General features: G+C 41.6%; 2 protein-coding genes across 2 annotated transcripts; both read right to left on the reverse strand.

Annotated features, from left to right (window-relative positions):
- Positions 1–39912: 39912 nt before the first annotated feature.
- Positions 39913–40311, reverse strand: LOC124157073. Its single transcript, XM_046531544.1, has one exon. The coding sequence runs from the start codon at positions 40309–40311 to the stop codon at positions 39913–39915; it is 399 nt and encodes a 132-aa protein (XP_046387500.1).
- Positions 40312–40341: 30 nt separating this feature from the next.
- On the reverse strand, positions 40342–41379 carry LOC124157076. The gene has a single exon (XM_046531550.1). It carries the CDS (start codon positions 41377–41379, stop codon positions 40342–40344), a length of 1038 nt encoding a protein of 345 aa, XP_046387506.1.
- Between the last annotated feature and the right edge of the window lie 30710 nt (positions 41380–72089).

A 72089-nucleotide genomic window follows, 5' to 3' on the forward strand; every position in this document is an offset into this window, starting at 1 on the left:
CGAAAACAGCTGCTAAGTAGTTAACAAAAATTTTCTCTTGGCATGAGAGTAAAAGAAAAAATAAAATAAGCGACTGCCCTAAAAGGAAATTCTTCCAATGGTAAATTATTGGAAGAAAATCTTCCATCGAAGGATGATTAATAAGGACATTATAGAAACAATTAAATTTGCGGTTTTCGCTCCTTTACATTTAGTATAACCGATTGCTTTTGGCACGTCGTGAGAATTCATTGCATAGGGCTATTTTTCGCAAGGCGCGGCGAGGGAGGAAATCACGCGTACTTAATCAGAGACGCACCAAATTCAAACGAATAAAATTGTTAGAGGTCAATGGCGTAAAGAGAAAAAATATCGCGGAACGTGGCTGCGGCAAAGGGAAGGCTAAGGGGAGATCTTGAATTGGGGCGACATCTTTGGAACGGGCTAATTCACTGTCATTCTTCTAATGCGCTTCTCTTCCGTGTCTTTTTTAACAATCATGAACCATGAACGTAACACCATATCGGGGTGAAAAATAACGAGGATATAAAAATGGAACGGAAGAGAATCAGTCTACAAAGAGAGACACTCAACTCCAACGCCATGCGCATGGCAATTTGCAATTAGTTCTTCGCTTGATTAGTAGATGGAGTCCAGTGCGCGATAATTTTATTATAATTAATGCCTCGATGCCTTAAAGTTGATTTTCTCTTTTAGTGTTTCACGTAATTTACAGCCAATTTGTCCATTACACCGGCCTGAGCTTAGCACTCCTCCGCCTCAATGCGTACAAAGTTCTTCAGGTAACGTCTGCCGTTCAATAGCGACTAATAAGTTTTTTTTTTACCTCAGACAATAAGGAACGGCGACGTGAGAAGCCTCATGTAACGCGAACGACTTTCCCGTCACCGAGATGCACGGAATCGCTCTTCCTTTCACTTCGAATCACGGACCGCATCCGTGAAAAATTGAAAGAAGATTTTGAAATGAATTTCCGAGTGACGATGATGACGCTGCGAATGAAAGTCCGCGAAAGGATTGCGCTCGGCGATGGTCGTTTTTTTTCTTCTCTTTGGCCTCGCAATCAGGTCGGGAGGATTTAATGGCGACATGAAAGTGGCCATTTCAACCCTCGTACCGTTATGGCAGCAAAAAAGATTCGCATTTCTACTTTCAGTCGACAGCAGTCTATTTCTGCAAGCAATTCTTTGTCCAATTATTTCATTCGTATCATCTTTCATGAGTCAAATTAACTGAATAGGTAGAACATAAATTTTAACACCTCCCAATGATTTCACATTCAAGAAACCCTAATAACTTTTAAAGTACACAAAGCCCCTTCGCGGATAATTTTTTTTGAAAATGCGTTGCGACACGTCGACAATGACTGGACTGATAAAGAGGAGAGCAATAAAGATAAGGCGTCTTCAAGATGAAATGCGTCCGCCAATGATCTAATTTCAAATGACTAAAAGGACCGAATCAGAACAACACACTTCAAGCCTTGAACACGTTCTAATGAAGCATTTCCAAATTTGACTTCCGCGGGGCTGATTTCCATGCAACTCAATCGCCACTGGGTTTCATCGCGTCCACATGCACTCTGTTGAAATAAGTTTTGCCGGTGCTCCGAACCAGCGTTTAAAGTTCAGAAATTCCCAATTGGGAATTTTCGAACGGCATCGTCGAACTGTGACGGACAATAATTCTTCTGCATAGATCCTTCGCATGGCACAATACTGACTCTTTCTTGCAGACCTTGAGTGATGCGTTTAAAACACTTCAATCTCTCCTGCATCGACGAAAACGCATGCATTCTAAAGTATTCTACTGGTTACGATGGATATACATGGAGTACTTCATAAAATTGCTACGGCCAGCCTCACCTTCCTTCGTGTAATTCCCTGATCAGTTCACAATAAGACCTCCTCCCTTTCATTCTATCCATGCATTCAATTCTCTTCCTCCCTCATACCGCGCACTCTTCCTCATAACACTGTTTTCCACATCCCCATAAGGGAATCGCTCCATCGCTCCATCCAATACCTCCCTCTCCTTCTCATCTCCTCAAAAGAAGGTTCCTCCTATCGCCCACTATCACCAACACTTCGACTGACTTAGGAAATCGTGACGGGGAAGAAAATTTCTTAGCCTATCCCTCTTGCCACCTCTTCTCCTCCCCACTCATGATTGCCTAAGTCAATCGAAAAAATAGTTCCGGATATATTTATTCTTACAAATTTCATTTCTACTTGGACTTGATTTCTTCGGAAAATGCCACCGACTACAATCAGAAGCTATCCGTAATCGATCTCTTCACACCCTCTCTCCAAAGAGTCGGGAATTAGCTGATAGAGGCCCAATGTGACTGAATGACATCAGAGTCCTCTACATTGCTCCCTCAACACTACTCCCCCCACTATTAGTGGGGCCGCTTCCACGATGGGATGGCTAGTGATGCCGCAGACGCCGCCACTGAGCCACTCACACACATTGTCTTCACTTGGGTCTTCTCTCGAGTCTAGTTTCGCCTCCGTCTCAAGTCTCCTTTGAGTCGGTCTCCTCTCTCAAAATCTATTATGCAATCTATCAATCAATCCACTCGGCAATCAAGAAATCCGTTTTCTTTGCATTATGTAGTTGTAAATATATTTCAGGATATTCGCAAACACTTCAGCAATATCCTTTCCTTTGTAGTTACTGTTGGTTGGAACATAATCGATCACCAGAACCATTGATACTCCAACTTGTCGTCTCCGAAGCGGGTCGCTATTCCGCAGCACGATTTTCCAGCAACAGATGTCCACTAGGGTTATGACTTTTTTGTTATCCCGTGTTCCTGTGCTATAAATGGATTAACATTTATTCTAAAGTAAAGAAAAAGACATTATTTCTATTTAGTTTTTGGAAAGGACACCCCCAATCCAAAAGAAAAATTTTACCATAACGTAGAGGTGAAAAAATCCTTTTGCCGCACTTTTTTATTTAAATTAAAAATTGTATTATAATGATGCAATTTTATAACACTTACGTAGAAACACACATCTGTCCAGTGGCGTAACGAGGGGGGGGTCCGGGTTGTCCGGACCAACCCCACCACCGCAATATAAAACATAGAAAAAAATAAAATATTGAAAAATGATGAATTTACAAAAGATTTCTTTGACAAATGAAGTATTTTTCGATTATAAACCCTCTACTTAGTACCCTGTTTTTCAAAAATTTCGCCCCTGTTTTCGAACCCCTCCACTCCCCCGAACGAAATCCATGGCCGCCGCATCTGCCCAAGTGTAAGAGATAAATGAATATTAATGAGGTATAATGTGAACGCTATTATCGCTTCGATTATGTTAGAGTTAAAGACTTAGCTTGCGACGCAGCTGCATCCTAAAATCTAATCATTATTTCGTTCGCCATTTCCTTTCCCCAAATCCATCGTGGTATTATAAATGCCAACAGTCAATTACAGTGGCGCAGCGAGGGGGGCCTTGGGGGTTCAACACCCCCCCCCCCCCCCAGAGCTCAGAGTAACTGTTTAGTTTAATCCATTTTAATTAATTGGATTGATATTACTAATAGAATAGTGTAAGGATTAATAAAATATCCCTCAGAAAGCCTTAAAACCCACCATTTTGAACCATTTATCTTAAAATTCCGCAATTTATTAATCTCGCACCTACCGCTTATCCTGGTGGATAGTCCATACCCCCACACACCCCGGAATCAGTTGCACCTACACCCCCCCCCCCCCCAATCCTCAATTCCTAGCTGCGCCCCTGGTCAACTGTCATCATTACTTTTCTCGTATCCTGCTCGACACCACTCAATCATATCATACAAAATACTTTCATTAATTTTCGATGTCACATCATGCAAAAGCAGTGCATAGTGATTTCAGAAGTCATACATCACTTCGCTGAGCGGCACAAACCGATATTGCAGCACAGTTTTGGTGAGGAGGTAAACTATGAATAGTATCGCAAGAAACCTAATATGATCAAAATAAATTATATATTTATCATGGAAAGCCTAATACGATTAAAATTCATAATATTTTTATAATACCAATAATATTTATACCATGGAAAGAAATACTAGAAATAATCGCTTATTGGTAAGTTGGTCACAAGTTGCTGACTGTTTTTGAAAAATAAAATTCCCAACGAACATAACGTGATACGTAAAATTCAAAAGCTAATAAAACTGCCTTACTTGGCTCTACGTGTAAGGATTATGCTGCTGAAATTTGAAGCGAAAAACATTTTCAGAAAATTCACCGAAAAGTTATCTTTTTATTTTTCGAGGAAATGTGCATTAATTGCGTATTATATGGTAAACTTCGTATTTAGGTAAACTTTGCATTAAATACGAATAATGAGACGAGACATATACTTATCATGTTTTATTTTTAAGGTTCATTGAAATTATGAAGATCGCCGCGAATTCAAGAGGAGATGAAATGTTTTCCGGGACCTATAAGAACCAAACCAAAAAACATTTGATGCTTGGAAACTATGGGAATTAAGTGACACTCATTCGCGGAGTATTTGGAAATGTTTCTTGATGACGGATTGTTCATTCGTCTTGATTTCCAATCGGGAAGTTGAACATAAACTCAATACGTGTCGATGAGTATGCGTCAGGACAGTCAATCCCCATCAATGATATGCCGAACAGCAGTGGGCTGCGAAGACTCTTCTTCCCACTTGTTACAATCTACAGGACTCTGAATATCATGTGCCACCAAGGATTACTCCCTAATTCTATCTGTTTCGTATGGAGAGGACTCACCGGGCAAGCAAAATCACCGCGCCCTGGTGGCGGAAACCGGAACCAAAGGGTTGAACAAGATGAGATGAGACTCACCTGCAAAGAGAAAAAGACGTCCATTAGCGGGAGTGCGGGAGAGAAGGGGTGGTAGGCAGTGGTGGTGGAAGCGTGGATTAATTGACTATGGATTACTAGTGGGGGTGCACACCACGGCGCAGCGGGTTGCTCACTCACTCAGTCATTCAAATTGAAGGGTGGTTTGGATATGAGAGGGTCGGGCTCACCCCGAACTAAGGTAGGGGCTTGCGAATTTTGGTGCGTGGGAAGGGGGTGGCGATTCATTCTCCACCTCGCACTTTGAAGATGGGATGTCCGATGGCTTCAGCCGGGACTTGAACCCGGCTCCCCTCGATCAGCAGCCGAGGGCTGCCTCTATTCACACTCGCTTTACCACGTAACTCATTGCTAGCGGTTGAATAGCTCAAATGGAAAGTTCACCCCAGGGTCAATCTTATGATATGATATTTGACAAGTTTTCACCACACTCGAGTAATTTCGGAGGCCATTGAAATGATCAATTAAAAACAGAAAAATATAAAGTGTGTCCTGTCCCTCTTCGCCGCAAAGTAAGGGGGTTTCTATTGGACAGAAGGTCAACCAATCAGCTTCTGCCCTTATTAAAGTGGGGCCGAAATGTATCCTGTTTTAGTCTTCCGAAAATTCTCAACTGACACTCAACCTGTGAATGCTGGTTGGTTTACCAGCGAAAAATGTACTCTCAGAACTATCTCAAAGAGCTGAAAGACAAAGGCTACGGATGCAACTGCCGCGCTGGCATACGCAAAATCCACCCTTCATAGTTTAAGTGAAAATTGCCATTTTCTTTATTATTAGAATATTTCCACCTAATCAATCGGCGCCTTTGGATGACCCTTGCATCACTACACTCTAACTATTGAATGCCAAAACCAAACAGTGAAGCAGAGATACTATGCATCTAGCCACGTTGAAGACTCCTATTAATGCCCTCCATTTAAAATCACGAGAAATATAGCAAAGTTGAATAATTTCCTTATCCCACATAATTCAGATGAGAATGCGACTTGGAAGATAAATTAATTCGATCCCAAACTACAGGCTGTTAACCTCAAAATGCACTTTCCTTACATTGGAATTTTGCAATTCTTCCAATTTCATTACCAACACAAGGGAGTTGGCCAATTTTGAAGGACAAGAACAGACTGGAGGCCGCCTTCAACTGGAAACTATAAATGAAAAGGATATAAGTGATTTACCTCAAGAAATTACGCAGAATTAAGGTTGTTTCCAACATTTCCAATGTTTTTTTTTTTAACCCGTGAAGGATATATATATACACACGTTTGAAATAAACTCACACGAGCATTATAAATAATGTAAAGGAACTTCTTCTTGCCCTGGGGTGGGCACACAAAAAAACTTAGAAATTGACAGAAAAACGAAAAATAAAATAAAAGTGAGGAACTTACGGGGAAAGGTTGTTTTTACAAATTTTCGATGGGACGCAGCCCATCTTTCTCAAGTGAGAAGAGGAGGGAAAGTGAGGAAAGGGCATAAGGAAGGGTGCAGGGCAGAGGGCTAAGATGGAGGGAGGAAAAACGGTGGACGGGGATTGGTTGTTCTTTCTAATGGGCGCGGTAGATTCCTGGACCAGAAAACGCACGGAAAGCCCATATGCATGCCTGTTCCAAGTCCTTCAGTTCTAGGGGGGTGGTAGACGGGGGGAGGGAGGCTAATATTCCCACTTTATAGCATTGGTCAAACAGAGCTTTGTGGGAGGAAGCATGAACGGCGACTGGAAGGGAAGCAGAAACAGAAGAAACGCTATTGCATGAAGAGCGATGCCCGTTCATTCGGATGCAAAGGGGAGTGGTGGATAAGCCGATATAAAAAGCGGGGCATTTCTGGCACAACAGTATGTACACAATGTTTTTTGTTGTGCAAGAAATTTCCGACACAGAGGGGAGAGGGAAGGCAAGGAATTGATCGGGAAGGGGTTCGGTGATGAGGATGTGACAAGTTTTGCATCTTGCACGGTTGCAGGGCGAGGGCTGTGGTTTAATATAGGTACTTTGTTTGGGCAGTGGTTTGGTTGTTTTTAAGATGCTGGCCAGATTTGGTGGTCTTTTAAAAACGAGTGAAGGGCATCGCGGGAAAAATCTGGAAGTGGCCGTGTTGTCTGAGAGGATGGGGAAAAGGTCTTTTAGGGTCCTACGCAATACGTCCACGCCCGGAAAAAAAGGTCGTACAGAGAGAAAGGAACTGCGACGAATTGTCCCCTCCTAGTTTTTTCGGGACATATGATTTTTTTCGGATCTTATTCCGGAGGAGGGGTTCCGGGTAACCCCTTCTCCTGAGAGCATGGTGTAAATTTGAAAGGAATCTATTAAGGGAGTCTGGATTATTACATATTCTGTGACCACGGATGGAAAGAGAAAAAGGGAGGGAGCGTTTTGTATGTGTCGGATGACAGCTATTGTAGTGTAGATATTGCTGTTTGTTTGTGTTTTTAATGTGTACAGATGTGTGAAATTTATTTTTTGTGAGAAAGATGTCCACATCAAGGAATGTGACATGAGTGGAGGAGGAATATGAAGTAAAATTTACAGATGAAAATGAATTGAGGCAGGAAATGAAAGTGATTAGGGATTCCATGCCATGTGGCCACAAAAGAAAGATATCATCTATGTATCGGACCCAAAGGGTGGGTGTGAGTGGGTATTCGGAGAGAAAAGACTGTTCTAGGCGGCCAAGAAAAAGGTTTGCATAGGACGGACTGAACCGGCTCCCCATAGCGCACCCCCTAGACTGTGTGTAGTGATTGTTATTGAACGAGAATGAATTGTGTTTCAATATTATCTCGGAGAGGTCGACGAGAATACGTATATATAATGGAAGTGACCCAGCCAGGGTTTCTGGTTCACGGGACGGCGACACAAAAAAAACAGCATCGCATCGCCTTTATCCTAGAGTTCACCCGAGGCGAGGCTTCGCTTGCCGACGTGAAAGGCGTTTAATGAACCGTGACACCTCCACGGGTGGAATCAGGGGGGGGAGGGGGAAGGGTCCATCGCGAACGATGCCTGGTCTCTGGAATTTAAAAATGACTTCGATCCTCCGCAGAAGAGCGATTTGCGCGGTGCCAGCGGTGACGCACTGAATTATCCAAACGCCGACAGCGATGCTGAAAATTTCCATTCTTCAGAGAGGGGGAAAAATAATCGAGCGCATCGGCCCAATTGGATGAAATACGAATTCATGAAGATCACTACAAAATATTCCACGAAGACATCCTCCATTAATATTCACAAAATTAGAACGCAATGTAGATGTTTGGGCTGAAATTGTTATAATTGTAACCGCTCTACCATTAAGCCGGATAGAAACATCAAATTGGTTAAATAGACATGAACATAAAATTACGACATAAAACAGACTAGCGTAGTAATTGAAAATAAAATTTACCAAATGCAAAGTAAACAATCAAAAAGGAAAGAGACCCATACAGCCTTGAAGCTCTATCTCATCACGCCTTTTGGTTTTGCAGGAAGGTTCACATACTGCCCTCCGTAGGCCATTCCGATTCCCTGTCGCTCGATGCAGAAAAAATATTTCAGCATGTTTGACATTTGTTTCAGAGGGTCAATTTCATTTCAATCACATTTCCTGGCCAGATGTACTCCTTCGAAAGATATCGATGGCTAAGTTTTAACAACACGTATCTTAAATTCGGCCGGTTTGAGTCAGGTACCATAAACAAAGTGTAATAACATTAAAAAAAATAAAATACAAGCAAAGAGCAACTCTTTATTTGGAAACAAATGCTTCTTTTTCAGTTTTATGAACTCTTGGTTTTTAATTTCAGTGTGCAAGTGAAAGAAGTTAATCGTTTTTTCTACTCTCCTGAAAAGTTGCTATACGTGTTGTTAGAACTTAGTTAGAACGAGATACGTGTTGTTAGAACTTAGCCATCGTTATGCAAAATAAGATACTCTGAGGCCAGTTCGACCGTTTCAGCATTAGTCCGTTGTAGAATGCGTTGTGATAATTTGCAGACCTTGCATTTGGACCAAACTTCAAGACTACACTTCAGTGTTACTTAAATCTACACACCCATATTCAAAAAGGGAAACAGACATGACCCAGGCAACTACCGTCCAATTTTATTAACATCGATTATAGGCAAGATACTTGAGCATATCGTCGTTAGCAATATCATGACCTTCTTGGACAGACGTAACTTCCTCCATGACTGTCAGCACAGATTCCGAAAAGGTAGATCATGCGAAACACAGCTCGCGCTCTTTCTTCACGACGTTATAAGATCTGGTGAATCGAAAAGACAAGTTGACGCACTATTTCTAGATTTTAAGAAAGCTTTCGACACTGTACCTCACAACAAACTTTTATACAAATTACAGCCAAGCGGATTAAACGAAACAGTTGTAAACTGGATACGCGACTTTCTCAGATATCGTAAACAAAATGTAGTTCTTGACGGAATTAGCTCTTATGTTGTAAAAGTTACATCAGGTGTTCCACAAGGAAGCGTAATCGGCCCCCTGTTGTTCATTATATACATTAATGATCTCTGCTTCCGCATTAACAGTAAAATACAATTATTTGCTGACGACGCTGTCATCTATCGCGAAATTAGTGATCACTCTGACTACGAAATTCTATCATCGGACTTAAACAACGTTAATTTGTGGAGCCACGAGTGGGGACTCGAACTTAATCAGAGCAAATGCATGGCGGTACATTTCTTGCGGAATTCGTCCAACACAAACCATGTTTATGCTGTGCATGGCATTAACATAAAGGCAACAGACGAAGTGAAGTACCTGGGAGTTACGATAACCTCGAACCTCACGTGGGCAACACATACAAAGAATATTTTCGGCATAGCCCTGAAGAAATTAGGATTCGTCAAGCGTATTGTGGGAAGGGAATGAATAAAATACAAACGAAGGCGCGTTTCGTCAAAAACTGCTTCGGGCGTACAGACAGTGTTACCCAGATGTTAAGCGAATTAGGCTGGGAGCCGTTGGAGACTCGGAGGCTGCGCGCTAGACTGCTTGAACAATTGAGAATGGATATCTTTAAGAGCGACACAGAGAACATAAGTAATATTCGAGCCACACTATATTTCCAGGTCCGATAGAAGCGATAAATTAAGAGAGATGTTTTGCCGAACGGATAGATATGGGAATTCGTTTTTCCCCCGAACTATAAAGGAGTTTAATAAACGCTAGTCCCAACCTCGTTAGAGCACTTCTTTTTTTTATAGTTGTAAACGGCTGGTGTCCTAACACCCCCTGCCACACGCCTTTTAGGCGGCTTGCGGGGTATTATGTAGATGTAGATGAAATCTGTGCGAATCGAAGAAAAATTTGAAAGAATAGGCATAATCCTTCACTCAAAAAAAGGATTGGATGAGGCCTCCAATTTTAATTGGATAAGTGAAAGTTGGGTGCAGTATCCACTTCAACAGACACGGGGGCCAACGCGATTGGGTGTACTATCCAATTAAATCGGACGCTCACAACTTGGTTGTAGTGTCCAAGTGTCGGTCTCCACCCCAATCTCGAAGAGATCCCTCACCCAATAGTTGGATCCCACAGCCAACTCGATGGATAAGGCGACTATTATGGCTTATGCGTCAGTCATCGCTATAGCGACGGACTCCAAACAGTTCTTATAATAAACAACACATAAGTGCACATGTTTGGCGCGCTTGGTGGTAAGTAAATAGCTTTTAAGTTTGCTCTTGCAAGTGAGAAAATATTGCCATTCAATCATAATTTTAATACTTTTTATATACTCTTAGAGCACTTGAAGACGACAAGATAACCGATATGAATAACCGAGCTAAATATTTTCTTGATGCTTGGGGCCTGAACTGTCTCGTGGAAAAATTTACCGGTAAGTTTGCCTATTGTGTTTCGTTATTATGCGGAACTCTTATATTATTTCACCGTTCAAGATTTTATCTTGTGGGTTGCTGTTATCCTTTGGTTGGATATTGTATTTTTTAACCCTTACGTTTTCTCGAAAATAATTCCGGTCAATTTCCGATGACTATCATATGAATTACGGATTTCGTTACTAATTAAAGGAATATTCCATATGTATTATAACGTACTTCATGTGAATTACAGTATCACTAATACTGAATAAAATGTTTATATTCTCATTTAATCCATTGATGAAAACTTTCAAATAGCTTTCCATTAGATTTCAATTGCAATTGGATTGGATTGCAATTTCATGCACACCGGATAACCTGAGTTCCACTATACAAATTGAAATGCAGACACTTATTTACCAATTATACGAAGGGCTCTACCGTAAATGCATATAATATCATAGTTTAATGTCAGGCAATTGCTTCTTCCAGAGACCACTTTATTCATTCCATATCACAATTTCTTTTTTTCTCCTCTTCCTCCTTCCAGCACCTATTAAAACAACAACTTCTCTCTCAACAATTCCCTCTCTCCTTTCAACAACTCATTGGCAACAATCCATCAGTATTTATTAAGCATCCACATCGAATTAAACATAAACATCAAATAAATAATAGAAATCAAAACATAAACATAATACCAAACCTTACAATGCGTATAAACTGCAATATAGAGCTGTGTATCACGAAATTTAGAACTAAAATCGAGGATATATAGACCTATATAAAAGAAAGTCGAAAATCGTGTTAGTTAGAACACTTATAACTCGAGAACGGCTGCACCGATTTTAGTGAAATTAGGCTCTTTGGATTCGTCTCAGCCCCGGATAACATATAGGACATTAAAAAATAGGAAAAGTTCACAAAAAAATTCAACTTTATCTTAGAGATATGTTTTTAGGAGTTTATTGTTAAGACGGTCAAAAAAATAAGATTGTTTTTTCATTTTTACTAATGTATTGACTGATCTTTTTAGCAATATTAAAAAAAATTAATATTCACACATGTTAAAAATATTAAAGTAATATTAAAATAATTAAATTAGAGGTAAGCTCAGCTCGAATTGAGTTGTCAACAAACACATAACTACCGTGTGTGTAAACAAATCTCCAAGCAATTGTTGATTATCAGTAATGTCCGTGTACTCTGCATGAATTCAAATCTTTTAACTTTGTAATAAACGAAGACGAAGTCACCAACTACCTATCTGAATATTTAAAGTCCTTGGACGCACCTGGTTTACCACGGCACGATTTACAGCTAAAGGTAGGCTCTGTGTTCATGATCTTTCGAAACCTAAATCAACCAAAACAATCCAACGGAACGTGTTTGGTTATTAAAAAACTGATAATGAAAGTGATTCACGCCACTATACTCAAAGGAAAATTCAAAGATGAGGAAGTTCTCAATCCGAAGATTCCATGATCCCAACTTATATGTCCTTTTCAGCTTAAACGTATTCAATTTCCAATTCGTGATGCATTCGTGATAACGATTAACAAATCGCACGGTCAGTCTTTCAGTTTTTGTGATGTTTGTTCTCATGTGTCAGTGAAAACCCATGATTTTCTCATGGTAAATAATATGTGGTATGTTTACGAGTCGGTAAACCATCCGCTGTATTTCTTCCTTCGCTTCAAGGGCAGGGCTAGGAATTAAGGATAGGCGCAGCTAATACTGGCGGGTCTGTAGGGTATAGAAAACTCGCCAAGGTAAGCGAGAGGTGTGGGAGCCATCCCCAGACATATTTTAGGATATAAGGTTCAAAATGGTAGGTTTTGCGGCTGTGTGAACCGTTAAATATTTTGTGACTCATCTGTCCCCCTAATATGAAAAACCAAATGTTTTATAAAAAGATTCTCTGAGCTTTTGGGGGGGTTTTAACCCCCAAAAAACCCCCTCGCTGCGTCCCTGCTTCGCTTCGCTATTTTTATTTAGCTTCATTCGCTTTATCTTGCGCCTGATATCAAAACAAAAACTGTTGTTTATCAGTAGGCGCTTGATGCAAGACATTAAACCCGAATGTGTAGGGTACACCGTGGTGCGTTTACGCAGTGAATTTTTTCCAAACAGAGATACTATAAATGGCGCGCCTGAAGTCATTTGATACGAATGCTGCTTCATAGGGGCTTTTCTTACACTATTTTGAGCATCAGTCAAGCGTCGGTCTAGCGTTGCGTTAACCTGCCCCGTGAACGAGCCAAGTTTACGCTACGGACTTAGACCTAAAAACATCTTTTTACTGTTAATAACACAAATAGCCAACAACTGAATGCGTATAATTTTTATTTCATCAATATTTTCTCATTTAATTTATAATAAATCAAATATGATTAAAACGATACAGCCACTCTTTATTTATAAATGGTGCAACTAAACTATGAGTTCATTGAATGTTAGGCGGTACGAAGTTCGCCGGGTCAGCTAGTAGACCTATATACTATAGTATCCATATTGCAAGGTGTAACATAACACAGAATTTTTAAAATCATTTTTCTCCTGATCTAGCTATTCTTGATGTTAAAATGCCAAGAAGTTATGGCTGATTTATGTACTGTATAAATAGCTTAAGTTATGAGTAGGAAGTAGCTTCCTTTTCATGTAAAACGTTGGTAACTAATTGCAAAAGAGTATAACCAATAATCATAAAGGCAAGTTTAATTGTGTAATTTTTTTATATATTTATTCCAGTTCCTTCGTGGAAGATTGTGAGGTGTTGATGGGCACTGTGGACTTATAGGAAAATTCCCCGTGAGTTTGTGTCAGCTTGCCTTGAGATGCCTTGGGTGAAGAGGAAGTTCACTCGTTACCGAAGTGGAAAATATGTTGCAGTTGGTTTCGACGATTTCAGCCTTCCTGAATTTGGAAAAGTGGACAGAATAATTTCCAACGAAAATGATTGTTTCGTCTACAACGCTCTGTACACCTTGGATTTCGAGAAATTTTTTATGTTTACAAAGTTCTTGAAACCAGCATAGTAAATTCGTTTAATTGTATTAGGCTCAACTATGTGGAAATTAATACACGAAAATGAAAAGGAGACTTCGTTCATTTCCACAGATTTATTTTGGCGGTACGACATGTTTCGAACCATAGAGGTCATTATCAAGTACAAAAATTTCGAATGTTAAGCAAACATGTGTGTTCAAATGTTTGCTTAACATTCGAAATTTTTGTACTTGATAATGACCTCTATTCTGATGACCTCTGGTTAAAATATCCTCTGGTTCGAAACATGTCGTACCGCCAAAATAAATCCGTGGAAATGAACGAAGTCTCCTTTTCATTTTCAGCATAGTAAACTCCATCAATGTTGAAAACTTAATATCTTTTCAGCCAGTAATTGATGTGAGAATGCCGGACTATTGCAGCAGAATTGTTTGCAGCCTTCAGATATTGTGTAACAAAAATTTTCAACTGAAAGTTTGTTTCTTTTTAAAAAGTTGCTTAATTTTTAAATAAATACGTTGTATAATAGACCACTGCTTTCTTAAGTCATTTAACCTATTTGCATTATTTATGGCATTCGTTTCCACATGATAGTGATCTGAGGTGAGTAAGTCTTCAAGGTAACAAGTTGCAGTGAAAATTATGAACCTAAAAATTTACTGTAAATAAAAATTTTATTTAAAAAAAATGCATTTTCTAACTCTAATGTTCGTCGAAAGTGGCGGAAATAGTACCACGAAAGGATATCATAATGTTACTTTCAAATGGTGTCATTATTAATAATAATATCCGTTGAAATATTACCCATTCATTAAACGCTATGGCAACAATTTCGCAAGGTTGTGGCATCCAATATAGGTGGACGCAAGACCCAACGACGCTGGCTGTGGTATCCAACGAGTTGGTTGTCACAACCATTTCTCACCCAGCCATTTAAAATGGCTCCCTCATCCAACTAACTGGATGGGGCCATAGCAACCATTTAAATTGGATGTGGGATCCAACTATTGGATACAACAGCCAATTTTTTCTTTCAGTGTGGGCCAAAGGAGTGGTGAAAATGGCATCACGCCACATCCATACTTAAGTGTTCAAAGGGGCTATTCTCGTCATCCGAGCATTGGGGGTCGAGGTTTTCGCTTCACCTAGGTCCTGCCAATCCCCTAGAGTCATACGTCAGAGTTCTCCAGATGGCCTAATCATAACTACCAAGTGGTGTCGTAGCGGCCTAACATCGTTTGACACATCACTAACGGTGGACTCTGTTGAACCAAAGTTCTCCAGACGTTTTAGAGAGTATATTTTCAATGCCCCAATTGAAATTCAAGATAAATGGACAATTCGTCAACAACCAGCATTTCTAATGACTCCATGAATGAGTTTCAGGATTATCACTATATTTCTGACGTACCCATAGTTGCCACGCTTCAAATGAGTGTAGTTTGATTCTTAGAGACTCCAGAACATCTCAACTCCTCTAGAAAGCTTCTCCCAATGAATAAAACTCCGCATATGTCCAACAAACATTAAATGCACGTGATATATCAACATTTCCAAATTATGTTGTGGGAGGGGGGGGCGAAATTCTCTTCTAAAATTCCATCCGCGGATAAGAAGCGTAAGCACTTCCCAATAAGGCGGCACAATTTCCAGTTACTCAACAAAACATTGCAAAAGGTTGCCACGAGGGCCAACACGCATTTCATATGAATAAATATCAACGAAACACAAAATAACTGGCATAAATAAATAGTGAAATTATCAGCGCTTAAGTCCTCCACTCAGACTCAGAATTTTTTACTAATTGAAAGAATTATGCAAATGGAGAGAGAAGTTGAACGAAAAGACGAAAAAAAAACTTCCTCATTCCGCCATTCTTTCATTGAGTTAGAGCTTTAAAAAAATGCGAAACTGTTTTTAAATAGTTGGTGACGTCATTAGAGTTTTGTTTTGTTTACGCGATCATAAAAACGTCTTAAGTCATTAAGGGAAGGAGTTGCTAGCAAGAGTGAAAAGGGCTAGAGCAGAGCTGGGCCATGCGCATGTCATGAAAGGGTCCAAATGGTCTCAAGCGTCAGATCACTTCAGAGTGCAGAAACGTGGACACTGAGAAAGGAGGACAAGAGAGAGGGCTGAGATGAGGGTGTGGAGAAGACTGGAGGAGTGGAGGGAGAGGAACGAGGGAGTGCTGGACATGGTGGGTGAGAAGAGGCGGCTTCCACATGGGATACGCAGGAGCGATGAGAGGAGAGCTTAGAGGGCATACATGATGAGGTTGGCCGAGGAATTTCTAGAGAGAATGGAAGGGACCAAGTGTACGTCAATAAAGTGCTTGAAGGGAGGGGATATTGGCAAATTGCTCCATGTACCTACACCGAACATGAAAACAGAAAGGACAGGTATCTTTATTTAACTTACTTTATTTGTTTCTCACAAACAATAACACTCGACAATAAAATTTAATTGATGAGGGAGCCCAGTCCAAAAAGATCTGTCGCCATTTGCACGAACATTGACGGTGATTAAGAGGCAAGGATTAAGTTTAATTGGCGCATCCTGTGTGCGATGGTGGCAGCACCGTCGTCGGCGGAGAGATGATCATTTGCAAACGGCCATTCGCTTCATATGATGGCGACTGGTGATTTATTAGTAAAATTCTGCCATTGCCTCCACGCACCGAATGCGATCGAAAGATAGACGTCACTTATGTCCGTTGAAATTTATTTTCGTCAAAATTTGTTTTGGAGAGCATAAGTCATGGAGTCCAAGGAGTAAAATATAAACAATCATCAGCAATAATCAATCGAAATCTTCACGAAAACCCTCTCAAAATCACACGCGCGCAGACAGCTTAAATCACGCGATCGCATTCATAAAGCTCTAAATTTGAGTCGGCCAGGTATCGTTTGTATTGGCGAATAGCACGCGGAATAGAAGGTTGGAAGAGGAGGTAACGCACCTTAGAGCGGCAAATGATAAAATCAAATGATGAAGTAGTGAAGGACCCCCCCCCCGGAATCCGTTGATCTCGCACATGGCACAGATTGGGAGATGATGGAAGTTCGATCTCGACGCTCTCGGAAACGAAAAAAAATAAACAACAATTTTCGCGCTCATCTTTTTCCTCTCGAGGCCTCGCAGCGAGACGTACACTCCAAACCACCTTTCACCGCGATACTCGACTGGCCGCGAACCTCATTGCAACTCCCTTTCAAATACAGGAGATGAGAAGCTGGACCGAGAGCCCTCCGAAGATAAAATTCCGAGGGAAAAATATTCCCTTTTCTTCTTATTACACTGAGAGAGACACAAGAACTTAAAACCAAAAGCTGCTTCAACTGAACAGCGCTCCTTCACACTATTTCACCCGGTACGATACGTTTTCCTGGAGCACTTTACGAATAAAGCTGCTCTCCAGAGTTAAACTTCTTCATTTCATTCACAAATAGACTAATATCTTTCATCATACGTACAGGTTTACCTCAAAATCATCACCACTGGTCAACAATCCTAGGATTGGTAACATGCAATCACCAACTCCTCTCCTGTCAGCTAATCTTTTCGTACCCACATATTTCTTCTCTTTCACATCCTTCTTTACGAGTTCCATGCATTTTATTCGAAGTCTTCACTCCCATTTTTACTGTATACCTGTCCCTCGACGATTGTCTCCGTTACTTTTCAAACTCTTATCAATTAAAAAATACTTAACGAGCGATTTTACAGCAAAACGCAGATGAAAAATCTATTCACTCGGTTAAAACCTATTTTCTAATGGGTACTCAAAGGCATCCTCCAAATTATACGCCATTAATATCTATTTAATACCTTTCCAGTCACCTCTCCGGTGTTTGGCAGGGGTTAAACCATCACCAGGGTGCAACAGAATGTCCACATGTACAGCATACGGCCAATTTCTACACACAGGAACAAAAATATGGGAACATTCATGCAAAGGTAAAACTTGCTAACGGATAGTAATTCATTCAGTAAATTGATGCAAGGTTTGAACCATAGAATAAATAGCATTTATTTGAAGTCACATGACCACTTAAGAAAAGAGGAAAAAACAAGAAAGGTTTCATGCGACGAGAAGCAAAGGAAGACGTTTTCAGCGAATAGATCATTTGGCCTGACAAGAAATAAAGAGCTACCGGTGATCAGGTATTAGACTCACAGCGGCAACCCAGCGAGTAGAAGAATAGAAATAATCACGACTTTCGCGGCCGAGGAAGGGGGTGTGACGTCAGAGGGGTCATTATGGGAGGGGAGGGAAGATGATTCCTTTCACCACGGGAGGGGATGTGGGGGGGGGGGGTCAAGAGGTCGGTGGGAGAGGGGCAGGAGTGGATGGAAAGTGGGACACATGGCGGGCAAAGTGAGACTCACTCACGGCTGCGTCTACTATTATACATATATTGAACGCACGAGTCGAGAAAGAGATAGAGAGAAAGGGAGGAATGTCGACGAGGGAGGAAATCAACGAATGAAGCAGAGAGAGAGACATGAAAGAAAGTCCCTCTCGTCCGAGGCGAACAACTTTTCTCGCAAATACACGGCGAATGGAAACGAAGTTTCCGACACCTGGTGGCCGAAATTCGAGGCTTTGGAAAGATTATCTCGAGAATAAAACAGAGTTCATTACGGTATTCACGAGTTTTCAGCGGTGTTCGAGAAGATTGCCATTACAGTTATCAACACTTGATGAAATGGATGCCAACAAATGCACTCTCATACATTCACTTTGACTAATGTAAAATTTTACCGGCCAAAAGTATTTCTACATTGAGTTGGGTTCTTATGAAGATTCGGAGACATCGCTTCAACTATCGCTGAATTTCAATTAAAAGACACCAGTTGATAATTATTTCCGTCTGTACTTGCTCACAGAAGGGGAATAAAACGAGGAAGATTGATTTCCGTTTTCACCACTTGGCGCGCATTACATTTGCTTTTCAACAATGCCCGCACCGCGGCGAATAGTATGGAGGGATCCATGTATTCTCAATATTTACCTTTTAATATTAAAGCCGAGAGGAATCACTTCAAAGAGTTACGAATTCGATAGAGCACGAGCATCAAATTTGGTTATCATTCCTAAGACGACAACCTTACTCCTCCGTGGCACTCTGATCGCATTGGCTGCCAGCTACGCGAGTGGCGACTTTAGTGAACCCATTTAAATGCGGAGTGGGTGACAAGACATTCAGCGGCCGAGTGGAGATTCGCACTCGATTCGTGCGATGCGGTGCCGCCACTGTCGACCATTGGATCCGCGAATGCAGTCCACCGCTTCCAACGCACACGCCAACATCAGAGAATGTTCACGGGAGAGGTGAGAGAAATGTGCGTTGCATTTGACGGACGGATTCGGAGATGAGTTCTCTCATAATGCGGATAATGTCCCCTCGGATGCTATGGTAGAAGGGATCAACATATTAAGATAAAGGAAAAGAGAGAGAGATATATAACTCGTCGCTCTTTCCTCGCTAAGTCAGGGATGGCAATAGTTTTCCAATTCATAGAATAATTCGTTACGTCGACGATTGCATGTCTATACCTCATACTTAAGTTGTCTCTGTATTTGTATCGTCTTGTTGCGCAGCATGGAAACACGCAAGATTGGGAGTTCACACCATATACACAAACGTTTTCATCTTACTTGTATCATTACAGAAACATTTTTATGGCCGCGTGGAGTGCACATTTATCGCATGGTGCAATGGTGCATGCTGGCGTTTAAACACCCTGCGTCTCTCAGGGCAATGCCTCCCGCAATAGGGAACTTGCATATATTTCAGATATAATCAATAGCCCCAAAATTATATAAAAATATATGTTTGCATACCTCGGTGAAAGTTTTTTTATTATTTTATGACGTGGTTTGCGATATTTAATGCATCAAAGTCCACGAGAATTTTCAAATGCAAGTGAGAAGCGAAAACGCCCGATGATTGGCTGGTAGAAAAGTGACGTCATAGTTCAGTACGAGGAGGCACGGCGGCACGGCCATAGTACTTGAATTGAATACATGCGACGGCGTGGTTAAGATTCATTTATTGAAGTGCAGACGTACCTATCGGAGTTGTTCATTGTGACTTCAGGGCTATTATTTGATCTATTTCTCCTCCATTGAAAGCGATAGATTGCGTGAAGATGAAGGAATATGGTTATGCTTAGGCTGATCCTAGCAAGCTTCCTTTTACTGATTCCATCAGGATAATAGGGTATTTTAGTGGAACTGTAGACTTCGTCGGCGCGGAAAGTCGATGTCGAGAAATGGAAAGGTAGCTGATGTGCATCTGAAATTTTTTATAGTTCATAACAAAGTGAGACTTGCGTATAATATTGGCGAAAGCGTATACTCATGTGAAACATGTATTCTTTTGGCAGTCCGGTAGAGTCTTACGGTGAACTTATTTCCACCTCGAAGCTGTCGATGATACTTTCAACTTAAAAATACCTTGCCTGGAGGGTGACAGGAAGCTCTGAGGAAGCCAGACTATTAATGTTTCAATTTAGTAGCGATAATATAGACGAACTTCCAACATAATCTACCATCTTGTGACTCAAAACCCCGAAGCCACTTCCTACTCTGCAGAAAGAATCGGTCAATCGCACTTCGATCAATATAATAAACACAACGTCTTCAGGTGTTAATAAGTTACTTTTGTAATGAAATCCTTCCTTATTCAGCATTAAAATGTGGATGTTTTCCAAACAGAGTCTTTAATAAATTTTGGGAGCTTTTCTCACGATATATCTGAAACCTACTCTAAAGGCGAGCTCATCGTCATTGCGATCGGTTGTCACTTAAAAATTCCGTATCGGAAATCCTAGAGGGATGACCTTCGACGATGACCGTGATCACCTGCACTCTCACTATCACTGGAACCCGTGGTGAAAATATTCCAATCCTATTTCTATTTGGTTTTAACTAGGGAAAGAGCAACATAGAACTGCACATTCTTTGGGCAACTTTGGGTTTGACTTTCCCTCAAACACCCCATTTCCCCTGTGGTGCACATCAGTCCTATCTTTATACGATGGCCTGACAACCTTTAAATGGATCCTTGGTTTATCCTGACAACCAACTAAATGGAAATTGCTGATCCACACGTCTTCCTCTATCTCCACAGTTTCCAAATCAAGGGCCGCGGAACATTCCTCTTGTCACTCAACTTTCTCTGAAAAGCAAGCAACGGCGTAGAATAAAATCAAAGAATGCTGCGATTCATTTTTTGTGACCACCTCTGGAATCCATTCTTTTGCCATCTACAACTTCCTTTATCTTTCGGGGTAAACTATGGGACAAGATAATGTTTAAATATTTTCATTAATTTATAACAAAATAGAAGTTCTAAAAATACCCAAAAGCCATTTTATTAATCCGCACTGATGAGTGTAAATTAATGTGGAAGATGAATGCTGTAGACGTAGTAGTTTTCTCTAGGTTGAGTTGCAAAGGTCATGAAGTTGACAAAACGGCTAATTTTTCGCTGCACGAAGTCTTTTATTGCACTGGCCGTGTCTACATTTTTCAATTTTTTTGTAATAAAATAAATCAGAATTTAAGATAAAATTTCCTTTAAAATGACGTACTGTTCATTATTATGGCATGCAGTGAAGCCAGGATATAAATTTGCAAAGTACAGCGGCACATCATTTTGACGGCGACAGTAGAAGAAAACGCTGACTTCTTGGCTGGCACTCCAATGCATGAGAATCAACGTTGCTCTATATTTTCATATTTCCTCTCTTGATTTTAAACATCATGGAATTTTCTATGTCCTTCCGTAACTGAAATTGAACAAGTGCCATAAATAATTTGAGTCCATCGTAACCATCGAGAAACACCTATCTCGATTTTTGTTGTGAAGTTGAGTACGGCGGCCGAATTATCGAAAAATCTCAGTTTCAAGTTATTCAGTCGATGAAATATGGAAATATTATTTATATTAAAGTTATCTTCGCTCACATAGCACACGGGTTTATCATTCCGTTTATTATACTCTTATTTTTCCGTAACGCTCATCCCGACAGACGGCATGCATCGAGGCTTTTCTTCTAATTTCCTCCGTGGGAATGAAGACGAAAATTTTTTCTGGGGTATTATTGCACAGAGAAACAATGCACCACTTGTAATTTTTCCTTACTTCACCCATGTTCTCCTTTAAACGCAACGTGGCTCTTCCAAACCTGCAGTTTGGGCTTGGATCTTGGACTCCTACTGAACTATGACGTCACGGCCAAATATTAGTGGGGGCGGTATTTTTTAGCCCGCGAAACTCGGGAGACTTTTGGGAGTCATTTTCTAGTGTATAAACTGAATTTTAAGCGGAAAAAAGTATATTGCGGTACTGAGTGTTTACTGTAGGATATCAGCATACTGTTTATAAAAATTATGCAATTTCCCTATTCAGATTATAGAAAATCCAATGGGAAGGGCTGTTGATGAACTAAACTTAATAAACAAAAAGATCTCCTTATCACATGTATGTATCAACACACACACTATGGTCAAAATGAAAGATCTGCAAGGTGATTAAGGCTAACAATATAAATTATCTGCTTCCAAGTTTTGAATGTTTATTTGGCGTGGGGTTGATGTTTAAATCGTTGAGGAATCAGGAATCATTAATTAGTACGTCTTGAATACATTTTATCCGACTCGCCGGCCTCCCGCCGTTCGTGAGGCTACAGGCAGGGTCCTAATTGACTTTATTGTTTTTACGCGTGAATTTCTAGAGAATATGGAGTGATTATCACGCCTTATATTTCTTACTGCAGTTCCAATTGATGCGGAATTCCATCGGTAGCATACAGTCGTATTCATACCGGCTGAGACTGCACCAACATCGCAACCCAGGAAGCCATCGGAGGCACACCGCATTACGAATATAGACACAACACCAACAAAGTAAAAATCACAAAGACTTTATAGTCGTCATCGCTGGCCAGCAACCGTCAAACGTCCATTGGAGACCGATTCTCGATTCTTCATCCCGTCATCATCTTCCGAGCTGTGTCGATCGGAGACCAGTCTCGTCTTCCGCGACGTCTCCGAGACTCGAGTCTCAAAAATGTGCCGTTGAAGTAAAAGTACTAAAATTTACGCCGCTATTAGAATTCTGCGACCAATCTCAGACCAAGGATATCGTTTCAAATTCTGACACTGTCTCTAATGAGAGTTTTGAGGTATTTTGCGAGTCCACCACCAACAACTGAAGTCTCCTTTCACTTATCGCACATTGTCAACTCACCCCCATTTGCACTTGTGATTTACTCCACTCTCTCTCTCTCTCTCTCTCTCTCTCTCTATCAAGACTTTCAGTCCTCCGCACTGGACGCATTGCTTAGGACTAGTTCGGCGCACTCAGCCCTCCCCAAACTTCTCAGCTAACCTTTTCCCACTTACGAATTTCTTCTCTTTCACAACCTTGTTTACCTGTTCCATATATTTCCAATTCGAAGTATTCCTTCTTCCACTCTTGCCAGGTCCACGATCCTCCCCACGATACGCTCTCTCAACATAAGTATGCCCGATTTGGTTGTTCCGCCTTCTTCTCAATGTTTGTGCGAGGGTTCTCTTCTCTCCCACCCTTCCTCGGTCGATTCGTTTGATCTTCATCACTCGAACCACAGTGACACCTCATTTCGAAAGACTTGATTTCTCCGCTGCTGTCATTTTCCATGCCTCTTTTCCGCAGAGATACAGACTCCTATCGTACGCTCTGATGGACTGTCAAAATCGAGGGCACACCATATTAGTATTGCGCTCCATCATCATCGTTAAGATCCTAATGACTCATTAAAGATAGAGATGTGTGATGACACTGTCGTCAGTCGGATGTGGGAATATCGCATTCGCAGATGAGCCGCAGGATGAGGATGCGTCTCGCGCGAGCGCAGTGTGTACTTTCGTTGCCTTGCCAACGGGAGAAGAGGGGCAGGGGGGGTCGTCGAACGTCCTTGCGCACAAACTGGATGAGGGGATGGAGGGGGGAAAGGCGGAATGGCCTCAGCCGATTCAGGAGAGAATCCAGAAGATGGCGGCGTCTGATCGCGCGTGCCCCCAAATCCACGCAGAGAGAGAGAGAGCCAGCCGTCGCGACGATTCGGTCGGCCGTGTCTCGTGCTAAGGCGTGCGCATTTAACCGGTTGTCCAGAGGGCGCACAGGGCGTCTATTCGCTCTCAAACTTTGCAATCGAGCATGATACTTAAAAATCGGCCACGTTAGCAATCCTTTGAACGAGTCCACAGTTTCCGCGGCAGCCGAGGGATCGTTTACATGTTGCTCATTACGGTTGAGAATTCTATTCCCATTTGTAGAGATGGCAATGCAATGCTTCAACTTTTTTTAGCGTGTTCATAGTGCCATTTTTGCTTTTGGTTTATCTGACTAAATAAACGCAAGCTCAATACATAAATCGGTAAGTAAGTTGTTTCTAAAAGCTGAAGTCTATAAAAATCTACAGGTCATGGTCCCACATTTATTCTTAAAATGGAAAAGGAATCTTAATTTTGAAAATGACAGGAGCGGTGAAATATTCTCGGGTTTCCCACCTGGTTAGTTTCTTGCAGGCCGACGTTTCCATATCGCCCTCAGAGCATCTCGAATCCTATTATCCGATGAAACAAATTTCAATAATTGGAAATTTAGGAAAATTGGTATTTTTTCTTTTTCTTTTCAAACAACAGGAATATTTCAATTAATTACTTCCTGAATGGCTTCAAGGATTTCATTAGATGGCATCCCTCGATACACAGAAGAGGTTCCAGTCCATCCCATAGAAACTTAATTTGCACTGCCAAATCACTCGCCATTCAATCGCTTGCCAAACATTTCCCAAGCGCGGAAGTGGGTAGCTACAAAGCGATCTATTTATCCTCAATATTTGCAATTGAGTAATTACAATTTCGAGGAATAGCATTGAAAACATATGATTTCGGTACGCTATATCATCTGGAAAATAAAATTGGGTAAACAGCCATGGGTTTCTCGGACATGATGAATCTAAAAATCCTAGCCAGGGAGAAGCATTATTAAATCCGATAAGTGGAGAGGGAAAAATAGCAATTCAATCGGTGACGGACAAAGAGTTAAGAAAGATCTGAGGTTTTCCCGGCGTATGCTGTTGTTGAAGTTTATTCGGGATTGCCACCAGATAAGGTTCTCCATCTCTGCCGACGTTTCGATGGCCGAGTCGTCCATCGTCATCAAGCCCTGATGACGATGGACGACTCGGCCATCGAAACGTCGGCAGAGATGGAGAACCTTATCCGGTGGCAATCCCGAATAAACTTCAACGACAAAGAGTTAGCTAATCCTAGCTACCATTACTCTCCAGATAAGAAAAAAATAACTTGCAGAAATCCCCACCATCGCCCGAAAACCCCACCCCCATCATGACACATCCAAACTCTATGCAAGTCTCGTCCACTCGCAGTTAAGGAAGATCATTAACCCTGGGGATGAGTCCAGCATCTGAAACGAAGACGTTGCTAATTTAAGACTTGACGAGGGTGTTTACCCAAAAGGAACCAAGGTGAGAGACGGCCTAGATTAGTGTTTATTTCCCTAAAGTTTTATTCGGATCGCTCTATCCGTCAGCGCCGCGAGTGACGACTTCTGTAAGCCAATTAAAATGCGCCGAGGCCAATAGGACTGCATAGGAGTATAACGAAAGAGAGAGGAACGACTGGAGAATACTCTTTTATATGTGCGAAAAGTTAATGGTCGCCATGTAATGGCGGCAATTACTCCTCTACTCTTTGCAACACTGACTTTATAAATATAAATGTAAATTATAGAATAGACGAACGCTTACATAGAATTGTATCCATAATGCAATGCAAAAATCATTTTCAAAATACTGAAATATCCGCAGACACATAAAATAATTAGGGTTTTTATAAACGAATGATGTAATGTACGCTAATTCCATTCCACGATGAAGGACCGCAGCTACTACATTTTAATTGATACCTTCATTTAGGGGGACATAGGAATACACATCGTAAAACTGGGGGAAAAATTAGTCACACGACCACGTATTTTGAACGCTAAAGTGAACAATGCCTCGCAATGAAAGCACAAATATATCCAATCCTAAACGTTTCAGTCCATTACGGCTAAGGTTGAGAGAGGAAACGGTGATTTGAATGCAGCGATGGCATTCGCCCAAACTGACATGAGAGCCCCAATTGACACATTCATCTACGAACTACCTCGCAAATCGCATCAATTGGTCTGAGGCGGGGGCTGTTAGGACACCGTTTATTGCTACCTCCATATATTATGCCACTAATAATCGTGAGAAGGTCTAAAAAGCATTTAGAAATAGAGTGAGCAGAATTCAGTGGTGACGTGAAGATGCATACGTGGTGGCTAAGAAGACGATGCGATTGAGGCACCAGTGAAGCTCGTTGAAGCGCGCGACGCTTTGCAATTTTCGGCTTTCAATAATTTCCGCAGTGCAACGATGACTGCACAATGCAAAGCCATGCGTTTATTATCAACACATAATACGCTGTACTTACAATCGTGAGGAATTGCATTAAAACGTAATTAATTTGATATAGTTACGAATACATTTTCCAGTCAACAGTCCCAACAGTCCCAGTCCCCATTGATCCGCGAAATTCGGATCACTCTGACCGTGAGCGACGCGATCGGTAGTTTTAGTAAATGGGCTTAAATGCGCGGTGCTTGGCAACCATATCACGGGCATTCCGATTTTCAGCTGTTTCTTTCCTTTGGAATCCGCAATGCGATCGCCAGACGACTTTCGAATCGCGAAATTGAAGCGCACTCCGAGAAAACTCTCCGCTGTAGATGGCGCACTCGATAGAGGAAAAAAGCGGTGACATACTTTCCCGCGAGAGCAGATTCGAGATGATGTTTCTGTTGGGGGGGGGGGGGGAGAGTGAAAGGGGGATCCGTTGGGGGGTCGTGCGATACACATTCACCGCTCTTTCCTCGGGCGAGAGATGCGACTCTGGTTTGCACGCCAAGTCCGCGAAGTCTTGCTCTAAGGAAGCCCTCGCCGTGGGAACTCAAGTGCGGAAATTCCAGAGAGGATGCCACGACCTAGACTCGAACCAGGATCCCTTGGACTCACGTTCAGCTCTCCTCGTGTTGTGGGTCGAAGGGTGGACAAGCGCTGCACTCAAGAATAGGATGGCCACTCGTGATAGTGCACTCATGCTAGGTGTCACTTAAGTGAAGACGCCAACGATGGAGGAGAAGTTTAGCACGGCTATCACGTCCGTCAAAATATCACTTACGTCTAAGAGTACTTGTTGGCGTGGCATCCAATTATCCGTTTAGATACGTTGAAGTAAACCTGGAGCGGTTTGTTTGATGAGTCGGTGTTTATTAGAGTATAGCAGTAGGTTAGTACCAACTAAAAAGCTTTTAGTACGGATATTGTATTATAAGTAAGCAGTGGCGGATCAATGGGGGGGCTAAGGAGGCTATCACCCCCCCCCCCCCCCCCAGGAAATCCAATTTACACTAGATAGAATGGTAATTTTTGTCCGGATCCGCAATACTTCTGGGAGTTTGCCCCATACTTACCCCCCCCCCTTGTTCCTATCCTGGATGCGCTACTGTAAGAAGGTGTATAATGCTGAAGTATTTTCTGGTGCGTTGGAATAAAATCACTAGTACACTCAAGTTTGGCGATGGGGAGGTTGGTCCAGTGCAAACATGGCATAGTGATCATGTGGGAAAACATGCTTAGTGCATTATTTTCATTAGGTTGAATTTTTCTTTTACAATTTTAGTGCATTAATAAATCATGTTCCCCGATGCATAACTGTTTTGGTTCGATACACCATTCCTGCATCAAATTTATCCCAAAAATTGATTTGTGGGCCAGCCTGGACCAAAGTGCGGACCTCCTTACCCCGAATACAGGGCACACGTCATTTTTAAAGCATGAAAACAATTCCCAAAATATTACTATTAGCTTTCATGACAAAATCATTGATTGTACATAGCGTGACCAACCTTTCCCGGCAAAGAAAAATTAATCCAGGTGTAAAACTAAAACGGAGATATAAAATGAGAGACAAGAAGACGAAAACAGAAACAAAATTCAACGACATAGAAAAAGAAGATACGTTTTTGACGTTATTTTTGGTGGTAATACAAATGCTGTGGAACTTTTGTGCGAACATGAACATGTTTGGTATTTGAATTCGAAATCTTGCAAATAAATTATGCGATGAAAGTTTTCCCGGTGAAATAATATCCAGGAATCCTTCTCGGGTTCTGCACCATATTATTATCGGTTTCATTTCCGCCGACGTTTTTACAAACATTTATTTCTTCACAACTTTACACTGTCTTAATTATTGAAGCGTATATGTGTCTTTCGTAGGTCTTAGCCTTCTTTCATTATCACTTAGTTCCGTTCTTGTCTCCAATGTCAGATTAAATTTTATTATTGCATCTATTTTTCCTGTAATTACGGAAAACTCGTAATGTAAAAATGAAAAAAATCTTCGCAATGGCTATTTATATTGTGAATAAAAAAGAAAAAAATATATATAAAGAGAAATAAATTCATGTGAAAATAATTCGCAACTTCTCATATATTTTTAATCATTAGTTTTTAGTTTCCTTTTTCACGCAAACAACATTTAACACAGCCAACGGCACACATGTACAATTGTTTAAACTTCATTTTGTAAACTGGCCGTTTGATTTGCTATTGAAACTTGCCTGGACAGCCATTTGATACATTGCTGTCATTTCGTGGTTGGCTTATCCCACATCAACAAAATATCCTGTAAGTCTTCTTTTCTTAGCAATCGACAAAGGGAATACTACCGTTAACTCTATTTGATAAAATACACATTGTTCCTCGTACCGCATATTAAATATTTCATCAAAAATAGCGAATGGCAGGGGGATCCGAATCACCTGCGGGCATCACGCACGCACGCACGCCCCACCGTCACGTGACCTGGTACACCCTCCGGATGAAATTTTCAAAAAATAAAGTGATGTTTTGATTGACATATTTTACTCAAATTTGATTTTAGCGAATATCAAAACCCGTCATCGCCAAAAGGCTTTACGAAAATATAATGTTCTGCATTCTAACGTAGTACAGCAAACGCATCTGCCTGGTTACGCTAATTCGCAGTGATGCAATTGCGCCTGCCGTTCTTCACTCGGGTATGCTCCGAAGTCGTGTTTTGGGTTTGCGATTGGGTCACTTGGAAAATTCTCTTCAACGAGCGGCGTGCACATGCATACCAACCCCAGTTTGCATCAAACCTTCCTTCTGATCTGAAGATGCTGGCGAGATTACCATCGATACTATCGTCCTCAGACAACATGACACAAGGCGGTTAAATCCTATAGACGCCATGACAATAAACTGAAACAGACACGACTGCTCTCTTTACGACCGAGAAATCAAACCATTTTAAGATGCTAAAGATCGAAACTAAGATGCTGCACGTACAGTAAACTACTCTGATTTTAATATCTCTCTCACTGTCTTCTTTTGTTTTTTCAGTGAATTTCAGGAGAAGCACTTGGATAACACCGATGTGTTTCCTTTAAAATCTCTGTTTTCAAGTACAATGAGTCTAAGCCATTTATATACGCAAACACGGAAGATTTCCTCCTCGATAGTGGCGCCCCGACCGAGTTCCGCGCGAACCAGCCGTTAATGTAATTGAAAGAGCTAATCTGCATTTGCCTCTATCTTTCGCAGCGATCTGGCCCGTGTTTGCTCCGCTAATCCAACAATTTGTATCTCTGGGCCCGCCAACTTTCAGTAAACGAGGGTTTCCCTCGTGATGTACAACATGTGCAGCTGGACGAAAGAAATCGATCGGTACCATTAATAAATAAATCGTGGATTCCTTCCACACAAACCTGGCGATTCTGGTGCGGATGAGTCATGCCCGGGACTTTTTATGCCGTGAGTTGTAGTAGGAACTTACTTTGTAAGATTTTGCTGGAAAAAAGAATCATGTCATCCCTTAGAAAGTTTTGTCTTACGTATTCCTTGGAATTTTTGCAGGCATGTTGCCAGGCAACGACCCACTGGCATGGCAATAAGCATCCGTTTCATTCTATGCCAACCATTTTTCAGTATTGCTGCAAAGTTCCTGGCTCCTTCGTTGAAAATCTTCGTATCCTACTTTTGTCCACTTCTTTTGTATACTGAGCTATAAACGGTACTACGCGATCACTCCGTAGCGCCGCGCCGCCAAATGAATCACGCACGTTGACACTCGCGCTGATTGAATGTCGCGGTCGACGGATTGACTGATTGCCACCGCTGCCTGCGCCCTCTCCTGGGACGCACGCGTGGAGGCGTGACCGATTCTGACACCAATGAGCTGTCTCCTCGCGCGTGACGTCACGCTCGGGTGCGCACCTCATTGGCTCGTGACGGCGAAGATTGGTTATGTCTGTGATGAGCGCCGTTGAGAAATAACTGTAGGATGAAGATCATCGAGGCGTAAATAAAGATTATGAAAAGCACAAAAAGAAGAAATGGATGATGAGTCGGAAATGAAACTTGTGACAGCGGAGAGGGCTCCCTTAATCGGATTCCTGGGAAGTTACAAAGTCAACGCAAACACATATCTGAGGATTTGTCCATTAGACAATCTTTGAAAAACCCGAAAATGCAATTTAAAAAAAGTTTAATCGTTCAAAAATTTCGTTTTTATGACTTCAAAATTTTAATAAATCTCACGATGGCCATTTTAATGCATTTATGAGTTGTACATGCTTTCGTGTCATAATAAAAGTCATCATCAACATCACTGCTTGACAATCCTAACATTCGTTTCACGAGACTCTCCACTCAATTCTTACATCATAAAATCATTCGACACCTAGGTATTTCTTCTCTTTCAAATCCCTCTTTACCCGTTCCTTGCATTTTGTACGATGTATTCCTTCATCATCATCACTGGTCAACAATCCTAGGATTGGTTTGACGCGGCTCTCCACTCAACTCTCCCATCAGCTAATATTATTATACCTAATTATTTCATCTCTTCCATATCTTTCTTTGCCTGTTCCATGTATTTCATTTGAGGTCTTCCTTTTCCGTTCTTGCCTTCCACTTGTCCCTCGACGATTGTCTTCATCAGGCCATAATGTCTCAAGATGTGGCCTATAAGGTTGTTCCGTCTTCTTTTCAAGGTTTTCATGAGGCTTCTCTTCTCTCCCACTCTTCTTAGGACTTCCTCGTTACTAACTCGGTCGACCCATTTGATATTCATCATTCTTCTGTAGCACCACATTTCGAAGGCCTCTATCCTTACTTTCTCCGCTGCAGTCATTGTCCATGCCTCACCTCCATATAGGAGCATACTCCAAATGTAGGTTCTTATAAATTGTTTCCTTACTTCAATATTTAAGCTTCCCTTTGTAAGCAGGTCTCTATTTCGGTGGAATGCTCTCTTCGCTTCGGCTATTCTGCAGATAATTTCTTCCTTGCTCCCGTCGCTAATGATCCTGCTCCCCAAATAACAAAATCTATCCACCTCTATCAGTTTTTGCTTTTCTATTTTTATGTTGGTCTTGACTTCTTCTCTTCTGTTGCGTACTAATATCTTCGTTTTCTTTGTGTTTATTTTCAATTGATATTTACTCATTACCCTATATACCCATATTAGCCACAAGATTTTCAAATCCTTCTCTTTTTATGCCATGACGACTATATCACCGGCAAATCTTATCATGCTAATTTTTTCTCCAGGAATATTCACTCCTGAGGCCTTTTCTTTGATTTAATTTATTAATTTCTCGATGAAAACGTTGAAAATTATCGGTGACAAAGCACAGCCTTGTCTCACTCTATTCCTAATTCATCCACCTCCACCAGTGTTTGCTCCTCTATTTTAAAGTCTTGACTACTCTAGCCTAACGCAGGTACGAAGGTTCCTATCCTTAACATTCTATCACCTTTGACCGATGTACACTCTCGAGTAGTTCCCGCCCGGAGATCCGAATGGGGGACTAGTTTACCTCCGGAATATTTTACCCGAGAAAATTCCATCATGTCATTATATAAATTGAGTGGAGTAGCTGCGACTCCTCGGGATGATGATGTGGTGGTTTCCCCTTGCCTTCCACATCGCAGTACTACAGCCGTTAAAGTAAATGTTACCACACCTCAAGTGCAATGAGTGTCGCTGTACCGACCAGTATGGTCTCCACCTTCGCACATGTGAAGAAGAGCTGCTGCCCTCTCCCCCGGGTGATGAGAGGCATTATTGACGGCCCTCAGTCGCCAAGTTACGGTATCTTCACAGGTTTCGATATCATTTAAATGGTCTACTTTACCCAAGGGTAGACCAAGACCCCCCAGAATACCGTCGCTTTTTGTCCACGACTGCTTATTCGACGAGAGAACCCGCTTATCTCGCAGCTAACCTCTATATCTAGAGGTCGACGCACCATCCGCTACCCGGTGGACGCACTCGGTGGCTTTAAGCTCAGCCGCGAGGGGTATTCCTAATCAAGAATAATATATAAACATTCGGGTGGTTGTTCTTGAAATTGCAAAGGAGAAGCACTCTGGAATGTGTCGATGCAATGCCAGTTTGGAGACAAAAGAGACACTCTTCATTTTCCCATTTTTTATTGACTCAAACAGTTTTGAATTTCTGAATCAATAAGGCAAGCCATTTCGTGTTAACTAAAAAACGCCAACTTGAAAATCCATAAATTTATCGGCTACTTCTACATATTCAAATTATACTTTGAGCATTAGTAATAGCTAAATTAATGCGCCTATTTTGCCTATTTCGGTAAAACGTTAATCCTTTTCCTCATCTACCTCCACTCAAACCTTCCATGGCATCACTTTCAAATATCTCCTTCAATGACTTGGTCGTTCTATTTTGAACTTTAGAATATTATTTTTCATGCGTCATTCAGTCTTTACGTTCTTTCTAATTCTTCCTTTACGATTCAACATCTCATCATGTAAATTCTTGTAAATTTATTCACCTCGCTTTAGCAATTTATTTTCTCTTGCGATTAATTTCGCATAACTCTCTTATTTATCCACACTTTTTCGTTTTGCATCATCACCATCGAAAGTCAACAATCTTAAGATTGGTTTGACGCAGCTCTCCACTCTGCTCTCCGACCTTTCCATATTTAAGTGTATTTTCCCTTTTAAACCATTAACAACAACCTGTCCGACTTAAGTCATTCGGGGCCGCAATTTGCCCTTCCTCGGACATTATCTTCATCAGGCCATTACACCTCATAATGTGGCCGAGTTAGTCTTCTTCCAATCCGTCCCAAAGATCTTCATCATTCTTCGGTAGCACTGCATTTCAAATGCTTCCACTAAATAAAGGGTGTCCCATTTATCTTGACCACCCGAAATAACCTTTTGTCCAGATGCAAATTCAAAAAAGTTTCAAGTAAATGTTCATTAGCCGTCAGATGGACATTAATCAGCATGATTGGCTTCCTTGTAGCTTTATTATTTACAAAGATATGAACAGCGCTATGTCTTTTTTAAATAGCACCCTATATTTTTTATTCGGAAATTCATTTTCTCTCCTAAAGACTTATTTAAAAATGTAGCACAGTGGACCATTAACATAAACTCAGTGTTATGAAAACATAAGAAACTTGTCCACTCACTACGGACGAGTTTCTTATGACTGGTGTGCATTTTACTATGTTTTCATTTGTTCACCGTCAACGTCAGCAAGTGGAGTAGTTCCAATACCCGTGTACCTGCACTAAGCGCTAGAGAGTCCGTCATTTTTCATAACCCTGTGTTTATGTTAATGGTCCACTGTGCTACATTTTTGAATAGGCCTTTAGGAGAGAAAATGAATTGCCGAATAAAAAATATAGGGTGCCGTTTAAAAAAGACATAACGTTGTTCATGTCTTTGTAAATAATAAAGCTACAAGGAAGGCAATCATGCTGATTAATGAACATTTGCTTGGCACATTTTTGAATATCCATCTGGACAAAAAATTATTTCGGGTGGTCAAGATAAATGGGACACCCTGTATAACATAAGTTAAATAAACTACAAGTCAAGTCAAGTCTTGACTTCTCAGCTCCTGTCAACGTCCAAGCCTCGCTTCAAAAGAGAAACATGCTCCATGCGTACACCTGACGAATTATTTCCATACATACTTTGTAAGTAGATCTTTCAATTAAGTCTCATATTTTGTAGACGGTATGTGTGTGCCTAAAATGTGAAACCGTTCTTCTTCCCGTCTGGAAGACGCAGAATTTTCTCACATATTTTGTGTTTCACCGCACATAAATTAAACTCCTGGATCAAACACAATTCTTTCCACCTCTTGGGCAATTAAGTTCAATTTCTTGTGCGCGAGTTTCAGAGGCATCGGCATTTTCTCAATCCCTAATTTGGAGAAGGAGAGTTTCTCGAAAGTGGGTTTTCACTGTTCAATGGCTTATTTTATCAGCCAAGGCACCCTCGCACGCCTACATTATATAAATTACTTTGTTTTACAATAGTACCTCCACGAGAGCATCAAACGTGCCTCCGAGCAATAAATAGACTAATGAATGAGGTACGATTCGACTTAATTCATCCCTTTTGCGCGTGTTAACCCAAGTAGGATTCCTATGAGAGGGGGTGAATCAAAAGAGATTCAGGGCTCCCTATGCACCTATCCCGTTCTCACCGAATGCAAGCACACAGACTCTACACAAAATTTCCCATTGGTTGATGAGACAAGAACGCGCAAATGGGTTTCTTACATTGGTCCGCTCTCCACAGAGGTTTCTGGAGAGGGCGTTGGTGCACTATAAAAGTGAGGCCAGAAAAAGCCTGTTTAGTGATGCGGTCGCCACAGCGACCCACCGGGATCATTGGGTTTTTTACCGGGGACGTAAGTGTAAAATAAATCGTCAGTTGCGCTGTAAACGGAGACTAACGAGAAATTAACGAAGGAACGCAACAGTTACAAATTTCATCAAACCCTGGAAATTTATTGCATATGACGTAAATATTATATCCCGAATGAGTTACATAGGACAGTTTGTAAAGGATTAGAAAGAGAAGAAATACGTCGCTATGAAAAGGCTAGAGGATAGGAGAGAGGAATGGAGAGCCGCGTCAAACCAGTCTTAGGATTATGAAGATGATTATCTCTTTAGGTTGCGTATTCAACTTAATATCTTTGATTATTTGATAAAAAAAGGGATAGTCGACCTGTCTCTATAGAAAAAGATGAGTTTTCATAGAGATAATTATCGTAGGATCCTGTGTATTTCTGCTTGAGCAAAGGTAGAGAGCAACATGGCGGATTGTCCTGCCCACGGGAGCAGGAATATGCCAGCGCCCTCTCCAGGAACCTCAATGGCTCTCTCCACGCATTTCGTATTTCACGCACTGCATCCCATCCTATCTTACGCCTTTGGTCTCCCCTTCACTACCTCCCCCCCCCCCCCCCGCCGTGTTTCCGTCCCCTGGCGCAGCGGTGGAAGCGCCCTGCCCGTGAAAGGACAAACACCTTGAGACCTTGGGCCTCCGAATACGCGATTACGTTGACACTCTAAATCAAGGATGACGAGCAGTGTGTAAATAGAGCGCAGGTATCGCCCATCTCCCGCGGAGGGAGACCCCAGCGAAACTGATTTTAAGGAAGATTTATGGCCGCCAGCAGTGGCTCCAACTTCCTCTAATTTCCGAGGCATTTTGCGCCGTCTGAAGAAAGGCCTCCTCTTCCGCGTGGGAATGAGGTCTCCAATTAAGAAGAAATATTCCCCTTGCCGCTCACTCGCGCTGTGCTCACACTAATATGCTCGGCTCCGAACTGAACTCGGAAATGTTCATGGAGCCATTAAATCCCCCTTTACCCGCCTTCTCCAATTGCGGAGACCGAAAAGGATTTCGGGAAGGCTGTTTCGCCAGCCAGTCAAATAATTCTCGTACCGCGAGTGTCTTACAGCAACTCACAAAGGTCAACTCAATTGAAATAATTTAGTAAACTATAGGTAAAGATCAGGGAAAGTATTCCTCAACCATCCATGCCCTAAATAAAAAAACGCGAAAGTTTCCGGCCAGTTTTCATGAGTTGATGACGTCATTAGTTTTGGTATCACGGCTAGACCTATCACAATAGGGGAGGAATCTCTAGCATTCTCACCGACTCCTCGTCAGATCAACTTTGGCCGCAGGTCACTCACTTCAAATTTAGGCTATCATCGCGACATTTTCAGGATTGTAGAGTAGAGACATTGGCTAGAAACTCTACTTTGAAAATTTGCCCAAACATTTCCAAAATGAAATCTTTTTAAAATGTTAACGAAGGTCCATTTTGAGTTTCTGAAATATTCTCGTTAGATTTAAAGGAGTGAAAGGCCACCGAAAATACAAACAAAACGATGGGTGAAGAGGGAGCGATGCGTCTTCTTAAGCCGCTGAGGCGAGCCATTAAGGAGGTCAAAGCAGGCGCAGGGTTCGAGGGTGGCTGCTGCGCTTCGGGCGGGAAATAGGCCGAAGGAGACAGCAGAAAGAGAGAGAGGGTTGCTCGGGGTGAGTGAGATATTTGCTTGCGATTGGGGGCCACTCCATTGCACGCACGACTGGCATCACGGAGAGAGAGGGAGAGAGAGAGAGGGGGGGTTTATCCGGGTCCGTGCATTCGTGACCCTTGGGGTCGCTCCTCCGTGCACCTCGGAGAGTCACGCTTGACTCCCTGCAGAAGAGGATTGATTGTTGCGGGGAAATGCGCCGTGGGGGCAGTCGGTCACACGATGCGCCCCTCATTCTACAAGATCTACATGTAGAAACCTGAGAGGCGCCTCTGAGGCGTTGGGCAGGGATCACCAGAATACAACATGCAACAAGATCCCCACGCGCGCACAACACGGTCATAAAAATATTACGGATGAAATAAAAGTGCGTGCACATTCATGCATGCGAAGGCAAAACTTGCCAACGTGGCGGCAGTTAGTAATTTATGTAATAAATCCGCGCAATGAAAAGAACAATGGAGAAAATGAAAGCATGCAATGAGTCGTCCAAGCGAGTGCCGCCATTAATTCTATTAATCGAGACACAGTTGCTATCGTTCATAGTAAGAGGTGAGAGTGACATTTTAAATATCTCTATTTTGCAGTCTGTTTCATTAATTATCTTTTCGAGATCACGTCTACCATTGAACGAAGGTAAACGAAGGATATGTTTCACGAGGTCTAAGAAAAAAATGTTCTCGGAGTTTCCCAAGTTAATTTAGCCTAAACTTGGCTCTACTCTCCCGCAAATATTCCCATCATAACTCGCCTAATACAATGAAAACGCTGCACTTTTTATCGTATCAACTCCACGCGAATCTCGCCGCTCAGCGCTGTACTCCATTCAGTTCAGCTTTCAGTCCCACTTCATGAGGGTCCCACACGCTAGCAGCACACTCCACGCGAGGCCTAACCATTCTACATCGTCTTCAAAGGATAGTCTGACAACTATGCTCACTCTGGAACACGTTGCATTTAATTGCGGACCACGTAAGCCTTGCAGTCTTTAGCTCGAAATCTGGGGGAGCAGGTACTCCTCGTCTTATTATAATAATAACGTCATTAGACATTAACCAATTTGGATTTGCAATAGTCTTCCTCATATACATAGGATATGTTGAGTGAGTCTACTTTTTTACATATTGTTGAAATAAAGCAAGTCAATAAACAAATACGCAAAATACATGTGGCAAATCATATGATTATAAATCTACAAAGGAAAACACAATTTCATAGTCGAAAAACTCATTTACCGAGTAAAAGGCTTATTTTTAGCCAATTACGGACAATTTTTTTTTATTTAGCATGCACACATCTTTAGCCTCTAAGGGCAATCTGTTAAAAAGACTAATTTTTAATTTGTTAAATAAGTAGCTGTTTTGCTTAACCTGTCTAGGGTGTCACTGTTCCTTGGTTATGAAATTTTGACCTTTTTTTTAAAGGAGCGCAGATTTTCTTTAACTTTACAAAGGCATTTATGTATGAAAAGGCTGTAGAGAGTCATCATATCAACCTTGCAGAATACAGGCTTGCTGTAATCCCTTGGCTAAGAAAATTATCATTACTGCCTTTTTTGCATTCTAAATAAACTATTAGTGGATGGTTAGTGGCCCCAAAGTCAAATGTCATAGCTTATGTGGCAATGGAACAAAGCATAGTATGCATGAATAAGGTACTCTTTTGGAATCAAATATTTAAGTTTACCTAGCATGTAAACTGTCTTGGACAATTTTCCAAGTGTGCCTACAGCATGTAGCTCCCAGGTCAATTTTTGTTCGAGATCAAATCCCATTAACTTAACGGTGGTCAAGGAATTATCAGAAGTACTCAAAGAAAAGAGGAGTGACTGAGTTTTATCATTGCTTAGAACCAGACCGTTTGCAGAAAACTAGTTTGAGGCTTTAGTAAAAAGCAAGTTAGAAGTAGTGATTGTATTAGTCAGGTGACTAGTCTTGTGAATAAAAGTAGTATCGTCAGCATAGAGTATGGACTTGCATGAGACGTTACACGGTAAGTCATTGACTATAGAAAGAAATAAAAGAGGCCCAAGAACTAAGTCTTGAGGAACTCCATAGCTTAATTTCTAATAGCCTTTACGAAAAATTTTCCAAAAAATTGGTATTACAGAGGTTGACCCATAATTTGAAGGTAATGTTTTATCGCCTTTTTTATAAATAGGTATTGTTTTTTAATTTTTCAAAGCATTAGGAAAGATGTCTGATTGAAGACATGAGTTTAATGCTAGGGGTTCATCAATAATATTTACCAGTTGTTTAATTAAGTTTACTGACAGTCCATGAACATCTATGCACTTTGAATATTTTAAGTTTTTGATGATTTGATGAATTTCATATTCTGTGCCCCACTTCCATTTGAAGGGGATGTGATTGTTGGAAATTTATGGAGAAGAGGCAAGGCCGAGCTTGGAGTCAGATCAAGATTTCACACAAGGTCAGCTATTGAGTTGATGAAATACTTATTCATATAATCAAGTATAAAAGGTAGGTCAGAGAAACCTCCTGAAAGACCAATTTCCTTATTTATGACATGCCAGGCTGCCTTAGTTTGGTTGGTAGCGTTACTTATGGCGTCTGAGATAAAACGTAGTTTTAACTGAATTATTTCCTGTCGCCATGTACTTACATCCCCTATATTGTTGGTACGAATGTACTTTTAACGCAGCTGAATTACTTGTGACCTTATTTAAGAGAGCTCAGGAGTGAACCAATTCAAGGACCGTTTGAAATAATTACTGTGTTTCGCGAGTTTCTTGGGGAAGCACTGTTGGAAAAATAGCAAAAAAAGTTTCAAAGAAGCAGGTAAAGTTGCAGAAAAGTTTCTCGGGTTTTCCACCGGTTGATGTCGTCCATGTCTCCCGACGATTAGATCCGCGACTTGCTGGTCATCCTCAGGGGATCTTCCGAATGCCGTTCTTCAAAATTTTCCCGTATATATACACTCCATCCGAGTTCAGGTGTAGCCTGATTGGTTCACGCTTGTTGAAGTTTTACCGCCATTTTTGTTGTATATCATGGACACTTACACAGGAAAGGTTACACTGGTCCCTATACACTTGTTTTGTCAAATTCCCTTGTTACGCACTTAGTGTAAATTCACCACAGCCGGAGAGGTGGTATGGAGGCTGGACGAGTCAAGGGTATATAAACCCGAAAAATATTGAGGCGGTCCCAGTAGCCATGTGCTCGGCATAGCAGTTTCGTCTCCTTCCATTGTATGGCATGGTCTTCATTGATGCTATGCTCCGCCACTGCAGACTTTTCCGGTTGGGCCAGCCGTAAGTACCTCTGATGTTCCTTCGTTCTAGTTTCAATAGTCCGACTGGTCTCTCCAATGTATTTCTTTCCGCACTCGCATGGAATTTCGTAGACTCCTGGTGTTTTCAGTCCGAGGGGATCCTTTACTCTCACCAGTTGATCCCCGAGCTTTGGAGGTGGTAAATGAATTGTCTTAATATTATATCTGCATAGAATGCGTTGTATCTTTCCGGATATTGTGGATACATAGGGAAGAAAGGCTTTCGCGGTCGGCTCTTCTTGCGGCTCCCTTATGCCGCCAATGGGCTTGTTAAAGGTCCTTTTTAGGGCCTCAGAAATCTGATGTTTGCTATAGCCATTTTTCCGAAACGTCATCTTCAGGTGCTTTATCTCATTCTGGATGCTCTCGTTATCGGGAATCTTCTTCGCTCTGTGCAATAGAGTAGACCACAGCTTGCTTCAGTGACGGGTGGTGATGACTCTGATTGTTGAGATATAGGTCCGTGTGAGTCGCTTTCCTGTATATGCTGTGTCCCGGGCTTCCATCTTTCTTTTTCTGGATTAGAATGTCGAGGAACGGGAGTTGGCCATTTGTCTCTTTTTCCATGGTAAATTTAATGCTCGGATGCTGACTATTCATGTGGGCGAAGAACAGGTCCAGGGCGTCTTTTCCGTATGGCCAGATCAGGAATGTGTCGTCCACATATCTAAAAAAGCATTTGGGTTGCAGTGGAGCTGAGTTGAGAGCCTGTTTTTCGAAGTTTTCCATGTAAAAATTCGCAATTGCTGGGGATAGCGGCAAACCCATGGCCACACCCTCTGTCTGCTCGTAGAATTGTCAATCGAATGAGAAATAGGTCGAAGTCAGCACATGATGGAAGATATTGACTGTGTCAGGGTCGAATCTTTCTGCTAAAAGCCGCATCGTGTCAGCCAATGGTACACAGGTAAAGAATGATACCACGTCCAGGCTGACAAGGATGTCAGTCGTGTCCACTCGGATCTCTTTGATGGTCTCGACGAATTCCAGTGAGTTCTTGACATGATGTTCACTTACACCCACATGTGGTGCAAGAATGCCAGTTAGATATTTTGCCAGATTATAGGTTGGTGAACTTATGGCGCTCACGATTGGTCTAAGTGGAACTCCTTCCTTATGGATCTTCGGTAATCCGTAGATTCTGGGAGGCACCGGTGCCTCTGCTCGAAGGTGCCTCGCTGTCTCCAGTGGAATTCCCGCTTCTTTGATAAGCTTGATAGTTTTTCTGCTTATAGAGTCCATGGGGTCTCGTGGAATTCTCTTGTATGAGTTGTTTGTGAGTAACTCCTGCATCTTCTCTTGATAATCTAATGTTTTCATGAGTACGGTAGCGTTGCCGTTGTCGGCTGGTAGGATGGTTACTGCAGTATTTTTCCGTAAGGATCGCAGAGCAGCCCTTTCTTTAAAACTGATGTTGGACTTGGGCGGCACATCTTTCTTCAAAGTCATAGATATCTCCGCTCTTATATCTTCTGCGGCGTCATTGGGTAGTTTTCGTACTGCTTGAACCACTCCACCGATGATGTCGCTGAATGGTATAGATCGTGGTGCCGGTGCAAAGTTCAGGCCCTTGGAGAGAACAGATAAGGTGCCTTCGTCGATCCTCTCGTCTGTGAGATTTATTACCAAGCGGTGGCGATCTGGTATCGTGTTTTGTTTCTTTTTTCTTCTAGGTAGACGCTCAAACTTCTGCTTCAGTATCTCCGTGTCACGGTTATGCAATGAATCACCCAAGGCTGCGGTGGCCCGATCAACATGCTCCCAGTCAATCGGTGAAAGAATGGTAGAGAGGCGTAGGTGAAGATCTCCCAGAGTTTTGGCGTTGTGATCCAGCATCCGTCGTTTGTTCTGTATTTGTTCTCTGAGCAGGGCAAGGTTGGTCCGTTGGAGAATAGGGTGGTTTCCTATTATTTTTTTATTGCCTAAATCGAAAGATTATTACTCCTGGAGTACGTATTTGACGCTTTTAGATTTTTAAATGACAATATCTATTTTTCGCGATTAAATGAAAAGTGAAAATTTTCAAGCGCGCGAAAACGGGACGCGTAACTATGAATGTCGGGAAATCTCTCCGTGCGACGTATTTCTGGTTCCCCCTCCGCCCGGTGAGGTGACCTTGAGGCGAGGCTTAGCGCTGATACGTCGCAGGCTGCCAGCGGGTAGCCTAGTACCCTGCTGGCTGGTAGCGCTTGGCTTAAATAAGGATTATTAATACCTTATCAAACGAGGAAAACCCTCCGATCTTAGCCAGTTTTAATAAGTGATTATTAAGACATGTTTCCCTGAGCTCTGCGCCTCATGCATGCATTGGTAACCTCAGACGATGTATAACTCCTATCTTCTCGTATAGAAACTAGGTCCCTGTGACGTCACGTGGAGTGGCATCGCATGGGCGCCAATCTGGCCCTTTTCAAATGAGGATAAAAATGGACCATTGCCATTCGTCTAAACCGGCATTTATAAAACGAAATAATTTGTATATTATGAATACACTAATGGTGGGTAACGAATCGCAATTATTGCCTTTTGTTTTCTTTGATGAAGGAAACTACCCTATTCGATCTACTTTCGTCGATTTAAGTGAGGCTTTCACCTTGGCAAATGTTGGAATAGCCTCTTCGTCACGGCATTTCAGAGGAAAAGCAAGACTGCATAGTAGTTTTGCCTTCTCCTTGCGTAGGTCCGAAAGTTTACGGACGCTGCGATGTGTCTCCTCCCCGTAGAGGTGAGTTATGTATGATCTTAGGTTTTCCCGGCGTATCAGTTGCAGAAAAGTTTCTCGGGTTTTCCACCGGTTGATGTCGTCCATGTCTCCCGACGTTTCGATCCGGCATGAAGAAGGCATTGAAGAACGGCATTCGGAAGATCCCCTGAGGATGATCAGCAAGTCGCGGATCGAAACGTCGTGAGACATGGACGACATCAACCGGTGGAAAACCCGAGAAATTTTTCTGCAACTGATACGCCGGGAAAACCTAAGATCCTACATAGTAGGTAAAGTTATCATTAACATTGGCAAAGGTGAGCAGTGAATGGCAAGAAACATTAGCATGGAGTGAATTTAATTCAAAAATCCCTTCAGGGGTGACGGCTGGCAGTGAGAGTAATTCTACCATAAGAATTATTTTCGCACTTTTTGATTGAAAATTGAAATTGAAAATTTTTGTCATAATTATATTATACGTATTAGTCCTCATTGCGGTAAGCGACTGTGGTCATACAATTGTTAATTCAGTCACTTTGCGAATTAAATATTTATTCCGTTCTCAAACAATATAAACTTACCATTGAAATCTTCCTCTTTAGAGCAGAATTTACAATTAAATTAAACCATAAATATTAACTAATATCTCGATTTCAGTGAAAACATCAACATGGAAAGAGTTGATGAATGTTTTCCATAATTTGAATGCAATGTGAGACAACACTTAAAATAGAAGCAGAAGGGGAATTATACATGTTTTTAATAAATAAAGACATTCAGAAGAGTCCACACGCCGATTTCGAAAGCGATATCATCTCTGTAAATGTTTCTATTTATTACCGAAAAAGTAATATTTTCTGCAATTTGTCGAAACTCCGCAAAGAGGCGCGCATCCGGAATAATTGGTCCGATTTGAAAAATGTTTCTATCTTTGTGAAGAGGGTGACGGTTCTGTGATATTGCGATATAATTCGGACATTTTGTGGTTTCCAGCCAACTCTACATCTACATACTACCCCAATGCAGGCCGCCTCAATAGGCGTGTGGCGGGGGATGTTAAGTCACCAGCCGTTTACAAATCAACGTGGAAAAGCTCTGACCAAGTTCCGCCTATCCGTTTATATTAAAGTCCTTTCTGGTTCGGCCAAAAAAACGAATTAATTCTAAACCCATCTATTCAGAAAAATATTTCTTTTAATTTATAATTTCTGTGAGACCTGGAAATAAAGCGAGGTTCTAATATGATGTTCTCCTTGTGCCGCTGAGAGATATCCAATCTCAACTGCTCAAACGATCACACTGCCAAGTGATTCGCCTCGGACTCTCTAGTTCTAGCTCGTAGCCTAATTTGTTTAAAATCATCTTAACACTCTCTGTACGCCTCTAGCAGTTGTTGTCGAATCGAACCGTTTCCCTTTCTATCTGACTAAGTATACAGATTAAGTATTTCCGCCCCGGATGCCATATGCTCGCTGCATATTCCACGTGTGGCAGGACGAGTGGAAAATAATATCTCTCTTTTGCCTTTCCATCCGCTAATGTTCCCGCAATACGCTTGACGAATCTCAACTTCTTCACGGGTCTGCCACAAACATTCCTTTCATGTGTTCCCCACGATAGGTTCGACGTTGTAGTGGTGGTAGACGTGGTAGGTGATTTTCATTCTTGAATGCCTTAAAAATCCATAATTTCAATCTTTCCTCCGCTTCTTGTCAGCGAGAGGATGGTAGACCGCTGACGCCCGGACCGCTCCCAGGCCTTCCCCCGAGCGCTTGCCGGCAGAGACGCCTCGCTGCCGGCCCGTAGTGAGGGGCCCCTCGCCTCAAAAAGGGTGGCCGGCGCGCAACTTTGGATGCAGATATCTCGGCTCACAGGGCTTAAGGGCACGGGAAATTTTGCAAATTCCCATTAATTATGGAACACTACCATCCCACCAAATTTGAACGAAATCGGCGGAGGACACTTCGTGAATGTTCCTTGTGAGTCCCACGGATAGTCAACGAAATATTCCGACAGGTGTCGGGATGAGGGGCAAGTCCCTCACTGCCCTCTTTAGGCCAAAAAGTAAAATAGACTGAGGGCGCGAAGACCAAACACTTCCAAAGGGAAGGAACGAGGCACTGCCAACCCTCTCCCATCCGCACACCCCCGTTTGCACCCCCTGCCCCTTCCAAATGACACGCACCAAGTCCCAAAGGATATCCCATCCCATGTATTCCACAGGTACGAGCAAATCACCACGCTAGCACTAGTTGAACGCGGCGGTTTTAAGCACGTAATTACAGCGGCCCGCTCAGTCAAAGTGGCTGGACGAAGCCAAACAAACGAAAGAAGATCTACAGGCGCATTCCGGCGACACGCAACCGGCGACGGAAGTGACGACAACTGAGTAAAGTGTTCCACACGGCGGCCCTCAATGACCACTCCAATTCGGCACTCAGTGCGTCACAGTAATCTCCATCTCGGCGATTCGAACGAATCGTTTGAAAAAAGTAATAATTTTATAATTCAATATTCACATGCAATTGTTCACCCTACCATTCAAGGTGAACACATGAAAGGAAAAAATGTGAAAAAAACGTTTTACATGGAAAAAACGTATTCATACGACGTTTTAAAATGTCCACCAAAAGTAAAACGTATTTTTTCTCGATGACAAGTCATCTAGTATCATCAAATGGGTAAATGGCCAAAATTTGAGGGAGTGGGTGAGAGCTGCCAACATGAATACTAGAAAATAGAGGTTCATCTAGTAGACCACTAGTTGTGTTGTTTAACGGTGTATTGTGTGTGCGCATTTGAGTGGATTGCCAAAGTCACTTCTCGTGTCGCAGAGGGATTCGAATTCCACGAAGAAATATGCGAGGCTGTCGACCGAAATTCACATGACTTGATCCATAAAAATTCAAAACATTTTGCTGGTAGTCCTCAAGAATCTAAACGTATGAATTCAATATTGAGAATATATCGTTAGCTGTGCACACATCACTTTTCAGCGAAAATTTTCATTGAAAACATAGTCCCGCTGTTGCACCACTCGTCGCCAAACTCTGAATATGGGGTTTACCTGTCCATTGGGTTTCCAAGCAGAGGGAGCCATAATCGGCACAGCGCATGTCACGCAGAGATGGAAAAGTGGAAGAGTCGATCGGAAGGACACCATGAGTAACGAAGTACACCCGCTGGATTGTAAACAATGGAATGCTGGTCACAATGCACCATGGGGGCAGTTGTAGGCCCTCCAAACACGACCGGCTCCCACGTGGGAACTATACATAAAATGGGAATATGCACGGAATTCGATTGAAAGATGGTGCATTCTCAGGTGAAAAGTGTAGTATGGGATGCCAATGATTTATTCTCTAAATCGCAATCTAATCCAATTCATATGAGTAGCGAAAAATTTCAAAGTAGCCGCATTTCACATGACTATAAATGGATTACAATTCCATGGATACTTGTCAAGATGGCCTGATGCGCAATTTATTGGCTTCTCTCGGGAGTATCAGCATTCCATTGTTTACAGTTCGGTGAGCAGGTATGCGTGACATTCGATAATCAAAGAGGCAATTAATATCGGGACGTCTCCCACCACCCGCCTCGCAAATCAATGCCTCCAATCGGACGACACGTGGCCAGTGTCCGAATTTTGAATACATATGTATGTAGTACGCAGCAGAGCGGTCGCTGTCCTTCACCTCTCCGAAATCACACGGATATTGGCTCATGCGATGAATTGCGAGGGGTCAATGGCACTCCAATCCACTCGTATGGAGGGCGCGAAGATTGCTCCGCAAGTCGGTCGGTCGGGCGGGTGGGGGGGAGGGAAGGCCTTGACGCCGAAAAAAGTGAGTGACCCAGAGCGCGAGTGAGAAACGCGATCGGGCAAACAATTGCAAACCGTTACGCGCCGCCGCCGCCGCTCCGCTAAACGACCCATCCACCCAAGGTGATATCGCCTTGCCATCCACGCTCTTCCACGCGGACGATAAGAAGACGACTCGATGCAGGATTTCTGTTTCCGCCGCTTCGGGCGCGTTTTCCTTGGGGATGAGTGCATTTATGGTGTCAAAGGCATTCACCTCCATCATGAGAGATGGGTTGGTGACTGCAGGCGATGTTTGATGATTCCTTCTATGACGAATGACGATACACATTAAATAATACACTCTGAACTTGATGTATAAATATTTTATGAATCACAATACTATTTTCGTAAATTACCACAATTTATTCGCAACAATGGCAGTGTAGTACTTACAAATACGATTAAAAGCACTGAAAAGTCATGGATTTCATTTACATCATCGATAATAATTTCTTCTGCCAGACAATAATTATGACTCATTTCGGATCGCTCAGCCCGCCAGCGAACCAAGTGACGACTTTAGTAAACCCATTTAAATGCGCGGTGGCTTAAAACACACGCGGAAGCCGAATGCAAAACATACGAGCTAGTCGTCCTCTTTTACGGAGTCGATGCAATGCTTTTAAGGGATTTCCTCTCACGGAGTATAGCAAACCATAAAGTAACCATATTTCACCATCACCACATTCAAATACTAAATTCTTTAGCTCTTCTTATTTCTGCTTAACTGAAGGTGTTAAAAATGGGTTAAAAATGTTCACGACCGGTACTTGCGCAATACTTTAAATCCATTTCATTCCATGAATGAAATAAGCCAGTAATTTTCCTTACCTACATCGGTAAATAGGCTTCAAAAATGACCTTTCATATGAACCACATTCATTTCATTGATTTGATGTTTCAGTGGGGCAGCGAGGGGAGGAGATTTTGGGGGATAAACCCCCTCCCCCCCCCAGAGCTCAGAGAAATTTTTAAGTTTAATCCATTTAACTTAATTGGATTGATGTTACTAATAGGATAGTGTGAGGATTCATCAAATATTCTTCAGAAAACCATAAAGCCTACCATTTTGAACCATTTTTCTTAAAATTCCGCAATTTACTAATCTTGCACCTACCGCTAATCCTGGTGAGTATTACATACCCCACACACCCCGGTATTTGTTGCACTTAAACACCCCCCCCCCCCCCCCCCAGACTTAATTCCTAGCTGGTTAGAATGATTGAAAAATGTATATTTTTAGGTCGTACCTAGAACGTCTTATCACGCATTAAATTGCTTCGGAATTTAGTTTTTTTAAATTGCATAACAGGTGCGTAGCACTTGAGAATTAAGGGTACTTGGAACGCTAAGTGAAAAGCTTAAGTGTTCATTAAATATTACTACACTGGCTTATAAATATATATTACTTCATGTCCTTTTCCGTACATCTGGTATACCGTTTATAACAGACTGTCGAAATAGTAAAATACACTCTTCCACCGAACGCCCTTCACTTGAGCGCGAATCCACCAATCGCAAACACTCTTTCACTTCCCGCACAACAAAACATCCCTCACTTTCATTTTTCCTTTCCAATGCGTAACGATGGGAACATTTACTGAAGCGTACAGCAAAATACAGACTACATTTACAGAAGAAATTAGGAGAAAGTATTTCCTCGGAAGACGCGAAAAATATCCTTCGTTTAGCGTCGTACTACACGTAGTCGAGATCACGAGGATAAGATTAAGGAATAAAGTTAGACTACAAAACGTAGACATTTAAAATGTCATTGCTTCGTCGAACTATCAGGAATCACGACAGTGTATTGATGAATAAAATTAATAGCATCACTTGACAGGATAATTTACTGTATTTTCATCTATTTTAATTACTTTAACTTTGCATGGATTTACAACATAAATTTCCAACCGTTGCGTTGACAAGTGTGGGCTTTAAACGAATACGCACGTGTTATTGGTTGATGTCAGTATTTCTATGAGCACGTGGGGATGTTGTTGCACGTCTTTGATTGCTCACCCTCCACCGAATACCCGAGAGGAATCTCGAAGGGTATTATTTAGATGTAGAATATGACCATTTTAACCACCATAATTTTCGATTGCCAAGAATTCACTGTCGTTATTTCTTCTAGTTTCTATGCCATTTCGTTGTTTTTTCATTGTAAAAATGCCACTTCTTACTCTTTTTTTATATTTTAGTGAATACATAAAATGAAATATACGGTGACCGGACCGCCACCTATCATTCTTCTGAGGACCTAAGACAATACTGCCACCCACACCGCATTTAAATTGAGTCGAGACTTGCGTTGGTGACTTAGCTAACGCGATGGGTTTCATCCGGCGTCCAATTCTTTATTCCACCGCAATATTTCATTCCTTAAAGTGTTCTTCTATTTCTATGCTTGAGCCAGCAAAACAACGGAAACAATCACTTGAAACAAATCACTAAAACACTGCGCGTTTTTAAGATTTCAAAGTCGACAAAACACCACGCCACTTTTCCCGTTTGCCGCAGCACTCCACTCAATTTCCAGATCTGTAGAGTACACACTGTTGAACATAAATTCATGCCTCTTTCCCTTATCTAATCGACTAACATACTGAATTCTCGTGTTTATAACAAAACTCCTCATTAATGCTAATGGTCACATATAGTTAAAACACATACCGTTGGAAAGAAAAATAAATATAAATTCTTATTCTTGCATTCTAATTTCTTTTTCAGCGTGATTTACGGTGAAATTAAAAAAAAAAACATTCATAAAAATGCTGAAGCTTTAGCGTTTTCGGCTTACTGTCCCCATGACGACCGTTCGTTTTGTTTATGCTTTTTGGCATCTCTTTCAAAGTTTAGTCACAAAATAAATCCTTCGAAAGAGTCGTTAAACATTTCAATAAGTTCTCTCTCAATCATTAAAGTTTAGGGCCAAAATCGTTTTCGGCCGTCACTAATACTGTTTGGTGTTTTGCTATTTTTAAAGGTCGCCATCGTACACAGCGCGCTATTCCTCTTTCAGACACATCCCCACACACAATGAGCTAGTTATTTTTTAATAGACAAAATATTCATAAGAAATAATTTAAACGGCAAAACAACGTTTTCCGGGTCAGCCAGTGAATACATTATAATATTGATAATACACCTCAAACAGGCGAATACTACATACTTTTGAACATATTTTGCATTTAGGTGGATCAAAACACGCATTTCCATTGCAATATCGGTGGCGGCGGGGTAAAGCCCTCGCCTGCCAAACCGAAGGTCGCGGGTTCGAGTCCCGCCTGGGTAAGTTACCCTTTCCCAGGGCATGGATGTTTGTGATTATTAAATGTTATCAACCCCGATGTAAGGCCGAACAGTGCTTTTTTCGGTGGTGTGTGAAATGAATAAATATGCGTGAGAAAACTTCAATCAAATCAATAATCAAGTGTTCTCGAATCATGCGGTATTGGTTAAATATTCATACTTTACTATGAATATCACAGACACTTTGAGTTGAATAAAGGTTAGACTTGCAGACAACCTGTCATCAACAATCAATAAACCAAGTGTTTGCCTTTTTATTAAAGTCGAACGTTCGCCGCCACTTGAAAAAAAATATTAGGAGGAGTAAAATACAGTCACTTGAGCGCATAATGCTGTTTCGAAAGAGCGCGCTTGAGTGAACGCGTCGGAATATTCGATAGATATATGCGGAATAACGGTACGGGATCAGCTCCTCCGTTGAGATTAGTTCCCTCCCTCGACGCCAGAGAGAGCAGCACTCGGGCGACGAGGAAAGGAGACGATTGCTCTCTTTACGGGCATAAATAAAAGATGAACGCGGACGATCAAATGGATAAATAAAATGCGGTCTCTCTCCTTCCTTCCCGTTTCCCAACATAACGCCTCCCCTCCACCGAATGCCACGCCACTGACCTACAGCACGGAGCGGACCGGTTTCCCCTCGTTCTGGACCGGAGGGGAGGGAGTGGAGTGGAACAGCATTCTTGTGAGGGAGGGAGCGTTGGTAGTTAGCGGTAGACGCATGAGATCACAAGTGAATGGCCGATAAGGAACAGCAGCATCCTCAGGCTCAATCGTTACGCGACCGACTTGCGCCACCGCCGTGATCGATTCACGGATGAACGACGCTGTCTTTTCAGTCGTTCGCGACCGCTTTCGTCCGTCGATCGTTCGCCATTCGACTGAAGTCGATCGTCGTTCACTAGCGACCGATGCCTGTATGTCGGTCGTGATTGACGTTGGTAGTGGCCGACTTCGGTCGTGACCGACACGGGTCCGGATTCACCAATGTCAATCACTATAGTGACCAACGATTGACCGCTCGCGTTTAGCTGCCTCGAGCGAATGGTGAACGGTGAACGATATCACTGGAAAGACTCACTTGGCATACCGCCAGCTCTCTACTAGATCGCCTCGTAATGACAACGCAGTGGAGTTGTCGCCACCCACCATCACTCACTTAAGTGTCCAAGCTGATAGGCGTCAAAACGAATGCAGTTTGTTTATTTTCGATTTACCATTAGACAATTAAAACAACTCGTCAATATTCCCGCAAAAAGCATTTTTAATACTCAGGTTACACTTTATTTCCGGCGTTTCCATAGTTGCCACGCGTCAAATTTTTGCTGTTTACTTCTTACAATCTTGGGGTATCCCATCAACACTTGCTGACTGCCCGACGATATTCATACGTTCAATAAACACTTAAAAAGACGTGAAATCTGTAAATTTCCCCATGGGACTACAGAGTGGCATTCTGCCTCGATATGCGACGACTCGAATGGGTGACGTGCTGAGAATGGACATCCAGAGGACACCACTGAATTAGTGATTATTTTGCCGACAACGGTCGCACAAACATAAAACATAAGTCCTTCATGTACAAAGGAGAGCGATTCTAGGTGACTGTCCATTCATTTTGATAAAATATTGCGATTTATCTTAACTTAGAATAGAAATCCGCAGTTAGAAAGTTACAATTCAATACTTCACAGGGTATTTTTGTTATCTCTTATCACAGCAAATTCTCTTTGCCTGTCTTTACAATTTTGGCCCCTATTACCCATGTCAACACCACTAAAAGCGTCGTCTATTCCATATCCCGACTCCATCTTGAGTCCTCACTCAACCTCGATGATTCAGATCTCACTCAAGTTGAGTTTCAGTTGCAGTTTGTATTTTTGGAAAATATCTTCAACTCAACTCACTCGAGCTGGATTAATTGTGGAAACGTGCAGTCGTTAAATTAAAAAAATAATGCATTCACCTGGGCTGTTTTCATTCGCCATCTCCAGCCGAAATTTACAGGAAGGAAACAAATACAATTCACGAAAATATTTATTGTGATATCTAAGTTACTGAGAAGCAAGAAGTAAAAATGCTTTTTTAATGATAAAACGGTGCACCAGCTGCCATGTCAATTATACAGGCTTCGGTGGACCAAATTGATTTTTTATACACATACATGAACTTAGGATAAATAAGATTTTAAATTAAAGCTGTAATTCAACTTTTCTTTAGTCACTGAATACAATTCTAACCAAAGCGAATATTTACAGCCGGAAAGATTTTTGAGTTAAATGTTGTCTTCGTAACAGGCCGTTAATGTAAAAATATACTTTCGCCACGCGGTCGATGCAGTGTGGGTCACGTGATCAAAACTTACCACAGGAGGGAGTCGAACCGTAAGAGGAGGAGGAGGGTGAGGAGCGGTGGATATGGATGAGGAGCGGCCGAGAAGAGATCGGAAATTACAATGCCACTGCACAGACAACAATGCAACTCTTGAAAGGTACTTCGTAGGGTCATGGATATAGTATACCCTCTGAAACCCAGCCTTGTGCCTGTGCCTACAACCTGACATGTCCCGTAACTCCTAGTCACAGAACGAGTTCACAACGCTCGTAAATGGAAATAAATGTTAAACTATATCGACTTGCTTACAGCTTTCGTAAATAGCGATATTAATGGCTGCTCTAGAGCAAGGGGACTTAGAAAAGAAGGGTCGGGGGCTCAAATGCTGATTAAGTAGAATTCGCGGATCGGAAAATGACGACTACTTATATTGGAACCGGTTACTAAAATGGTAAGGAATGTAACAGCATAACATTTCACTTAGCCAAAAGTCTTTAACTATAACACTATCATCATCAGAAGTCAACAATCGAGAGATTATCAATATTAATTGCTTTTGGGGGTTACTCGCGCCAAGACTTTAAGCATGGCCAACGTTTCCTCTCCTATGCCAGTGACTTCATCAGGGCTAATGACCGTGTCGCCTTTACTGAGCACCAATGTATAGGTGGTGATTGCTTTCAGAGAATTTTCTGGACGTCTCTCTTTCTTAAAATTAGTGGAATCCATGCCTCACAAATCTTCTGTCCGTTATCCATATTGAAGTTTTTTCCATGCTTTTTGATTTTCAAGGCCTCCCCAATAATTCTCGTCATGAAATCTTTTTCTCTGGCGATAATTTTCGGTTTTTTTATATGGATAGTGTGTCCTTGTGCGGCGACCGACTCGAATCGCTGCGTGCTGCGTTCTTTCACTCTACTATCACATACATCGCTTACGGCTGATGACCGTAAATCTTCGGAGATGTACGGCGCAGATCAGATTTTTGGTTCAGTCTTTACGGAAGCTAAAAAGATTTCTGAATTCCTTTTCACTCAGTTCAAAGGCGTCTCCTCTACTCCAGAAATTACGCTTTGTCTCTCTCCGCAATTAAATCCTCGTCTTCAAAATTCTCATGTTCGTACATTAACATCATGAAGTCCACCACGTTGTTTACTAGGTACCCATCGTAACCAATCCTTCGCAATCACCTCGACCGATAGCTACCGAGTCAGATAATCACGAAGGGCTTCTCCGGGTGTAACACTTACGAGTGATTCAAGCACATCTAAATACCGAATCGTTCGTCACTGTACCACGTGTTTCCTTGGTTACGTGCTCGCAATAATTACGAGCGATTCTTACACTACCCCCTGGAGTAAACAGTCAACGTATAACGCGTTCATTCAATACGTAAGCAAACGACATTGGCGGCACTTACACGGTCTCTAGATTGTCTACGTTGGGCCAAACTGACTTAGTAAATGTAAAAAAAACGGGCTGCATGAACCATTATTGCGCCTTTCACCAAAATGTGGAAAACTTGGCGCTTTTTGTACGCAACACGAAATACACTCACTGGCGTTCCCGAGACGAATTTGTAATCTGAGAATACTGTGAGTATCGGGACACCGTTATCTATTCTAGTTAAATGATTAAATTCTAAATAATACATCGTGAGTAAAAATGCGGAGTAAATTCATTTTCATCGTATTTTTGCCCAAATAGTAAACGCTGTGTTTTCACAGCCTTGAAGTACGCAGGTTTATAATAGGAATTGCGGAAAGGTTTGCTTGGAAAAATAAAGATATGAATAGCGACCTGCGACGTCACGACTTTACCACCCTATCGTAATATTCGCATTCGTACAGCATAGCACGCTGACATTCGCTCATTTGCTAGCACATGGGGAGTAGGATACTTCAGACATTTACTCGTGCATATGTTGCGCTGGGACGGTGGCGGCAGCACTGTCGCGCGGCGGAGGCCATATTATATAATAATGCACGAGGCAAAGGGCGACATCCACCTCCATTCCGGCATTTGCTGCGCTCTGACATTTTTCTCGACGAGAGCGCTGCCAAAGGTCAGCGGAATGAGGCACACAGGTACAAAAAGTCACCGCCAACCACGGAAAAAAGGAAATGGACGCGATAAAACCCTCGCATATTATCAAAAAACATATCCACTGAAAATAATCCTTAATCCATTCGGATAGAAATGTCTCCGCACGCAGAACCGGGTACCTTGCCTTACCTTTTAACGATTCGGGTATAATCTGCTTCTCCTTTCATGCATTTGGATACATAATTAAGTTCTGAGGAATATGACACAGTCAACATGATTTTTGTTGCAAACCATAGTTCGTTTTCCAGCACACATGTTATTAAAAATTATTTTTTAAATATTATCATACATTTTAAAAATAATTAAAAACCCACGTTTGTATACGAACTAGAATGAAGGATATAAACCATCCTGCCTTGGTCCAATGTCCCACATTTTAATTTTACAGATTAAAAAACTACTCTTTTAAAACCAGAAGCGTGGTATGCATACAATTTATATTTGACATTGGAGTGATTTAAATTCATCAGGATATCAGCTGAAGTATTGTAACGAATAATTACAAAGAAATAATTATGTTTAAGATTCGGAAATTGATTTTCTGTTGTGAACATGTAGTCTTTCATCTACAATGAAATAAGCAAATGCAATTTTCCACGGTAATAAAGTTTTACTCCCTACCAAGGTTTCGATGGTACTTCGTCATCTTCTAAGTACAAAATAGTTGAAAATGGTGTGCTTCTACCATTTTGAACTATTTCTTACCCCGAAGATGATGAAGTAACATCGAAACCTTGGTAGGGAGTGAAACTTTATTATCGTGGAAAATTGCATTTGTTTCTTTCAATATGGAAAAATTCCACTCCATCACTCTTAGTTCGTCTCATTTGTTTTTCATCAATAAACTTCATAGGTGGGGCCTAAGGTCAAGGGAGGGGAGAACATTTTCCTTTGCTGTAATTTATTCTTTAATTTATTGTAAAATTTTCTTCTCTTTAGTTTAAATAAGAACATATTTAGATTATTTGAAAATCCATTTCAATACTGTTTTCTCAATTACTATAAAAGTGAGGCATATAAGGCAATCAAAAACCACTACAGGAAAATGCGAAATGGCAAAGCCTATAACTATGGAAGACACGCATACCCAACTAGTAAAAAGTGTTGCAAAATATGAGAATAATATAACGACCTTTCCAAGATTCGAATCTGGTAAATCTGACTTGTATTTAGAAGAAAAATATAGGCAAGTCACTGCGCCTATTTCTTAACCATCGGCAAGTGAATCCTGTAATTAAAGTCAAGCCACATTAGTTTCAAAAAATGGCGCTGAGACATCCTGAAAATATCTGTAAGTTAAGTCAAATTACGAACAGTAGAACTGAATGTTCCACATTCTCTGGGAGCTCATTTTTCTTTTTTTAACGATGACGATTTTCGTCCTTGATGGAAAAATATTTTTGAATCAAACGCAAGGAATGTATTAGCTCCGAATAGCGCCGTGGCTGACCCACCTTCGCAATTCATATCATTCCGAACATACAGCTGGATGCAGATAAGGCTATGTCCAATGTAGAGATCATTCAACTCGGGTGATATACACAGACGCGTTTTATTCCGCAAAATCATGAAGTACAGGCATTCATCATAGATTTCCCACCAGGTTGGCGTCATTAAAGAAAAATATATATTAAACAACATCAGCCTTCACTTCATGTAAGACCATCAAAAATATTCAAAATTATGTATTCGTCAACGTTCAACTAATTTCTATTTCAGCTCATCATGACTGACAGCTAACCGACATCATCCGTCAAGCAAATTTACCGCATGCAGGTGCCTCTGTGAAACGGTGAAACATGTTAAGGTGAAATAAAAAAATAAGTGGAGACGTACGAATTAAGGAAAAAATTTGCTCGGTAAAAAACTAGAGACATTCTGAAAAATACTTGGTCATTTCTCGGCGAATGATGTTCAATAACAAGTGATCTTGGATTTCAAAGCCTGTATCTGTAGGATATCTGAAGCCTTGAAGAACATACACCCGGTAGCTAAAATAATAAAAATATCAAATATATAATACTTTGTATCAATATAAATTCATTCAGAAACATAATATTTCCTCACTTAATTTTTTTAGCATTCTACTGGACTACAGTGCACAATTATCGGTAGTAAGAATACCAGTAGTATACAATGCCCCAAAATACCCCAAGATACATACCTAGTTCTTATTTTGATAAGGGGCTCTTAATGAGGTCTATTCGTATGGGAAGTACTCATCTGGCAAGGGGATTTCGGATCCAAACGTCCTCCGAAATTGAAGTAAGAGAAAAACCAAGCCGACACGAATAAGGCTCACCTGAAAAGATAAAAAAGAGAGGTTAAATAATTATTCCACTTCGATCATTTTCACATAAAAAATAGTTACTCAGACACATCAAAATATCTTTAACACCGAGAAATAATCATAAACAGGAATTGAAATCATCCATCCCCAAACATCGGACAAGGTTCTCCATTGATATTTTCGTGCGCAGCTTCCGAGACTTACATACATACAGGCTTACAGGAAGGAACACGACCTCAACCAGCTCACTTTTCATTAAGAAGGCGAAGCGAGGGATATTCGCTCATCCACATGCCACCACTCCAAGTACATTTCAACGAAATGTAAAATTTTGTCGCACGCCTCATTTTAGGTTCCAATTTCATTAATTTTTAATAATTATGAATTAGGGAAAGTGTTAGAATTTGATTTTACGGAATTTGAGGCAATTTTTACCTGATTCAGTAATAATAGGGTTGCCCAGAGAGTAATGCACCATATTTTTTCTTCGACATTTATTAATGTGACGTTATGAGAATAACACGCACGAAACAATGATGTTTCGACTATACACCCTATTTTTCCACGTCCCGTTCTATGGCCTTCCTCCACCGCGAATCAAGAGCGTGTTCGGCCTGCTGGTACCAATCCTCCTTCTGGTCACAGAGCCATTTCTTCACTCACAATGAATCACATCCTCGTCGTCCGCAAAATGCCTGTTATGGCCCAAGCAAGTGGAAGTCCGAGGGAGCCGGGTCAGGGCTGTACGGCGGATGGGGTGACACTTTAAAACCCTGCGTTACCATGTGTTCAGCACTCCTCGTACTTGTGTGGGGCCGAGGGTCATGCTGAATCAAAACATCTCCTGGGTGTGTATGGCGCCGAAGTCGCTGGAAGCGCCTCTTGAGGCTTGTTAATGAGTTGACATATGCTTTTCAATCAATGGTTCCACCTCTTGGCATGGCAATGGCAACATCAGCTCGCTGCAACATGTCAGGTGCGACAGCCGTGGATAGTCTCTCTGACCGCTGCAAATCTTGGGCCTTCGCCGAACTGTCTTCTGCTGTCCTCGTCCTCTAAACCCAGCGACTACCAGTGTACACCTGTTGACAGCAGATGCGCCATTGACTTTGCACAAATGTTTTTGAATATCCCCTACAAATTATTTTTCTCCTCAGTGAGAAATTCAATCACGGCATGCTGCTGCTGCACATCATCTGCTGACGCTTTCGCGAATTTAGTGATCACTCTGACTATGAAATTCTATCATCTGACTTAAAGAACGTTCATTTGTGGAGCCAAGAGTGGGGACTCGAACTAATCTGAGCAAATGCATGGCGGTATATTTCTTGCGGAATTCGTCCAACTCTAACCACTTTTATGCAGTGGATGGCATTAACGTAAAGGCAACAACGAAGTGAAGTACCTGGGAGTTACGATAACCTCGAACCTCACGTGGGCAACACATATAAAGAATATTTGCGGCATAGCCCTGAAGAAATTAGGATTCGTCAAGCGTATTGTGGGAAGATTTTCGGATGAGAAAGTAAAAGAAAGGTGCTATTTCGCTCTCGTCCGACCGCACCTTGAATATGCAGCGAGCGTATGGGATCCGGTGCAGAAAGACTTAATCCGCGAAATGAATAAAATACAAAGGAAGGCTGCGCGTTTCGTCGAAAACTGCTACGGGCGTACAGACAGTGTTACCCAGATGTTAAGCGAATTAGGCTGGGAGCCGTTGGAGACTCGGAGGCTGCGCGCTAGACTGCTTGAACAATTGAGAATGGATGTCTTTAAGAGCGACACAGAGAACATAATATTAGAGTCATACTATATTTCCAGGTCCGATAGAAGCGATAAATTAAGAGAGATGTTTTGCCGAACGGATAGATATGGGAATTCGTTTTTCCCCCGAACCATACAGGACTTTAATAAACGCTAGTCCCAACTTCGTTAGAGCACTTCATTTTTTTTAGCTGTAAACGGCTGGTGTCCTAACACCCCCTGCCACACGCCTTTTAGGCGGCTTGCGGGGTATTATGTGCTGTATTAGAATTGTAGATCACTAACGGATGCCACTTTGAAACAGTCCTGCTGCTAATCTGTCAGTCGGAAAAGTCAAATATTTGGTGTGTGCACTCATGAAACTTAAGATATTGCATACCTAAAGATTCGCATTCGCACTACTGTTGTCGGCTGAGAAAACAATTGTGGCGCATTACTTCCAGGAAAAAATTAAAATCATTCGGATCGACGTGTTTCTTTGAACGAGGGGCTAATGTACTATAGGATAAATGGTGCGATGAGGCATCATTAGGGATTACTTGGTAAATAATTATTGCATAGAAATTTAATAACGCCGAATATTAGCAGCCCAAACACCTTCTAGTGTGAAAGTTTTCATAGTTCCTGCCAGACGACATACATAAAGACAGGTCTCCTAAATTCGAGCAGACGAGGGATTTTCCGTCCTGCACACCTGTGCTCTCCTCTCTCATTTGCCTCCGCTCATACATGGACTCGCACACCAATTTTTACATTGGAACTTTCGATAGAGTAAAAAAGAAACCGCGATAATTCGGTTTTTCGACCCGTCACGAGCTACTTGCAGCGACGACCTGAAACCTTACACAGGTAATCAGATGACGCAACAGACCCCTGTCGGCGCCGCGTTTTATCCTCGCGCATTTATCATTAAACGATCAACCCCCATTCTTGACTAATTATCCAGGAATATTTCGATCTGCTTATAACTTCAGTGATACTGTGAATTGGGCCCTATCATTTCATTGGGTGCACTAAATTTATGCTTGTGCACGACAACACTAGCACAAAGTTTTGCGAGTCATCATTATTTATGCACACTTTAAGTGACAATATGATGAGGATATGAGCTACTTACTGCAGGCGATTGGTCAGTCACCCCCCGCCAAACACCGCAGAGGTGGCTCGCAGGGTATTATGTAGGTGTACACGATTTCTATCTTCCTTTATAGAGGCGACATGGTGAACTGAACACGTGCGACAGACTAGAGAATAGATGGAATTCCCCCTCCAATATCCACATACCTAGGCCGCCGCCACGACAGCGACACAAAGACTATGGCCCGGCGCCTATAGCATCCACACGAGGATCTCAACAACGAGGGCAGTGGGGGTGAAGGACAGCGCGGGGGGCAAGGGCAATGGGGGCAGTGGCTTTGTCCCCCCCGCCACACGAGGAATGCTCACGGCACAAAGCAGCAGAGACAATGGGGCGACGCCGTATCAGTCGCTGCATGCACGAACGATATCCCACGGAGGGCACCCATCCATTCTCCACTCCCTCGAATGACGGCATTCCTGAAAGGCCGTCCCAAGCACTGTGAGGCACACGACGACACAGCCTAGGCAACGCACCGGGACCAATCATTTGCCCCTCTACCTCAACTATGTCCACTCACTCAGACTCAATTGCACAATTTAGATATTATGAAGAGAATTAAATGTTTCCCAACCACAGCCATTCCATCCATAACGCAGAGTTTATTATAAAGGTAACGCGGTAGTGGCCAGTGCCCACTTTTCATGAGTTGGTGAAGTCATTATAAGTTCGAATGATTTACTCTTTCCGGTTGAACTAGTCAGGTCAATGGTTGACGAGGTAACTTGGAGTACAAACTCATTTTATTTAAAAAAATGGAAAAATCAAAAGTATAAAAAATCACGACTGGCAATCGTTTATGGGTTCCGAGCCAACAAATAACTCCTAATAACTTGATATAAATATGATGTAAATCAATCGAAGCGCAATACAATCTGAACATCCAAAATACGAATGACAGTAATGACGGCCTTCCACATCCACAGAAATGAAGGAAGCTTACCATAGATTGAAGGTTTCAGCTCTCCCACAAATGTACCCGGACCAAAAATTAATTATCCCATTATCAAATTTAGGGTATTATTACTGACTTTGCTTTTCAAACCAAAAAAAAATATATTGTGTAAAGATTCCTTTTTAGTGCAATATTAGGGATTTTAGCCCAAACAGTTATACGGTATAAGTGATTTTATTAACCTGATATTTATCAGAATTCACTTGATCAGACGTTGGTCTACTTTTGTTAAAACATAAAATGTATCTGCGACGACTTAAAAACTTAGCGACGCTATCAAAAGCAATTGCAAAAAAAATTATTTTTGCCGATCCCTGACGACAAATATTCAAGTTTGGTAAATCATGAGGAACCTTGTGCACAACAGCATTTATTTTATAACGCACAAAGACGAAACACCGATCAATGGAGATGAATTTGGTGTAATCGAAAAAGCGACTTCTCCCACCATTATTACTACAATAATAGGTACTCCTGAGCACAGCACTTGAGCAATTTCTTTCCCGATAATTAGAAGAAACTAGGATGTCGTCGGTGTATGAAAAACGAGATCATGAGGGAGCTGAGCGAATGGGAAAGCGAGGGAGAAATAGAAAGAACGCGGAGGATGCGAGCGACAGAAAGCTTAGAGTTCAGCCGCGGACGGAGGAAAAGACTTTCCTCGTGAGGCTAAAAAAAACTATGGCGAGGTCGGTCGCCGTCAATCTCATTTCAGCGATAGCCTCAGTGACCTGCCTCGCGATTGAATAGCCCCCTGCGGGGCCAAAGAATGGCATCAGAGAGGGATGTGTTCTTCGAGGGAGACACGCAGCAATGCTACGCCACACCTCGTTATACCATCGCCACTACGCATCGCGCAAATGCTCATTAGAGCAGGCAATCGGAGTTATCATTTCCATTCTCAGTCAGGAACATAAACACTCAAAGAAAATTCCAACCATCAGCAGTACCGCGTCATGAATAGAAAGCGATGCTCTATGCAAACTGCCAACAGCCCCGTTTTAAATTGTCGATCGAGATTGAAAATGAAATTTCCCATTTTTCGATCCGTCCCGTGCGTCTCAAGCATCTCGTCGAGAAAAATCGACAATATCTTCACAAGTTAAGTTGATGATGTCACCGACTCCTGCCGAGATGATCACTGCTTTTGAGATACTCCTCGTCGTCCCAGATAGACTTCGCTTGGTCAAGTATTTTTTACACACAATGAAAACTTTCTATTATGAAAAAACAAGGAATTTCACATCGTAAGGTTCAACTATTCATGTTTTTATGTCTACATAATCACCTACGAGTTACATTTAGGTAGTGGATGATCAATACCAGCAGGCTCCCCACTTGTAAACTAAAAGGTAATACAAAATGAATAACAGCCAAAGAAATACGCGCACATTGAAGCAGGCGGTGCGGTGTGAGCTCCCACAAAGGGTCCATCGCTCCATGCAATCCGACGGCCAAACAAAATCACACAAACATCCAAAACTTGCCGTCGAATAGTAATTTATGAAATATCGATATCCATGAACGATTAGAACACTCCAAAGTATTTCTCGCGAATATACACGGCTTCCATAACACAGTTTATTCTTCAGACATTCGTACGTTTCAGAAAATTAAAATTAACTAGCAAGAATAGTTTTCATACATTTTGATTCGCCTTCAGGTGAATATCCATTGAAACTGGTCATGAAGGCAAATTCAATTAAAATGTGGAAAAGGGCAGGGGATGTTCTAATATATGTGTACCTATTCGAATAGGGGTGTGTTGCTCGTGGTCTTCAGCCGAAGGGGATGGTGATTACGACGATGGAAATCAGTTGGGAAGGGAGGCAAAAACCAATGTAAGGCAAGGGCAACTCATTTAAAACAAGAAAACACTGATATTTTATATTCAAACACATGCATGCGGATAATAAACAGTATATGCGACACTCAATAATAGTATCACAGTATGCCTCGGCCATGCCCTAAAATTATTCATCAAACTAATTCACACTACGGTCTTTAGTATTATCATAACTTCAGACTTTACTCTGTGAAACATTTCCATCAACAACAGTAATCATAAGGTTGGCACCTCTCCCCTCCATTGTCCAACCAGCCAATGTCCTAATGCCTTCATAATTCTTCTGATCTACGTCTTTCATCGCCTGCTCTATGTCTCTCCTCCGCGGCCTATGCCTGCCCTTCTTCCCTCCACCTCTCCTTCCAAACATACTTAATAGTCATTATTCCATTGCATCTCATGACGTGGCCGATTGAATTGTCCCGTTTTCTATCCAACGATTTCAAAAGACTTTCCCACTCTTCTTAGATTTTACGCATAAACTATACGGTCGATCCTTTCCACTAAGAAGGATCATCATCATAGTATTCTACCGATTAAGGTAGGTTTCCATGGAGTACGCAAGAAGTGATCTGGGAGCCTCCCTTTCCTTCCAGCACTGCCTTCTTTAACTCACAGTAAGGCCTACTCTCTTTCAATCTATCTAAAAATCCTATTCTTTTCCTTCCCCTCCCTCGTTTCCCTAACATTCTACCCTCTAACACCATTTTTAACATCCCCTCACCGCTAAGCACTAACTCCATCCATACCTTCTGTCTCCTTCGTATCTCATCTAAAAGCTGTCTCTCCTCGCCAACCATATCCAGCACTTCGTCATTCCTTTTCCTCTCCGTCCATTTCACCCTCTCCATTCTTCTCCATACCCACATCTCGAATGCCTCCAATCTTCTCTCGTCTTCCTTCCTCAGTGTCCACGTTTCCGCACCGTAGAGAGCCACACTCCAGATCAAACTCTTCACTAACCTTTTCTTTAAACTCTTACATAAACTACATACTAACATACTAAGAAGGATACAGAGTAACAATTCGCAAGGTCTGTCCATCTTTAATGGGGAAAAATTAATTGACATTAATTAAATTATTACGTCTTCAGGTTTCACTTTCAGTGCATCATAACCTCGTGTCTCAATTGAGGGTCGGGCGACCTCACCCCTAACACGCATTTAACATATTCTAGAATGTGAAATATTTCACCGGAGGATTTACTGTATAAGGTCCTATGTAAATATAAATATGTATATTCCCCCTCTCCTTCGCAGTCGTCACGTGGCGCAACAGGTCAATAGAGACAAGTGAAAGCTCGCGCTCGTCACTTTTTTACGTCCCGTCGGTTTTTTTACGATCGCTGCTGTGGGTGCGTCTCCTCACAACGGGGCAATGGCGATTCTGCCATCTACATGTTCGCAACGAGCCACGTCCAGGACGTTTGGCAGGGGGTGAACAATCGCCATCCTGCACACCGCTCCCCATGAAAAGAAACACGATGATATAATGGAAAATAAGTGCAAATCCAAAACATGCCAACGCAATGGCTAGTCATTTATGTGGTGTATCCATGCAAGGATGGAACAATGGCAAAAGAAAAGGATGTAATGAGTCGTGTTAGCAAGCGACGCCATTAATTTTATTATTAGAGACATCGTTGTAATGCTTATAGTACGAGGAAACAATAACATTTTCAACTTCTCTGTTTTGCAATCCTTTATTTCCTTAATCTTTTTCATTTTATGCCGTCAACCGCAGTGCGACGGCGACATATTTTGCGTCGTCTGAGAAAACCCGTTCTCCTAATTCACCCTGTAGGTACTCTATTTTGCTCCAGGTTCTTGTGATGATTCCTAAAATCCACAAAAACACGGGTTGTCTCGCCCCACCAATTGCGGTCGTTGAGGAAAAAAACACTCGATAGCGAAAAGGCAAACTGCAGAATTGTGTGGAGGGGCGATGAAGATTGTGTCCGCCTCGGCATGCTCCAGGATAGCATGGCCATGATCTCATCCACTCAGGCACGAAATCGTAAATCAATCTCACAAATTGAAAGAGAAGAAGCGGCGACAAAAAATCTCACCATTCTCTCACTCATCAGGCTCAAAGTGCGAAATCGCGGAAGTTGCCACTGCCCACTTCTGATGAGTAAGTGACGTCATTAGAGTTCCGATTCATTTATTCGTTCACGAAGAACCTTTCATTGAGTGAAGGAATCGACCGCAAGAGTGTAAACAACAATGATCCTCGCGCGCAAGGACGAGGGGTATATGAGAAGCGGGATGAATTCGTGACGTCATCAACTTATCCGCAAAAGGGTTGTAGGGCCGTCGATTTTTCCCCTCGAATACCTGTAGAATAGGAAGCAGCGTCGAAAAACGGAAAAAAAAGGATCCACAAATAAAGATCCAACAGAATCACAAAAAGGTTATATAACAATGATAAGGAAGGCCCTCAAGGGGACCCTTTCGCTGCGAAAACACGATGGCACTGAAACAGGATGTGGGGTTCAACAGATTCAGGCTTCAATTGGTGGAAGTTAGACATATTTAAGTAAATGAAAGGTCGTAGCACTTTTCCACAAGAATTTTTAATGCGTACAACGCACAGTGGGCTGAAATCGAAAAAAGCTGGCCAAAAATCATTTTTTTCACTTTTTAATTTGGTAAAAACTTTTATATTTTCAAATTATAGAATGATCAGTGACCACATAGCTGAAATAATTTTATTTATAACTAATTTTTTTAAAGCAGGAGACGTCTGTTAATTTAATGAAAAATGGTCTCAAAATTTTTTTCCCATTTTTTGAAAAAATTGACTTAAGTTTTTTGCTACTGTTGCGTTACGTTTTAATATGCCTAAATTTAAATCAGTACATAATAAAAATTAACATTTTTAGAATCCGCTGTAGTGATAGTTTTTATTCTAGCGATAATTTTTATTACTTTTATTTAAACAATTAAAATGCCCTGTTTTTCACGTATTTTTAATATAATGTAGAGAAAAACTTTATGTTTTTCACTTTGCTTCACGAAGTATTTAGCACCACATTATAAAATAAAGTGTCAACTTTAGTTATCAATTGAAAAATCCTGCCCCAATTTGCCACCCCGCCTCTCCTATCAAGTTATGTGTGAATGTCCAACCGCCCGACGCGGTGGTTAGAAGCGAGCATTTGTTCAGACATAGCTGTAGTCGAGGATAATGCGCTAAAAGTGGAACCAAATTACAGTTGTCTACACTTACATACACTGCATACATTTAGCATGCCACATAAGTCTTATTTTTCTAATTTTCTAAGGGCACGTTACGATTTCCTTCATAAGACTTATAATGGACTCAACGATTGCGCCGGCAAGTCAGATTCTTGTCTTCGGAAGCGGGCGGCTGCAAAGCATTATATATAAATTCTTGGAAAAACCAATTCTAAACACTATGCACTCGTATATTTTGCTCTCCTTGCCCTCCTAGGCCTTTTATAACTCCCATCAGCTGAAACACTGGAAAGGGCACACGTGTGGCGGAGCGCCGCCGTGGCGGCGGGCACAACCCTGCCGACCGCGTTAATCCTTATTGTACCCGAAAGCCAAACCACCATGGTATGCTCCTTATCTAGCGAGAAAGAAGTTCTGTACTCGCTTCATAACTGTCCCTTTGTAGAAATACCGCTTATTTCTTTATTGCCTCGGTCTATGACGGGGTTTTTGCACTGTTGAGGATCGCTTCCCTTCGACATCCGCGCAAACGTTTTCTACGATGTAGCTCGCTCGGGGTTTTCCACAAATGCTTCTTTCCAATTGGTTGAAAAATATACTCTTTCACGATTTTACCGAGAAAATTAGTTAGTTTGTCTTCTTGAGTGCGCAAGGATCTCAGTGCTTGTGCTATGGAAGCGAAGAACCAGGATTTATTTTCCCTATGTCGTGAAATTTCAGCGTCGAGGCCGAACTACCACTATTGAAGGATATCTCGGAGCAATAAAAAGCCATGTTTTCCAAGTAAAATATCTTGGTGATCGTGTGTCTTATTCAGGGAATTATATTCTAATTTCGCTTTCCTCATCCCATCATTTAGACTGTTGATATTTTGGATGAGAGAAAATGGAGCGCATGAAAGTAAGAAATACATGACGTTATTGTTAATGGAAGTGGAAATTCGTTGTTGTCAAAACGAAAATCGCCTCTTAAATATCTTCATGATAAGTTAAATTTGGGGACGGACGAGAAGACAAAGGAAATGTTGAAGAACGTCATGAATAAATACTTTTTCAATAGGTATATCCAGAAATGTGAAGAATGCAAGAGAACCCGTGTCAGGTTTGAAGTAAAATTTCGATGTTGGTTAGAGAAGGATATACCACTTCCCATAGATATGCATAAATCTCTTCTTGGGACTCCTTGTTCAAGCATGGTCAAGGCACGGCTAATGATGGGAACACTGCCTAACATTTTTTTTCTGATCCCAAGCTAACTTAAGAAATTTCCGGTATATTTAGCATCAAAAACTCATACTATAAATATTTTTATTTATTAATTCCAAAATTTGTTATGAATATTTAGAATTTTGAAGTAGTATTTGGTGAGGACCTTTTTCCTTTTCAAATAAACATTAACGAGGAACTCATCTCGAGGTTTGCTTCAATTTTAAAAGCTCTGACATTTGGATTCGAGATAGATTACGCCAATTTCAGCGAGTACTGCTCAGAAACTGCATCCCTGTTTGTGGATTTGTATCCGTGGTACTACATGCCACCCACAGCGCACAAAGTGCGTTTTCATGGAGCATCAAATGTCAAGGCAGCAGTGCTTCCAATTGGCCAACTTTCGGAGGAAGCTTTGGAATCTCGCCACAAAGATATCAGAAGATTGCGAGCGCACCACACGCTAAAAATTTCGCGCCTAACTGAAATGGGAGATCTTTTCCGAAGGCTCCTCCTTACTTCGGATCCTCTAATATCCAATAGTTATGTATATATAAATGTTAAAAGAAATGTTTCAAATGATATACGAAACTTCCTTGTATTGGAGGATCCAACTCCTGATGAGGAAAGTGACGGCTGGGAATCTGATGAATACTGGTAGTGGGCTGGTAAATTTATCCCTTATTTTTTCTTATGTATTATATATTTATGTTAATTTATTATTGTTCATAAATAATTTTACTTGGCAATGTGGGTAATGGTATAAATTGTTTGCTAGGTGATTTCTTATGTGTGTCCTCTCAGACAAAATGTTGACGCAAAGTTAATTGACTAAATCATTAATAATGTTTAAAAAATAATTTTATTTATTTAATATGAAATTTTTTATTTAAATTATTAAATTTAATGTTAAACTACTAACTTTTTATTCCTAACTATTAATTTCAATTTAATGTTGCCTCTCTACTGAAGCGGTCCAAATAGTCGATTTTTGGTTTTTTTCTGTCTCCGCGAATTTGTTTAAAAAAAACTCCCCGGATCAATTTTTCGGAAAAATGTGATTATATTCATGTTATATAGTCTAAACAAGATTAGCAGGAAAAATTTTATCGAGCTAGCTATAAAAATATGGAGGATATGATTTTTGGCCAGCTTTTTTTAATTTCAGCCCACTGTGCAACGCATTTTGGCTCACTGAGCCATCATCTGGTACAAGACCAGATGATGGCTCAGTGAGCCGAAACGCGTTGTACGCATTAAAAATTCTTGTGGAAAAGTGCTACGACCTTTCATTTACTTAAAAAAAAACAGGATGTGGGGACCGAGCTGAGGTTTCTCCATTCCCTAACATATTTATGATAACTCAAAACCAAGATTCAAGGTGTAATTTGCAAAGCAAATTGAATGATAAAACGAAGATTCTTATTGCATACAATTTTCTTGTACGATTGTGATTTTTTACGAAGTGAAAGCGCGTTTTAATAGGAAACTTCATGTAACATACATGAAAGAATTAAGTCGAATACTTTCCTTCGGCAGAAATAATTACTAACCGGTTAAATACAGAATTGGGATCCCATGCATTGAACTGAGATTTAAGGAGAAGATAACAATTGTGATGTCAGACGATACAGAATAGATAGTTGATGGACTTGGGTTATTGTATAGATAAGATAAGAACGGAGCTTAATAGAAATGCGTGGCTCGGCATGATTCAAATCCTCTTCAAAATTTACGTGGATGGAATATATCTATCATCTATTTCAATTTTCAAGTGAATTCCTCTCGAAGATCGCTTCAATTACATCACTTAGGATTACCTTCCCACTTCTCAATATATATTCGCTCTCAGATTTCAAATGCTAGCACAAAATGAAAAGGGATTCCAGAAACGAACGAAGCATTGAAAGGCAGCTCCACACAAAACGGAGGGCGATAAAAAATCAACATTCTGAAAACACAGCGGGCAAAGCAAACACACTTCCAGGAAGAGAGAGGGAGAGATAGCAAAGGGCAGCGGTCGCAGGGGGAGGTAAAGTCAAAACAAAGCTATCATCTGCCCATCATAAAAGCTATCATCACTTGAAAAGCAAGCCAGGGAATGACGTCATGATTTCCGGAGCAAAACTCACAGATTCCACAGTGAAATAATACCCACAAAAACAAACGAACTTCACAAACATTTTCAGCGAAAAGGGAACTCTGATGGTAAGAACTAACGCTCAAATTCTGTACATGCGAAGCACTGAGACCTATCGATTTTAACCACCTACAGTAGAAAGAATTATTAATTCATTTAAATCAATCTTCACATAATTATAGCAGTAACCACAATTTATAGAGTAAATTTTAATAAAAACATGAAATTGGACAAAATACTATAACAATAGTAATAATAAAAATTACGATGCCATAAGGGGGGAAAGCATAGTTATGATTAGCTGACAGATGGCATGGCACGGTAACGAATGATGGATGATCAAATGGATGGAGTGAATTTAGGAGAGGGAGAAGAGGCGATGTATGAAGAGAGAGATATGAGGGTGGGAAGAGGCGGAGTGCGAACGAGTGGATCGAGTCGCCATTCTATGGACATTCAGGAGCAAATGGAGGTCAGAGCAGTATGTACTGGAACTATAGAGGGTATTGTGAAGTTATTTTAAATCCATTTAAAGTCTAAGTTCCCGTACGTTAGATAAGGAGAGAGAAAACAGCACAGCATCACAGGATATATTGTGTAATAGGGTGATTTCCGATTATTTTTTTATTTCCTAAATAGAAAGATTATTACTCCTGGAGTACGTATTTCACCCTTTTAGATTTTTAAATGACGATATCTATTTTTCGCTATTTAATGAAAAGTGAAAATTTTCAAGCGCGCGAAAACGCGACGGGTAAGTATGAATGCCGGGAAAAACTCAGTGTGACGTCGTTCTGGTTCCCGCTGCTGCATTGCGAGGTGACCTTGGGGCGAGGCTTTGAGCGCTGATACGACGCAGGATGCTAGCAGGTAGCAGAGTACCATGCTAGATGGTAGCGCTTGGCTTAAATAAGAATTATTAATACCTTATCAAACGAAGAAAACTTTCCGACCTTAGCCAGTTTTAATAGGTGATTATTAAGACATGTTTCCCTGAGCTCTGTGCCTAATAAATGCATTGGTAATCTCGGGCGATGTAAAACTCCTACCTACTCGTATAGAAACAAGGTCCCTGTGACGTCACGTGGAGTGGCATCGCATGGGCGCCAATCTGGCCTTTTTCAAATGAGGATAAAATTGACCCTTGCTATTCGTCTAAACTGATATTTCTAAAACCAAATAATTTGTATATTATGAATACACTAATGGTGGGTAACGAATCGCAATCAATGCCTTTCGTTTTCTTTGATGAAGGAAACTACCCTATTATGGGACTATACGTCTGATTATTTTGGAAAATAAGAGAGGGATGCAATTAAGAGATTAGAGATAAGTTGTGGCTGAAATTGACTAAATTCAGTAGCAATATGAAACTACGGGAACAAGGATATTGTAGAGACATATTGGCATGGAACATTGAATTTCCATGTACCGGTTAAGGATGCCCAATATGTACATCGCTTTCTTTTTTGCTGTCTGGATGCCGTCGGAATCAGATCGAGGTATAATCGATATTCGAATGAATATAAACTCGAATTCCCTAAACTTTGATTGCGCTACTGGTACGCACGCGTTCCAAATAGCCAGGGACGACGACAACAAGTAGAGGGGATAAGAGGTCGGTGAGAGAGAGAGAGGGCTAGTGGTGGTCGGGTCAAACGTAGAGACCTCGAGGGCTCCTCCTTTGACCCACGCTCACCCGACCGCAAACGCATAAGCACAAGGCCATAGATAGAAGGCTTCTATCTATGGCCTAAGATTCTATGGCCTAGGATTCGCGCTCTAGACATCCCGAAACTTGCGGGTTATGTAGCTTGGATATGCTACATTATGCACTTGCCCTACTTTCTGATTTCCGATGTGTATAAAAGAAGAATTAAGTGGCTTCAACAGTGTTACAACGAAGGGGTGTTCGCCCAAGTCAGGCGTGTGTCTTCATTTAGAGTGTCTTATATTGGCTACGCCGATGCGACCCCGTTTCAGTGGGCGGTCGTGTCTCCGCAGCTTTCCCTCGAACATATTGAAATGTTTCCCCATCAACTGCCGATCTATTATGCGGAGGGAGTGGCAGCTCTTAAGGGGATGTTATACATGTTTAAGAATGTGCCTGATTTTTCCGATGTTGTTTTATATATTGACAATCAAGCTGTTTTGTACGCAGTTCGCAAAGGAACTGGCTTGTTATTTGACAACGATGACTTTTGTAACATTATGATTCAATTAATAAAGAATGCGACGCGGGCCGCGTCCTGGAGGTTTGTTCCGACTGAAGCCAACCTGGCCGACCGTCCTTCAAGGACAGTACTCCCTGCAGCTTACTAGCCTAGGCCGGCCATCTTGGTCAGTCTAGGGTATATATAGCCGGGGAATACTGTATCTGACGGTCGTGATTAAAGGTTGGTTTCGGACGGAACAGGCGCCCAGTCTCTCCCAGTCCCAGTATCCTAAGATTCTATCTATGGCCTTGCATAAGCAGAGCGAGCAGCGCCTCCACTCACGGCCGGCGGGAAGCAGAACCAGTTTGCCAGCGAACGCCCACATCAGATATCATCAAGAGTGTGAGGGACTGTAAGCACTAGTAGGACAGGAGCGCAGCGGGTGGGCTAGACCAGCTGGGTCGCTACGCAAACAGGATAGCCTCTGGCGCGTGTAATTATCCAGTGATGCGGAGATGGACTCCTTAAGACGAGGCACACACATCGCTCTAAACTTAGGCTTTCACCTTGCGATGTTCACGGTACACAGAGTAACTAACCTCTTTCAAAACTTCATACCGCCGTTACCCAGGCAGGAAAAACAATATCGAAAAATATCGCCGGCCTCGGTGGCGGCGGGGTAAAGTCCTCGCCTGCCAAACATGAGGTCGCGGGTTCGAGTCCCGCCTGGGTAAAATTCACTTATCCAGGGTATGGTTGTTTGTGTACGTTTCAATGTTGAACACCCCGATTTAAAATGGCCTATGAGAGCTGTATTCGGAGGTTTTGGAATAAAATAAAATAAAAAATATAAAAACGAAAGAGCAATCTTATTTCAGTGTCTCCCTAGCTGTCCTAAGAGTCTCTGCTATTAATGGAAAAACAGCACTGTGTTTTGGGAATAAAGTGATCTTCTGAAATAGATCGTCCAACTACACGAAGACTTTATTCTCCATCGGGTGAGGATGCAAACGGCGCGGCGCTCGTTCCGTCCCTAGACACTCTGAGTAATCAGCAACCCGGTGAATATCACGAGACGGTTTTCTACAGGGTTCGGGAAAAACATTAACAGGCCACGACGTGGACTTATTTGAAGTGCTATTGAAAAATACTCTGTGCAAATTGCGACTCATTCACCGTTTCCAGCCAGTAGCAGTGGGTGTTTGCACACATTGGATGCCATGGAAGTAAACAAGATTGATCTTGCTTTCAGTCAACAGATGTAACAAATCATTCAGATATGAACTTTTCACTGTTATGAATGCTAAGTAGAATGAAACTTCATTTTTTTCCCTTGAAGGTATGCAATCTTGGTGTAAAAGAGACGAAAACATGCGTAACTTTGACATGCCTTAAAACAAAAAGATTAAAAATACTACCTTTTTTATTTTTTTATTGAAAGCAGAACCTTTTAACTACCTACTGAGAAATTTTAAAGAAAATAAAAGGTGGTCATTTTAGTAATAAATTGTCAATTAATGACTAA

This window comes from Ischnura elegans, chromosome 4, assembly GCF_921293095.1.
Source record: "Ischnura elegans chromosome 4, ioIscEleg1.1, whole genome shotgun sequence".
NCBI lineage: Eukaryota > Metazoa > Arthropoda > Insecta > Odonata > Coenagrionidae > Ischnura > Ischnura elegans.

Coding starts and splice junctions, on each gene's coding strand:
- LOC124157073 (XM_046531544.1), bottom strand. CDS start 40,311: ATGGGTTTGCCGCTATCCCCAGCAATTGCGAATTTTTACATGGAAAAC.
- LOC124157076 (XM_046531550.1), bottom strand. CDS start 41,379: ATGCTGGATCACAACGCCAAAACTCTGGGAGATCTTCACCTACGCCTC.